General features: G+C 38.8%; 2 pseudogenes; both read right to left on the minus strand.

Moving 5' to 3' along the window:
• Positions 1 to 24,500: 24,500 nt before the first annotated feature.
• On the minus strand, positions 24,501 to 28,524 carry LOC126690140 (cysteine-rich receptor-like protein kinase 26; annotated as a pseudogene).
• A 38,836-nt stretch (positions 28,525 to 67,360) lies between these two features.
• LOC126690141 (cysteine-rich receptor-like protein kinase 44) lies at positions 67,361 to 71,453 on the minus strand (annotated as a pseudogene).
• Between the last annotated feature and the right edge of the window lie 636 nt (positions 71,454 to 72,089).

The following is a 72,089-nucleotide window of genomic DNA, read 5'->3' on the forward strand; positions in this document are numbered from 1 at the left end:
CCAAGGCATTGCATGGACCTCGGACTCAAGCCTATGGGTAAACGAAATACAAAAAAAAAAATTTTGGACAGAACCAAGGCATTGCATGGTCCTCGGACTCAAGCCTATGGGGAAACCAAATACAAAAAAAAGTTTTGGACAGAACCAAGGCTTTGCATGGTCCTCGGACTCAAGCCTATGGGGAAACCAAATACAAAAAAAAAATTTTGGACAGAACCAAGGCATTGTATGGTCCTCGGACTCAAGCCTATGGGGAAACCAAATACAGAAAAACGTTTTGGACAGAACCAAGGCATTGCTTGGTCCTCGGACTCAAGCCTATGGGGAAACCAAATACAAAAAAAGTTTTGGACAGAACCAAGGCATTGCATGGTCCTCGGACTCAAGCCTATGGGGAAACCAAATACAAAAAAAAGTTTTCGACAAATCCAAGGCATTGCAAGGACCTCGGACTCAAGCCTATGGATACACCAAATACAAAAAAAAAAAATTTTGGACAGAACCAAGGCATTGCATGGTCCTCAGACTCAAGCCTATGGGGAAACCAAATACAAATAAAAGTTTTGGACAGAACCAAGGCATTGCATGGTCCTCGGACTCAAGCCTATGGGGAAACCAAATACAAAAAAAAAAATTTTGGACAGAACCAAGGCATTGCATGGTCCTCGGACTCAAGCCTATGGGAAAACCAAATACAAAAAATTTTTGGACAGAACCAAGGCATTGCATGGTCCTCTGACTCAAGCCTATGGGGAAACCAAATACAAAAAAAAAGTTTTGGAGAGAACCAAGGCATTGCATGGTCCTCGGACTCAAGCCTATGGGGAAACCAAATACAAAAAAAAGTTTTGGACAGAACCAAGGCATTGCATGGTCCTCGGACTCAAGCCTATGGGGAAACCAAATACAAAAAAAGTTTTGGACAGAACCAAGGCATTGCATGGTGCTCGGACTCAAGCCTATGGGGAAACCAAATACAAAAAAAAGTTTTGGACAGAACCAAGGCATTGCATGGTCCTCGGACTCAAGCCTATCGGGAAACCAAATACAAAAAATTTTTGGACAGAACCAAGGCATTGCATGTTGCTCGGACTCAAGCCTATGGGGAAACCAAATACAAAAAAATTTTTGGACAGAACCAAGGCATTGCATGGTCCTCGGACTCAAGCCAATGGGGAAACCAAATACAGAAAAGTTTTGGACAGAACCAAGGCATTGCATGGTCCTCGGACTCAAGCCTATGGGGAAACCAAATACAAAAAAAAAAAATTTTGGACAGAACCAAGGCATTGTATGGTCCTCGGACTCAAGCCTATGGGGAAACCAAAAACAGAAAAAAGTTTTGGACAGAACCAAGGCATTGCATGGTCCTCGGACTCAAGCCTATGGGGAAACCAAATACGAAAATAGTTTTGGACAGAACCAAGGCATTGCATGGTCCTCGGACTCAAGCCTTTGGGGAAACCAAATAAAAAAAATTTTTGGACAGAACCAAGGCATTGCATGGACCTCGGACTCAAGCCTATGGGTAAACGAAATACAAAAAAAAAAATTTTGGACAGAACCAAGGCATTGCATGGTCCTCGGACTCAAGCCTATGGGGAAACCAAATACAAAAAAAAGTTTTGGACAGAACCAAGGCTTTGCATGGTCCTCGGACTCAAGCCTATGGGGAAACCAAATACAAAAAAAAAATTTTGGACAGAACCAAGGCATTGTATGGTCCTCGGACTCAAGCCTATGGGGAAACCAAATACAGAAAAACGTTTTGGACAGAACCAAGGCATTGCTTGGTCCTCGGACTCAAGCCTATGGGGAAACCAAATAAAAAAAAAGTTTTGGACAGAACCAAGGCATTGCATGGTCCTCGGACTCAAGCCTATGGGGAAACCAAATACAAAAAAAAGTTTTCGACAAATCCAAGGCATTGCAAGGACCTCGGACTCAAGCCTATGGATACACCAAATACAAAAAAAAAAAATTTTGGACAGAACCAAGGCATTGCATGGTCCTCAGACTCAAGCCTATGGGGAAACCAAATACAAATAAAAGTTTTGGACAGAACCAAGGCATTGCATGGTCCTCGGACTCAAGCCTATGGGGAAACCAAATACAAAAAAAAAAATTTTGGACAGAACCAAGGCATTGCATGGTCCTCGGACTCAAGCCTATGGGAAAACCAAATACAAAAAATTTTTGGACAGAACCAAGGCATTGCATGGTCCTCTGACTCAAGCCTATGGGGAAACCAAATACAAAAAAAAAGTTTTGGAGAGAACCAAGGCATTGCATGGTCCTCGGACTCAAGCCTATGGGGAAACCAAATACAAAAAAAAGTTTTGGACAGAACCAAGGCATTGCATGGTCCTCGGACTCAAGCCTATGGGGAAACCAAATACAAAAAAAGTTTTGGACAGAACCAAGGCATTGCATGGTGCTCGGACTCAAGCCTATGGGGAAACCAAATACAAAAAAAAGTTTTGGACAGAACCAAGGCATTGCATGGTCCTCGGACTCAAGCCTATGGGGAAACCAAATACAAAAAAAAAAATTTTGGACAGAACCAAGGCATTGTATGGTCCTCGGACTCAAGCCTATGGGGAAACCAAAAACAGAAAAAAGTTTTGGACAGAACCAAGGCATTGCATGGTCCTCGGACTCAATCCTATGGGGAAACCAAATACGAAAATAGTTTTGGACAGAACCAAGGCATTGCATGGTCCTCGGACTCAAGCCTTTGGGGAAACCAAATAAAAAAAATTTTTGGACAGAACCAAGGCATTGCATGGACCTCGGACTCAAGCCTATGGGTAAACGAAATACAAAAAAAAAAATTTTGGACAGAACCAAGGCATTGCATGGTCCTCGGACTCAAGCCTATGGGGAAACCAAATACAAAAAAAAGTTTTGGACAGAACCAAGGCTTTGCATGGTCCTCGGACTCAAGCCTATGGGGAAACCAAATACAAAAAAAAAATTTTGGACAGAACCAAGGCATTGTATGGTCCTCGGACTCAAGCCTATGGGGAAACCAAATACAGAAAAACGTTTTGGACAGAACCAAGGCATTGCTTGGTCCTCGGACTCAAGCCTATGGGGAAACCAAATACAAAAAAAGTTTTGGACAGAACCAAGGCATTGCATGGTCCTCGGACTCAAGCCTATGGGGAAACCAAATACAAAAAAAAGTTTTCGACAAATCCAAGGCATTGCAAGGACCTCGGACTCAAGCCTATGGATACACCAAATACAAAAAAAAAAAATTTTGGACAGAACCAAGGCATTGCATGGTCCTCAGACTCAAGCCTATGGGGAAACCAAATACAAATAAAAGTTTTGGACAGAACCAAGGCATTGCATGGTCCTCGGACTCAAGCCTATGGGGAAACCAAATACAAAAAAAAAAAATTTGGACAGAACCAAGGCATTGCATGGTCCTCGGACTCAAGCCTATGGGAAAACCAAATACAAAAAATTTTTGGACAGAACCAAGGCATTGCATGGTCCTCTGACTCAAGCCTATGGGGAAACCAAATACAAAAAAAAAGTTTTGGAGAGAACCAAGGCATTGCATGGTCCTCGGACTCAAGCCTATGGGGAAACCAAATACAAAAAAAAGTTTTGGACAGAACCAAGGCATTGCATGGTCCTCGGACTCAAGCCTATGGGGAAACCAAATACAAAAAAAGTTTTGGACAGAACCAAGGCATTGCATGGTGCTCGGACTCAAGCCTATGGGGAAACCAAATACAAAAAAAAGTTTTGGACAGAACCAAGGCATTGCATGGTCCTCGGACTCAAGCCTATCGGGAAACCAAATACAAAAAATTTTTGGACAGAACCAAGGCATTGCATGTTGCTCGGACTCAAGCCTATGGGGAAACCAAATACAAAAAAATTTTTGGACAGAACCAAGGCATTGCATGGTCCTCGGACTCAAGCCAATGGGGAAACCAAATACAGAAAATTTTTGGACAGAAGCAAGGCATTGCATGGTCCTTGGACTCAAGCCTATGGGGAAACCAAATACAAAAAAAAGTTTTGGACAGAACCAAGGCATTGCATGGTCCTCGGACTCAAGCCTATGGGGAAACCAAATACAAAAAAAAAATTTTGGACAGAACCAAGGCATTGTATGGTCCTCGGACTCAAGCCTATGGGGAAACCAAATACAGAAAAAAGTTTTGGACAGAACCAAGGCATTGCATGGTCCTCGGACTCAAGCCTATGGGGAAACCAAATACAAAAAAAGTTTTGGACAGAACCAAGGCATTGCATGGTCCTCGGACTCAAGCCTTTGGGGAAACCAAATAAAAAAATTTTTTGGACAGAACCAAGGCATTGCATGGACCTCGGACTCAAGCCTATGGGTAAACGAAATACAAAAAAAAAAATTTTGGACAGAACCAAGGCATTGGATGGTCCTCGGACTCAAGCCTATGGGGAAACCAAATAGAAATAAAAGTTTTGGACAGAACCAAGGCATTGCATGGTCCTCGGACTCAAGCCTATGGGGAAACCAAATACAAAAAAAGTTTTGGACAGAACCAAGGCATTGCATGGTCCTCGGACTCAAGCCTATGGGGAAACCAAATACAAAAAATTTTTGGACAGAACCAAGGCATTGCATGGTCCTCGGACTCAAGCCTATGGGGAAACCAAATACAAAAAAAAGTTTTGGACAAATCCAAGGCATTGCATGGTCCTCGGACTCAAGCCTATGGGGAAACCAAATACAAAAAAAAGTTTTGGACAGAACCAAGGCATTGCATGGTCCTCGGACTCAAGCCTATGGGGAAACCAAATACAAATAAAAGTTTTGGACAGAACCAAGGCATTGCATGGTCCTCGGACTCAAGCCTATGGGGAAACCAAATACAAAAAAAAAAATTTGGACAGAACCAAGGCATTGCATGGTCCTCGGACTCAAGCCTATGGGAAAACCAAATACAAAAAAATTTTGGACAGAACCAAGGCATTGCATGGTCCTCGGACTCAAGCCTATGGGGAAACCAAATACAAAAAAAAAGTTTTGGATAGAACCAAGGCATTGCATGGTCCTCGGACTCAAGCCTATGGGGAAACCAAATACAAAAAAAAGTTTTAGATAGAACCAAGGCATTGCATGGTCCTCGGACTCAATCCTATGGGGAAACCAAATACAAAAAAAGTTTTGGACAGAACCAAGGCATTGCTTGGTGCTCGGACTCAAGCCTATGGGGAAACCAAATACAAAAAAAAGTTTTGGACAGAACCAAGGCATTGCATGGTCCTCGGACTCAAGCCTATAGGGAAACCAAATACAAAAAATTTTTGGACAGAACCAAGGCATTGCATGGTGCTCGGACTCAAGCCTATGGGGAAACCAAATACAAAAAAAGTTTTGGACAGAACCAAGGCATTGCATGGTCCTCGGACTCAAGCCTATGGGGAAACCAAATACAAAAAAAGTTTTGGATAGAACCAAGGCATTGCATGGTCCTCGGACTCAAGCCTATGGGGAAACCAAATACAAAAAAAAGTTTTGGACAGAACCAAGGCATTGCATGGTCCTCGGACTCAAGCCTATAGGGAAACCAAATACAAAAAATTTTAGGACAGAACCAAGGCATTGCATGGTGCTCGGACTCAAGCCTATGGGGAAACCAAATACAAAAAAAGTTTTGGACAAAACCAAGGCATTGCATGGACCTCGGACTCAAGCCTATGGGGAAACCAAATACAAAAAAAAAAAATTTGGACAGAACCAAGGCATTGCATGGTCCTCGGACTCAAGCCTATGGGGAAACCAAATACAAAAAAACGTTTTGGACAGAACCAAGGCATTGCATGGTCCTCGGACTCAAGCCTATGGGGAAACCAAATACAAAAAAAGTTTTGGACAGAACCAAGGCATTGCATGGTCCTCGGACTCAAGCCTATGGGGAAACCAAATACAAAAAAAAAATTTTGGACAGAACCAAGGCATTGTATGGTCCTCGGACTCAAGCCTTTGGGGAAACCAAATACAGAAAAAAGTTTTGGACAGAACCAAGGCATTGCATGGTCCTCGGACTCCAGCCTATGGGGAAACCAAATACAAAAAAAGTTTTGGACAGAACCAAGGCATTGCATGGTCCTCGGACTCAAGCCTATGGGGAAACCAAATAAAAAAACTTTTTTGGACAGAACCAAGGCATTGCATGGTCCTCGGACTCAAGCCTATGGGGAAACCAAATACAAAAAAAAGTTTTGGACAAAACCAAGGCATTGCATGGACCTCGGACTCAAGACTATGGGTAAACGAAATACAAAAAAAAAAATTTTGGACAGAACCAAGGCATTGCATGGTCCTCGGACTCAAGCCTATGGGGAAACCAAATAGAAATAAAAGTTTTGGACAGAACCAAGGCATTGCATGGTCCTCGGACTCAAGCCTATGGGGAAACCAAATACAAAAAAAAGTTTTGGACAGAACCAAGGCATTGCAAGGACCTCGGACTCAAGCCTATGGATACACCAAATACAAAAAAAAAAAATTTTGGACAGAACCAAGGCATTGCATGGTCCTCAGACTCAAGCCTATGGGGAAACCAAATACAAATAAAAGTTTTGGACAGAACCAAGGCATTGCATGGTCCTCGGACTCAAGCCTATGGGGAAACAAAATACAAAAAAAAAAAATTTGGACAGAACCAAGGCATTGCATGGTCCTCGGACTCAAGCCTATGGGAAAACCAAATACAAAAAATTTTTGGACAGAACCAAGGCATTGCATGGTCCTCTGACTCAAGCCTATGGGGAAACCAAATACAAAAAAAAAGTTTTGGAGAGAACCAAGGCATTGCATGGTCCTCGGACTCAAGCCTATGGGGAAACCAAATACAAAAAAAAAGTTTTGGATAGAACCAAGGCATTGCATGGTCCTCGGACTCAAGCCTATGGGGAAACCAAATACAAAAAAAAGTTTTAGATAGAACCAAGGCATTGCATGGTCCTCGGACTCAATCCTATGGGGAAACCAAATACAAAAAAAGTTTTGGACAGAACCAAGGCATTGCTTGGTGCTCGGACTCAAGCCTATGGGGAAACCAAATACAAAAAAAAGTTTTGGACAGAACCAAGGCATTGCATGGTCCTCGGACTCAAGCCTATAGGGAAACCAAATACAAAAAATTTTTGGACAGAACCAAGGCATTGCATGGTGCTCGGACTCAAGCCTATGGGGAAACCAAATACAAAAAAAGTTTTGGACAGAACCAAGGCATTGCATGGTCCTCGGACTCAAGCCTATGGGGAAACCAAATACAAAAAAAGTTTTGGATAGAACCAAGGCATTGCATGGTCCTCGGACTCAAGCCTATGGGGAAACCAAATACAAAAAAAAGTTTTGGACAGAACCAAGGCATTGCATGGTCCTCGGACTCAAGCCTATAGGGAAACCAAATACAAAAAATTTTTGGACAGAACCAAGGCATTGCATGGTGCTCGGACTCAAGCCTATGGGGAAACCAAATACAAAAAAAGTTTTGGACAAAACCAAGGCATTGCATGGACCTCGGACTCAAGCCTATGGGGAAACCAAATACAAAAAAAAAAAATTTGGACAGAACCAAGGCATTGCATGGTCCTCGGACTCAAGCCTATGGGGAAACCAAATACAAAAAAACGTTTTGGACAGAACCAAGGCATTGCATGGTCCTCGGACTCAAGCCTATGGGGAAACCAAATACAAAAAAAGTTTTGGACAGAACCAAGGCATTGCATGGTCCTCGGACTCAAGCCTATGGGGAAACCAAATACAAAAAAAAAATTTTGGACAGAACCAAGGCATTGTATGGTCCTCGGACTCAAGCCTTTGGGGAAACCAAATACAGAAAAAAGTTTTGGACAGAACCAAGGCATTGCATGGTCCTCGGACTCCAGCCTATGGGGAAACCAAATACAAAAAAAGTTTTGGACAGAACCAAGGCATTGCATGGTCCTCGGACTCAAGCCTATGGGGAAACCAAATAAAAAAACTTTTTTGGACAGAACCAAGGCATTGCATGGTCCTCGGACTCAAGCCTATGGGGAAACCAAATACAAAAAAAAGTTTTGGACAAAACCAAGGCATTGCATGGACCTCGGACTCAAGACTATGGGTAAACGAAATACAAAAAAAAAAATTTTGGACAGAACCAAGGCATTGCATGGTCCTCGGACTCAAGCCTATGGGGAAACCAAATAGAAATAAAAGTTTTGGACAGAACCAAGGCATTGCATGGTCCTCGGACTCAAGCCTATGGGGAAACCAAATACAAAAAAAAGTTTTGGACAGAACCAAGGCATTGCATGGTCCTCGGACTCAAGCCTATGGGGAAACCAAATACAAAAAAAAAAATTTGGACAGAACCAAGGCATTGTATGGTCCTCGGACTCAAGCCAATGGGGAAACCAAATACAGAAAAACGTTTTGGACAGAACCAAGGCATTGCATGGTCCTCGGACTCAAGCCTATGGGGAAACCAAATACAAAAAAAGTTTTGGACAGAACCAAGGCATTGCATGGTCCTCGGACTCAAGCCTATGGGGAAACCAAATACAAAAAAAAAATTTTGGACAGAACCAAGGCATTGTATGGTCCTCGGACTCAAGCCTATGGGGAAACCAAATACAGAAAAACGTTTTGGACAGAACCAAGGCATTGCATGGTCCTCGGACTCAAGCCTATGGGGAAACCAAATACAAAAAAAGTTTTGGACAGAACCAAGGCATTGCATGGTCCTCGGACTCAAGCCTATGGGGAAACCAAATACAAAAAATTTTTGGACAGAACCAAGGCATTGCATGGTCCTCGGACTCAAGCCTATGGGGAAACCAAATACAAAAAAAAGTTTTGGACAAATCCAAGGCATTGCATGGACCTCGGACTCAAGCCTATGGATACACCAAATACAAAAAAAAAAATTTTGGACAGAACCAAGGCATTGCATGGTCCTCAGACTCAAGCCTATGGGGAAACCAAATACAAATAAAAGTTTTGGACAGAACCAAGGCATTGCATGGTCCTCGGACTCAAGCCTATGGGGAAACCAAATACAAAAAAAAAATTTTGGACAGAACCAAGGCATTGCATGGTCCTCGGACTCAAGCCTATGGGAAAACCAAATACAAAAACTTTTTGGACAGAACCAAGGCATTGCATGGTCCTCGGACTCAAGCCTATGGGGAAACCAAATACAAAAAAAAAGTTTTGGATAGAACCAAGGCATTGCATGGTCCTCGGACTCAAGCCTATGGGGAAACCAAATACCAAAAAAAGTTTTGGACAGAACCAAGGCATTGCATGGTCCTCGGACTCAAGCCTATGGGGAAACCAAATACAAAAAAAGTTTTGGACAGAACCAAGGCATTGCATGGTGCTCGGACTCAAGCCTATGGGGAAACCAAATACAAAAAAAAGTTTTGGACAGAACCAAGGCATTGCATGGTCCTCGGACTCAAGCCTATAGGGAAACCAAATACAAAAAATTTTTGGACAGAACCAAGGCATTGCATGGTGCTCGGACTCAAGCCTATGGGGAAACCAAATACAAAAAAAGTTTTGGACAGAACCAAGGCATTGCATGGTCCTCGGACTCAAGCCAATGGGGAAACCAAATACAAAAAATTTTTGGACAGAACCAAGGCATTGCATGGTCCTCGGACTCAAGCCTATGGGGAAACCAAATACAAAAAAAAGTTTTGGACAGAACCAAGGCATTGCATGGTCCTCGGACTCAAGCCTATGGGGAAACCAAATACAAAAAAAAAATTTTGGACAGAACCAAGGCATTGTATGGTCCTCGGACTCAAACCTATGGGGAAACCAAATACAGAAAAAAGTTTTGGACAGAACCAAGGCATTGCATGGTCCTCGGACTCAAGCCTATGGGGAAACCAAATACAAAAAAAGTTTTGGACAGAACCAAGGCATTGCATGGTCCTCGGACTCAAGCCTATGGGGAAACCAAATACAAAAAATTTTTGGACAGTACCAAGGCATTGCATGGTCCTCGGACTCAAGCCTATGGGGAAACCGAATACAAAAAATTTTTGGACAGAACCAAGGCATTGCATGGTCCTCGGACTCAAGCCTATAGGGAAACCAAATACAAAAAAAAGTTTTGGACAAAACCAAGGCATTGCATGGACCTCGGACTCAAGCCTATGGGTAAACGAAATACAAAAAAAAAAATTTTGGACAGAACCAAGGCATTGCATGGTCCTCGGACTCAAGCCTATGGGGAAACCAAATAGAAATAAAAGTTTTGGACAGAACCAAGGCATTGCATGGTCCTCGGACTCAAGCCTATGGGGAAACCAAATACAAAAAAAAGTTTTGGACAAATCCAAGGCATTGCGTGGACCTCGGACTCAAGCCTATGGATACACCAAATACAAAAAAAAAAATTTTGGACAGAACCAAGGCATTGCATGGTCCTCAGACTCAAGCCTATGGGGAAACCAAATACAAATAAAAGTTTTGGACAGAACCAAGGCATTGCATGGTTCTCGGACTCAAGCCTATGGGGAAACCAAATACAAAAAAAAAAATTTCGACAGAACCAAGGCATTGCATGGTCCTCGGACTCATGCCTATGGGAAAACCAAATACAAAAAAATTTTGGACAGAACCAAGGCATTGCATGGTCCTCGGACTCAAGCCTATGGGGAAACCAAATACAAAAAAAAAGTTTTGGATCGAACCAAGGCATTGCATGGTCCTCGGACTCAAGCCTATGGGGAAACCAAATACAAAAAAAAGTTTTGGACAGAACCAAGGCATTGCATGGTCCTCGGACTCAATCCTATGGGGAAACCAAATACAAAAAAAGTTTTGGACAGAACCAAGGCATTGCTTGGTGCTCGGACTCAAGCCTATGGGGAAACCAAATACAAAAAAAAGTTTTGGACAGAACCAAGGCATTGCATGGTCCTCGGACTCAAGCCTATAGGGAAACCAAATACAATAAATTTTTGGACAGAACCAAGGCATTGCATGGTGCTCGGACTCAAGCCTATGGGGAAACCAAATACAAAAAAAGTTTTGGACAGAACCAAGGCATTGCATGGTCCTCGGACTCAAGCCAATGGGGAAACCAAATACAAAAAATTTTTGGACAGAACCAAGGCATTGCATGGTCCTCGGACTCAAGCCTATGGGGAAACCAAATACAAAAAAAAGTTTTGGACAGAACCAAGGCATTGCATGGTCCTCGGACTCAAGCCTATGGGGAAACCAAATACAAAAAAAAAATTTTGGACAGAACCAAGGCATTGTATGGTCCTCGGACTCAAACCTATGGGGAAACCAAATACAGAAAAAAGTTTTGGACAGAACCAAGGCATTGCATGGTCCTCGGACTCAAGCCTATGGGGAAACCAAATACAAAAAAAGTTTTGGACAGAACCAAGGCATTGCATGGTCCTCGGACTCAAGCCTATGGGGAAACCAAATAAAAAAAATTTTTGGACAGAACCAAGGCATTGCATGGTCCTCGGACTCAAGCCTATAGGGAAACCAAATACAAAAAAAAGTTTTGGACAAAACCAAGGCATTGCATGGACCTCGGACTCAAGCCTATGGGTAAACGAAATACAAAAAAAAAAATTTTGGACAGAACCAAGGCATTGCATGGTCCTCGGACTCAAGCCTATGGGGAAACCAAATAGAAATAAAAGTTTTGGACAGAACCAAGGCATTGCATGGTCCTCGGACTCAAGCCTATGGGGAAACCAAATACAAAAAAAAGTTTTGGACAAATCCAAGGCATTGCATGGACCTCGGACTCAAGCCTATGGATACACCAAATACAAAAAAAAAAATTTTGGACAGAACCAAGGCATTGCATGGTCCTCAGACTCAAGCCTATGGGGAAACCAAATACAAATAAAAGTTTTGGACAGAACCAAGGCATTGCATGGTCCTCGGACTCAAGCCTATGGGGAAACCAAATACAAAAAAAAAATTTTCGACAGAACCAAGGCATTGCATGGTCCTCGGACTCATGCCTATGGGAAAACCAAATACAAAAAAATTTTGGACAGAACCAAGGCATTGCATGGTCCTCGGACTCAAGCCTATGGGGAAACCAAATACAAAAAAAAAGTTTTGGATCGAACCAAGGCATTGCATGGTCCTCGGACTCAAGCCTATGGGGAAACCAAATACAAAAAAAAGTTTTGGACAGAACCAAGGCATTGCATGGTCCTCGGACTCAATCCTATGGGGAAACCAAATACAAAAAAAGTTTTGGACAGAACCAAGGCATTGCTTGGTGCTCGGACTCAAGCCTATGGGGAAACCAAATACAAAAAAAAGTTTTGGACAGAACCAAGGCATTGCATGGTCCTCGGACTCAAGCCTATAGGGAAACCAAATACAAAAAATTTTTGGACAGAACCAAGGCATTGCATGGTGCTCGGACTCAAGCCTATGGGGAAACCAAATACAAAAAAAGTTTTGGACAGAACCAAGGCATTGCATGGTCCTCGGACTCAAGCCTATGGGGAAACCAAATACAAAAAAAGTTTTGGACAGAACCAAGGCATTGCATGGTCCTCGGACTCAAGCCTATGGGGAAACCAAATACAAAAAAAAGTTTTGGACAGAACCAAGGCATTGCATGGTCCTCGGACTCAAGCCTATAGGGAAACCAAATACAAAAAATTTTTGGACAGAACCAAGGCATTGCATGGTGCTCGGACTCAAGCCTATGGGGAAACCAAATACAAAAAAAGTTTTGGACAAAACCAAGGCATTGCATGGACCTCGGACTCAAGCCTATGGGGAAACCAAATACAAAAAAAAAAAATTTGGACAGAACCAAGGCATTGCATGGTCCTCGGACTCAAGCCTATGGGGAAACCAAATACAAAAAAACGTTTTGGACAGAACCAAGGCATTGCATGGTCCTCGGACTCAAGCCTATGGGGAAACCAAATACAAAAAAGTTTTGGACAGAACCAAGGCATTGCATGGTCCTCGGACTCAAGCCCATGGGGAAACCAAATACAAAAAAAAAATTTTGGACAGAACCAAGGCATTGTATGGTCCTCGGACTCAAGCCTTTGGGGAAACCAAATACAGAAAAAAGTTTTGGACAGAACCAAGGCATTGCATGGTCCTCGGACTCCAGCCTATGGGGAAACCAAATACAAAAAAAGTTTTGGACAGAACCAAGGCATTGCATGGTCCTCGGACTCAAGCCTATGGGGAAACCAAATAAAAAAAATTTTTGGACAGAACCAAGGCATTGCATGGTCCTCGGACTCAAGCCTATGGGGAAACCAAATACAAAAAAAAGTTTTGGACAAAACCAAGGCATTGCATGGACCTCGGACTCAAGCCTATGGGTAAACGAAATACACAAAAAAAAATTTTGGACAGAACCAAGGCATTGCATGGTCCTCGGACTCAAGCCTATGGGGAAACCAAATAGAAATAAAAGTTTTGGACAGAACCAAGGCATTGCATGGTCCTCGGACTCAAGCCTATGGGGAAACCAAATACAAAAAAAAGTTTTGGACAGAACCAAGGCATTGCATGGTCGTCGGACTCAAGCCTATGGGGAAACCAAATACAAAAAAAAAATTTTGGACAGAACCAAGGCATTGTATGGTCCTCGGACTCAAGCCAATGGGGAAACCAAATACAGAAAAACGTTTTGGACAGAACCAAGGCATTGCATGGTCCTCGGACTCAAGCCTATGGGGAAACCAAATACAAAAAAAGTTTTGGACAGAACCAAGGCATTGCATGGTCCTCGGACTCAAGCCTATGGGGAAACCAAATACAAAAAAAAAATTTTGGACAGAACCAAGGCATTGTATGGTCCTCGGACTCAAGCCTATGGGGAAACCAAATACAGAAAAACGTTTTGGACAGAACCAAGGCATTGCATGGTCCTCGGACTCAAGCCTATGGGGAAACCAAATACAAAAAAAGTTTTGGACAGAACCAAGGCATTGCATGGTCCTCGGACTCAAGCCTATGGGGAAACCAAATACTAAAAATTTTTGGACAGAACCAAGGCATTGCATGGTCCTCGGACTCAAGCCTATGGGGAAACCAAATACAAAAAAAAGTTTTGGACAAATCCAAGGCATTGCATGGACCTCGGACTCAAGCCTATGGATACACCAAATACAAAAAAAAAAATTTTGGACAGAACCAAGGCATTGCATGGTCCTCAGACTCAAGCCTATGGGGAAACCAAATACAAATAAAAGTTTTGGACAGAACCAAGGCATTGCATGGTCCTCGGACTCAAGCCTATGGGGAAACCAAATAGAAATAAAAGTTTTGGACAGAACCAAGGCATTGCATGGTCCTCGGACTCAAGCCTATGGGGAAACCAAATACAAAAAAAAGTTTTGGACAGAACCAAGGCATTGCATGGTCCTCGGACTCAAGCCTATCGGGAAACCAAATACAAAAAATTTTTGGACAGAACCAAGGCATTGCATGTTGCTCGGACTCAAGCCTATGGGGAAACCAAATACAAAAAAATTTTTGGACAGAACCAAGGCATTGCATGGTCCTCGGACTCAAGCCAATGGGGAAACCAAATACAGAAAATTTTTGGACAGAACCAAGGCATTGCATGGTCCTTGGACTCAAGCCTATGGGGAAACCAAATACAAAAAAAAGTTTTGGACAGAACCAAGGCATTGCATGGTCCTCGGACTCAAGCCTATGGGGAAACCAAATACAAAAAAAAAATTTTGGACAGAACCAAGGCATTGTATGGTCCTCGGACTCAAGCCTATGGGGAAACCAAATACAGAAAAAAGTTTTGGACAGAACCAAGGCATTGCATGGTCCTCGGACTCAAGCCTATGGGGAAACCAAATACAAAAAAAGTTTTGGACAGAACCAAGGCATTGCATGGTCCTCGGACTCAAGCCTATGGGGAAACCAAATACAAAAAAAAAATTTTGGACAGAACCAAGGCATTGTATGGTCCTCGGACTCAAGCCTATGGGGAAACCAAATACAGAAAAACGTTTTGGACAGAACCAAGGCATTGCATGGTCCTCGGACTCAAGCCTATGGGGAAACCAAATACAAAAAAAGTTTTGGACAGAACCAAGGCATTGCATGGTCCTCGGACTCAAGCCTATGGGGAAACCAAATACTAAAAATTTTTGGACAGAACCAAGGCATTGCATGGTCCTCGGACTCAAGCCTATGGGGAAACCAAATACAAAAAAAAGTTTTGGACAAATCCAAGGCATTGCATGGACCTCGGACTCAAGCCTATGGATACACCAAATACAAAAAAAAAAATTTGGACAGAACCAAGGCATTGCATGGTCCTCAGACTCAAGCCTATGGGGAAACCAAATACAAATAAAAGTTTTGGACAGAACCAAGGCATTGCATGGTCCTCGGACTCAAGCCTATGGGGAAACCAAATAGAAATAAAAGTTTTGGACAGAACCAAGGCATTGCATGGTCCTCGGACTCAAGCCTATGGGGAAACCAAATACAAAAAAAAGTTTTGGACAGAACCAAGGCATTGCATGGTCCTCGGACTCAAGCCTATCGGGAAACCAAATACAAAAAATTTTTGGACAGATCCAAGGCATTGCATGTTGCTCGGACTCAAGCCTATGGGGAAACCAAATACAAAAAAATTTTTGGACAGAACCAAGGCATTGCATGGTCCTCGGACTCAAGCCAATGGGGAAACCAAATACAGAAAATTTTTGGACAGAACCAAGGCATTGCATGGTCCTTGGACTCAAGCCTATGGGGAAACCAAATACAAAAAAAAGTTTTGGACAGAACCAAGGCATTGCATGGTCCTCGGACTCAAGCCTATGGGGAAACCAAATACAAAAAAAAAAATTTGGACAGAACCAAGGCATTGTATGGTCCTCGGACTCAAGCCTATGGGGAAACCAAATACAGAAAAAAGTTTTGGACAGAACCAAGGCATTGCATGGTTCTCGGACTCAAGCCTATGGGGAAACCAAATACAAAAAAAGTTTTGGACAGAACCAAGGCATTGCATGGTCCTCGGACTCAAGCCTTTGGGGAAACCAAATAAAAAAATTTTTTGGACAGAACCAAGGCATTGCATGGTCCTCGGACTCAAGCCAATGTGGAAACCAAATACAGAAAATTTTTGGACAGAACCAAGGCATTGCATGGTCCTTGGACTCAAGCCTATGGGGAAACCAAATACAAAAAAAAGTTTTGGACAGAACCAAGGCATTGCATGGTCCTCGGACTCAAGCCTATGGGGAAACCAAATACAAAAAAAAAATTTTGGACAGAACCAAGGCATTGTATGGTCCTCGGACTCAAGCCTATGGGGAAACCAAATACAGAAAAAAGTTTTGGACAGAACCAAGGCATTGCATGGTCCTCGGACTCAAGCCTATGGGGAAACCAAATACAAAAAAAGTTTTGGACAGAACCAAGGCATTGCATGGTCCTCAGACTCAAGCCTATGGGGAAACCAAATACAAAAAAAAAATTTTGGACAGAACCAAGGCATTGTATGGTCCTCGGACTCAAGCCTATGGGGAAACCAAATACAGAAAAACGTTTTGGACAGAACCAAGGCATTGCATGGTCCTCGGACTCAAGCCTATGGGGAAACCAAATACAAAAAAAGTTTTGGACAGAACCAAGGCATTGCATGGTCCTCGGACTCAAGCCTATGGGGAAACCAAATACTAAAAATTTTTGGACAGAACCAAGGCATTGCATGGTCCTCGGACTCAAGCCTATGGGGAAACCAAATACAAAAAAAAGTTTTGGACAAATCCAAGGCATTGCATGGACCTCGGACTCAAGCCTATGGATACACCAAATACAAAAAAAAAAAATTTGGACAGAACCAAGGCATTGCATGGTCCTCAGACTCAAGCCTATGGGGAAACCAAATACAAATAAAAGTTTTGGACAGAACCAAGGCATTGCATGGTCCTCGGACTCAAGCCTATGGGGAAACCAAATAGAAATAAAAGTTTTGGACAGAACCAAGGCATTGCATGGTCCTCGGACTCAAGCCTATGGGGAAACCAAATACAAAAAAAAGTTTTGGACAGAACCAAGGCATTGCATGGTCCTCGGACTCAAGCCTATCGGGAAACCAAATACAAAAAATTTTTGGACAGAACCAAGGCATTGCATGTTGCTCGGACTCAAGCCTATGGGGAAACCAAATACAAAAAAATTTTTGGACAGAACCAAGGCATTGCATGGTCCTCGGACTCAAGCCAATGGGGAAACCAAATACAGAAAATTTTTGGACAGAACCAAGGCATTGCATGGTCCTCGGACTCAAGCCTATGGGGAAACCAAATACAAAAAAAAGTTTTGGACAGAACCAAGGCATTGCATGGTCCTCGGACTCAAGCCTATGGGGAAACCAAATACAAAAAAAAAATTTTGGACAGAACCAAGGCATTGTATGGTCCTCGGACTCAAGCCTATGGGGAAACCAAATACAGAAAAAAGTTTTGGACAGAACCAAGGCATTGCATGGTCCTCGGACTCAAGCCTATGGGGAAACCAAATACAAAAAAAGTTTTGGACAGAACCAAGGCATTGCATGGTCCTCGGACTCAAGCCTTTGGGGAAACCAAATAAAAAAATTTTTTGGACAGAACCAAGGCATTGCATGGACCTCGGACTCAAGCCTATGGGTAAACGAAATACAAAAAAAAAAATTTTGGACAGAACCAAGGCATTGGATGGTCCTCGGACTCAAGCCTATGGGGAAACCAAATAGAAATAAAAGTTTTGGACAGAACCAAGGCATTGCATGGTCCTCGGACTCAAGCCTATGGGGAAACCAAATACAAAAAAAGTTTTGGACAGAACCAAGGCATTGCATGGTCCTCGGACTCAAGCCTATGGGGAAACCAAATACAAAAAATTTTTGGACAGAACCAAGGCATTGCATGGTCCTCGGACTCAAGCCTATGGGGAAACCAAATACAAAAAAAAGTTTTGGACAAATCCAAGGCATTGCATGGACCTCGGACTCAAGCCTATGGATACACCAAATACAAAAAAAAAAAATTTTGGACAGAACCAAGGCATTGCATGGTCCTCAGACTCAAGCCTATGGGGAAACCAAATACAAATAAAAGTTTTGGACAGAACCAAGGCATTGCATGGTCCTCGGACTCAAGCCTATGGGGAAACCAAATACAAAAAAAAAATTTTGGACAGAACCAAGGCATTGCATGGTCCTCGGACTCAAGTCTATGGGAAAACCAAATACAAAAAAATTTTGGACAGAACCAAGGCATTGCATGGTCCTCGGACTCAAGCCTATGGGGAAACCAAATACAAAAAAAAAGTTTTGGATAGAACCAAGGCATTGCATGGTCCTCGGACTCAAGCCTATGGGGAAACCAAATACAAAAAAAAGTTTTGGACAGAACCAAGGCATTGCATGGTCCTCGGACTCAAGCCTATGGGAAAACCAAATACAAAAAAATTTTGGACAGAACCAAGGCATTGCATGGTCCTCGGACTCAAGCCTATGGGGAAACCAAATACAAAAAAAAAGTTTTGGATCGAACCAAGGCATTGCATGGTCCTCGGACTCAAGCCTATGGGGAAACCAAATACAAAAAAAAGTTTTGGACAGAACCAAGGCATTGCATGGTCCTCGGACTCAATCCTATGGGGAAACCAAATACAAAAAAGGTTTTGGACAGAACCAAGGCATTGCTTGGTGCTCGGACTCAAGCCTATGGGGAAACCAAATACAAAAAAAAGTTTTGGACAGAACCAAGGCATTGCATGGTCCTCGGACTCAAGCCTATAGGGAAACCAAATACAAAAAATTTTTGGACAGAACCAAGGCATTGCATGGTGCTCGGACTCAAGCCTATGGGGAAACCAAATACAAAAAAAGTTTTGGACAGAACCAAGGCATTGCATGGTCCTCGGACTCAAGCCTATGGGGAAACCAAATACAAAAAAAGTTTTGGACAAAACCAAGGCTTTGCATGGTCCTCGGACTCAAGCCTATGGGGAAACCAAATACAAAAAAAAGTTTTGGACAGAACCAAGGCATTGCATGGTCCTCGGACTCAAGCCTATAGGGAAACCAAATACAAAAAATTTTTGGACAGAACCAAGGCATTGCATGGTGCTCGGACTCAAGCCTATGGGGAAACCAAATACAAAAAAAGTTTTGGACAAAACCAAGGCATTGCATGGACCTCGGACTCAAGCCTATGGGGAAACCAAATACAAAAAAAAAAAATTTGGACAGAACCAAGGCATTGCATGGTCCTCGGACTCAAGCCTATGGGGAAACCAAATACAAAAAAACGTTTTGGACAGAACCAAGGCATTGCATGGTCCTCGGACTCAAGCCTATGGGGAAACCAAATACAAAAAAAGTTTTGGACAGAACCAAGGCATTGCATGGTCCTCGGACTCATCTCTGCGATAATAGGTGGCGGAGCCGTATCTGCAAGGGAAGGGAGGCTCACGTTCTGTCGCTTCAGTTTGCTCGGGGCGTTACTAGCCTGGGGTCCCTCTTGGTTTCTTCTGTCAGCGCTAGTTCCTTCTTGATCAGCTCCTTAGTTGTCCGGTGCTGCATTTTTCTGGAGCAGCTGCTCTTCTAGGTCGCGATTTTGTCTGGTGAGGCGTTCCACGGCCGCAACGAGAGTCTTAACTTGGGCGGTCGTGGGTGGTTCCTCTTCTTGAATGTCGTTAGTGATTGCCATTGAGCGGGTGAGCACCATGCAACTTTTTTCCGAGAAGCGGTAATATGACTTTACACTACACGATTTCCCACAGACGGCACCAACTGATGATGCCGAAAATATCACCAGTAAGCTACACGGTCCTCGTGCGCTCCAAATAGCACCTACACAGCAAAAAGAAAGGACCTAGCAGAGAGCACCGGTGTGGTACCGGCCAAATACCCTCCGAAAGTCAAGTCAAAACTATTTTCACAGCTCTAGAGTGCTAGAAAGGGTAAATTATGCGTCCCTTGGTTCGTGAGGGTGCTTGGGTTTTTATAGTAGTAGGGCTTGACCCCTTTTTCTTGGAGTGGAAGTCTTTTCCTTATAGGAGTCTCCTTGGGCGTATTTTCCGGGATCCTTTTCATATAGGAATCCCTCTTAGGTTTCACAAAACGTGGAGGGCAAGTCATTTACTTATACACGCAAACGTGGTTAGCAAGTATTCTTTGACTAGTGCCGTCAGCTTATATTATGCCTTTGGTCTTCATACCGTCAGCTTCAGGATGACCCTTCAGCTTTATTATCCCGTCGGCCTATGGTGCCTCTCCTTACAACTTTATCCCGCTGTCAGTCATTAAACAGGGGCTGACGGCCCAGTAGATACCGTCACTAATAAACCGTCGGCTTATCTTACTTGACCAATCTCTTTTATCCTTATCAGTATATAACCTAGGTGGTGTGTATTTTCAAGTAAGACCCCTCCCCTTTCTCAATTCCCAATCACTTATTTGAATAAATAGATAGCTCTTTGACCCATCATTGGATTTAGACTACCCAGGCCAAAACCAATTATTGGTGAAGCACATGATGAAAGTAAGAGGTAACAATGTTTGACACCACATAACGTATTACATAATGATAATGGCTATGAAAAAGAAAAACTCTAGACTTTTTTTGTGTTATGGGGTCTCACTCTCACCCTCAACTTCAATAGAATTCACTGATGCATGCCATATGTTTTGTGTAACTAAAACACATTACTCTTATGTGTCACACTAATTGATGAGAACTTTTTTGTTTTGATAATTCAATAGTTACAACATGAATTGAGTTACAAGGCTTTTGGCTAATAGATGAAAACTTTTTGTAACATGGATGTATATGAATAGCTACTATATTCATTATCTTCTAACTTTCTCAATTCCAGCTCAAACCATATGTATAAACATTCGCTCATATGACAACAAACAACAATAAGGTCTCATTTTACTCGTCTCCAACAATAAAATATCCCTTTGTTTTACTAAATCCTTTCCATGTCTGTTATTTAGAACACAACTGACTGATGAATTTTCAATGCATTGAAAATTACATAATCTCATCTCTATCCCTGGATTGTTCTGACTCAGAAGCCCCTGAAGTAGACTAGCAAAGGAAAGTCTCGCTCTATGTCACTATATATAAGAAATACAGGTCGTGCAGGTGTTGGGAGGCTTGAGGAGTCGCTATTGAGCATTTGAACTATTGATGCCATGGTGGGTTGGTATGCTACATTTTCTTGAACACATAGTAACCCAATATGAATGCATCTCATTATTTCATTTCTTAAACCATTCCCTAATGTCTGGTCTATCAGATCTGAAGCTGTACCATGACTCCAATTAGTCCATGCCCGCAAGCGGTACATAAATTCATATATTGAAACTCCCCACCTCATAAAAGAGCACACTCATAAAGAGCCATACTTAGGTAGTTTAATGAAATAAAGCAGGCACACTAACATAGCTTAGAAGGAGTTCTACATCATCTATATTGCAATGCTAACTCTTCTTCTCACCACTCACAATCTTTAGAACTAAGATACTAAAACTAAAGACATCTGACTTAACTATGTAGAGTCCATGTGATATATATTCCAAAGCCATATATCCACTGTTTCAAAATGATAAAACAGAACAATTTCTACGGATTTGCTAATTGATAGTATCTCTATGTAAGTATTCAATGCTCTATGGCTTGAAATTTTATTAGGACTAGGATTGCCAGCCACTTGAAAATTAGTAACAAGTGATAAGCTTTAGGTTGAGCTTGGTACTTACAATGTCCCCACACGTTTATGGGTCTTGTCTTGACTTTGACCCGCATCAAACAGCCTTGCCAGACCCAAATCTAAAATTTTAGGATTCATCTCTTCATCTAACAAGACATTACTTGTTAACACCTTTCCCAATTCAGTTCGCACGCTTGATGGGATATACAAAGGCATATATGATCAATTTTATGTTGTTGTATCACTACGAGTTATTACTGGGGAATATTAATACATTTGCAATAGATTAAAGTTGTACCATATATAAATTAATCCAGGCTTCCATTGCCCACCAACTCATAAATAAGGATTCTTTCCCTTCCTTCTGAGGAAAAACCTTGAAGGCTTACTAGGCGGAAAATTATTAGGTACTCCCAAAGTACCATAAATGTATAGTCCCCCCTCTCACATGAATGGTGGGTCCCACTATAAATTTAATTAGTGGGACCTACCATTCATGTGAGATGAGAGAATACGTATTTAGGGTACTCTGAGAGTACACAATAATTTCCCTTACTAGACACCCATGTTGGAGCTTAGCCACCAACAGGGTCTCATTCTTGAATTGCACTTCAGTTTGCTCAAGCCTGTCAGATAGTCTCTTCACAGCGAATTCTTGTACATTTGGAAGTCTAGCCTGATAATGTATATGAGTAAAAATAATATGTCATTTTGATTTCAATAGAGTTTGGGAGGTTACTCAACATTGGATGTCCATCAGAAATACAATATACTTTTTTTGTGCTATGTAAACATCAAGGAAAAATTTTATTTCATGAGACAATCAAATCATTCATACATGGGTAAATTTACGAAGGCAATGTTTGTACCACCTTGTATACTGAACCAAATCCACCCTCTCCAAGCTTGTTGGCATCAGAAATTATTTGTTGCAGCTCTTATTGTGCTGAAGTTGAATTGCAAGGTTTCCAAGCTTTTGATGGCATCATCATCTTGATAAAAATAACAAGCAAAAATGAGTTAGAGCTTTTTAATTATCCAGGAAGCAACGTTATGACAAATCCTTTGTTATAGTTTTCAAAACATGCATCATTAAATTTTTATCAAAAAACTATATCACAGAGATTTGGGGTCGTCTCTAAAATCCTAAACTTTTATTGTGAAACTGCATTTCTTCTGGGAACAAATTTGTTGTTCAATACAGAAAAACAGAAATGAATAATTTGTTTCAATTACGTGTTTCCCCAACCTATCACACCACATTACTTTGAGATGTATTACTGCTCTTGATCAAAGGAAAAAATTATTTTGTAAACACAATTACTTGCATCTTTTTGCAGAACTAACCATTAGATGAATCCACACTAATAATTTTCTTTTTAATTTCTTTACAAATAGTTACTCTAAAAGCAGTGCTCAATTATGTTGAATTCTTAGGAGTTATTCATTTCGAGAGTCTGTGGTCCTTGATATCCCATAAAGTTGACATTCATTTGTTCTTATGATCTCCAAGCTAACTGCTTAACGACTTCTAGCCTAAAGCCATTCTTTCTTCTATGTTGCACCTTATCAATTCTCTAACTTTTTCAACTTTAACAAGTAAATAGTGGACAATTGGAACGACAATTGCAATAACACGCTATTATGTCCTACTGGTCTCTGCAAGCCATAAGTGGGGTCGAATTAAAAACTGTTTGAACATGCAAATTCTCAATTGGTCTGCAATATAATTAAGTTGAAATACAAAGGTACTGTTCCAATTTTTTATTTCAAGGATACAAATATGTGACCCTTCATGAGTATGGGACCATTAGTCTAATAATTAGAGCCTTCTCTTTTTTCTCAAATTAATAACTATAAATTAGAAGTAAAACTAACATTTTTTTTTATTAAATTGTTTATTTTTATTGGTGTGGGAAGCCACATCAGGTTGATATTATCTTCTTGATTATTAATAACCAAAGAGGGAAAACAAGAGAAATCTTGAGTCAAACCAGTAATTCTCCTTCAATAATATATGTTAGGTTTTTTAGTGTTGGCTAATTTCATTCCATTTGCTTGTAATCAAATTCAATTCTTGATGTATTTTATTTGATGTAAAATGGGTTAAAGTGTATAAAAGAAAGTCTGAATTGTTGCTGAAAGAGTTTCACTTAAGCGGAGGTCAAAGCAGCTCAAACAAAGATAAACACGCTCGCTCAAGTGAAGATCAAGCCCGCTCAAGAGAGACTGCAGGAAACAGTGCGCTTATTTATATTTGAACTCTGTTTTAGTCGGTGTTTAACCGTAATTTAAACATCTATTTAAACACTTCTTAAGCACATTTTTAACAGCAAGAGAGGCCGGCTGTTGTGGTTTAGTGAAGAAAACTCAGAATCCATGCTACTTTCCTTATCATATGCGCAATCAAAGAAATTGATCACAAGTGTGTCATCTGTAGACCATGGAGGCAATACATTTAGTTAAAGAGTCTAGAAATTCTGGTGCAGTGAAAAGTTTTCTCCATAAGTTATTTATGAGTTGCAGAGTCTAGGAAAAAAACATTTCCTGAGATTGTAAAACGTCTCTTACAACGATCTTCTCTTACTATAGTTGAGCCATGGAAGATTAATTTGCTACTACTTTGCAAATTCGCCTATTCAATAATTATTTCATATGGTCCACATGTGAATTCCAATTGAAGTGAAAGTCCCGTGATTTTATGGGTCTAAGTATAAGACTAAGTATATATGATTGAATAATAGCATTCACTGTCTTATGACTTTCTCCATTATAGCTCAAACCATATCTAAACATTCCCCCATATGACAACGAACAACAATAAGGTTTCCACAAAATGTTTTAATCAAATTAATTTTACATGTTGCCAATTTAATTCCTCTTTGCTGTACTAAATCAGTAAATCCTTTCCTTGTCTATTGCTTAGGATACAACTCACATGATGTTTCAGTGAACCAAAAGGTACGTTGTCCCATCTCTATCCTTGGATTGTTCAGACTCAGAAACCCCTGAAGTAGATGCTAGCGAAGTAATGTCTCGCTCTATGTCACTATATATAAGAAATGCAGGTCGGGCAGGTCTTGGGAGGCTTGAGCAGTGGCTACTGAGCATTTGAACTACTGACGCCATGGTGGGTCGGTAGGCTACATTTTCTTGAGCGCATAATAAGCCAATATGAATGCATCTCATTATTTCACTCCTTGAACCATCCCCAAGTGTCTGATCTATCAGATTTGAAGCTGTCCCTTCTCTCCAATTAGTCCATGCCTGCAAGCAGTACATGAATTCATATATTGAAACTCTACACACCTCAGAAAAAGAGCACCCTCATAAAGAGTAATGTAGCTTCATGAAATATGATAGGGACACTTACATAGCTTAGAAGGAGCTCTACATCATCTGTATTGCAAAGCCAACTCTTCTTCTTACCACTCACAATCTCTAGAACTAAGATACCAAAACTAAAGACATCTGACTTCACTGAGTAATGCCCGTGTGATATATATTCTGGAGCCATATATCCACTGTTCCAAAATCATTAATCAGAAAAAGGTTTAACTTGTTGCACACACGTTATTTTATACAATTTTACACGTGCGCAAATAAACAATTGAAATCATGACATGTGTGTTATAAACACTGCTCATCAGAAAAATCTAATTAAGAATTTAATATGTCTATATAAGATATTCAATGCTTAACAGCTTGAACTAAAATTTATATTTCTTTATTATGACTTGGATTACCAGCCACTTGAAAATCAGTAATAAGTTAGAATCATTAAGGTGAGCTTGGTACTTACTATGTCCCCACACGTCTACATGTCCTGTCTTGACTCTAACCCGCATCAAATAGCCTTGCCAAGCCAAAGTCTGAAATTTTAGGATTCATCTCTTCATCTAACAAGACATTACTTGGTTTGAGATCTCGATGTATAATCTTAAGGCGAGAATCTTCATGAAGGTAAAGAATTCCCCGAGCAATGCCACAAATGATATTATAACGCCTTTCCCAATTCATCTGGGCACGCTTGATGGGATCTACATATTCATATGATCAATTCCAAGTTGTGGTATTACTAGGAGTTACTGTAGGGGAATATTAATACTTTTGCAGTATATTAAAGTCATACCATATATAAATTGATCTAGGCTTCCATTGCCAACTAACTCATAAATAAGGATTCTTTCCCTTCCTTCAGAGCAAAAACCTTGAAGGCTAACTAGACACTTATGTTGGAGCTTAGCCACCAACAGGATCTCATTCTCGAATTGCTCTTCAGTATGCTCAGTCTTGTGAAATAGTCTCTTCACAGCGAATTCTTGTCCATTTGGAAGTCTAGCCTGAAAATTTATATGAGCAAATAAAGATAAGCTCTTCATGCTAAATATAAGAACAATTTTGAAAATATATATGGGTGGTAAATGGACATAGGATGTCCATCAGAAACAGTATATACTGTTTTTGTGCTATTTAAATTTTAAACATAAGGGGAAAATTCATTGCATGAGAAATTCAAGTTCCCCATACACATAATTTTTCCAAGGCAATGTTTGTTTCACCTTGTATACTGAACCAAATCCGCCCTCTCCAAGCTTATTGGCATTAGAAAAGTTATTTGTTGCTGCTTTTATTGTGCTGAAGTTGAATTTCAGTGCTTCCAACCTTTTCATAGCATCATCATCTTGATAAAAGTGACAAGTGAAAATGAGTTAGAGCGACATTATGACAGATCCTTTGTTATAGATTTCAAAATTTGCATCACAAAAATTATCTTAGAATCTCTACCTGTATATATTATATAAATTTACAGGTGTGGTTTGCACTTAAACCTATTTTTAACTATACCCATTCTAAATTCCTAAAAGATTATTTTGAAACTGCATTTCATCAGGGAACTAAGTTTTTGTTCCATACCAGAAAATGGAATAAATAATATGTTTCAATCATGTGTTTCCCCACATACCCACACCACATTACTTTAAGATCTATTACTTCTCTTGATCAAAGGTGAAAACTATTTTATAAACACAATTCCTTGAATCATTTTTGCAAACCTAACCATTAGAAGAATTTAACTAAATTTCTATTTTTCTTTTTTCTTTTGCTCCAAAAAAAATAAATAAATAAATAAATAAACTCTTAAAGCAGTGCTCAATTTTGTTGGATTCTAGGAGTTATTCATTTTGGAAATTTATGGTCCATGATTTCTCATAAATTTGACAATCAATTGTTCTTAAGATCTACAAGCAAACAGCATACCGACATACTATCAACATTTATGGTCTAAAGCCATTCTTTCTTCTAAGTTGCACCATGTCAACTCTTAATTTTGTCAACTTTAACTAGTAAATAGTGGAGCATATATAACTTACTATCAACATTTTGCTTTGACTTCTTCTGAAGAATTGCCCAAGCAAGCGTGATTACTGTCATTAAGCCTGCAATTGGAACAACAACGAACAAAACAAGGCGGGCTGTGCTACTGTTCTCTGCAAACCATAAGTGGGTTCAAATTAAAAATTGTTTGAATGTACAAACTCTCAATTGGTCTGCAATATAATTAAGTTCAAACACAAAGGTTTTGTTTCAATTTTTTTAATTTTAAGCATACAAACATGTGACCTTTCGTGAGGATGGAAGTACGGAACCTTTAGACTAATAATAGACCTCTAGTGTTTGCTGTTAATTTGATACTTGGAGGTGAGGGGATTTGAACCCCAGACATCTCCATTAAAAACACCAAAAGGTGACCATCGAACTAAAACAGGAAAGAAAATTAATCCAAATTTTAAATTAAAAACTCAAATGGGAAAGAAAAAAATTTGATATTGGCTTCTTAATTCTAGGCAGTGACTTTTGTCATAAATTGATATTCTCCTTGAATAATATTTTTGTTAGAATGCAGAAAGCGTTCACAAAAATTTTCTATTACAATCTTACATGTCTACTTATGAAAGCCAGATAAATATGGACACACCTCTGCTTGTTTTTGTGGGAGAAGAATTATCCGAGGTTGGAGGGATCACAGGTGTTGTGGGAGAAGAAGGGACAAAAGTTGAATCATAAAACTGAAACACCTCGAACCAAGCATTACAGCTAGGTTTAAGAACTCTTCCCCCTTCCTTCCTACCAGAACAGCTTGAAATATCTGCTACTGCGCCTTCTAAGAAAATTCTGCAATCCATCTGGGATAAATCTGGGGTGCACTGCACAAGTCCATACACGTTTCTTGAGCTACTGAAGCTTTTGTCCCCAACTGCAAAGTACTTTATACTAGAGGAACCCAATGAAGCCTGTGTGACAAGGCTCCCCATCAAATTATTTAGTGTTTGATTGAACTGATCCAAATCCGTTGATGATATATTATTGGGATTAGGCACGCACTTAGAAGGCAAAACCTCCATGGTGCCAAAAATGTTTTTGTTTGAGTACCTTAGAATACATTCAGCCCCCCATATGATTGCTTCTTTTTGGTCAGGACACTGCTTTGTGATATCTAGGCTCGAGGTGTTCGTACAAGTGTAACAATTACCCGTATCAAGGTCTCCTCTACACAGTGCAAGAGCATAAACTTTGTTGGGATCTTGGCCAGCAGAGGTGTTGTAAAAGCCACCATTGGCCGTGACATTAGAAGGGAGAGAAGAGAGTAAAAGATTTAGATTATTGGCATAGGTGCTGTTAGTAGAGAAAGTGCCTGTGTTGGAACATAGTTCTGGTTGTGCAAGGGGAAGACAGAGACTGAGGCTTATGAGAAAAGCAAGAGTAATCGTGATTAAACTTGAATTACACATTGAAAGCTACTAACTACTAATTACCAATTGGTTAATATGCTGGATCTTAAGCTGCATGTTCTATATTACAAAATCTAGACGCATAAAAATGAAGTGGGGAAGGGATGCTTTGATCAGAGAAAAAGTTATTGTAGATTGGAAATTGTTGGAATAAAATTGTTTGGAATGGGTTTGATAATTCGTCATGATAGTTGCCAAGAAAGTCATTGGTCTTACTTTCCTTTTTTTTCTTTTCAGTACTCAAGAGTCAACGGCTAGTAGCCAAGAAAGTAATCGCGTTGGAGCACTAGCAATAGTGGTACTAAGAGCACTAACAATTAGGGGTGTTCACGGGTCGGGCCGGGTCGGGTTTGTGCCCAACCCGGACTCGATCTGACCTTCACGGGTGGGGAAGATTTCAACCCGCAACCGACCCGTCAGTAGTTCCAGATCAATCGGGTCGGGTCATATCGGATATCGGGTGTGAATCGGTCGGTTTCGGGTTTTCCGATTTCGTCGGATTTTGGCCGAAATCTGGCCGGATCTCGTCAGATCTGGCTGGATCTAACAAGATTTGGCCGATGTTCCTTCGTATCTATGGAAATATGGCCGAGATGTGGCCGAGATCTAACTAGATTTGATCGAGTTAGAGTCGAGCTCACCGGAGTTTGGCCGAGTTTAAGTAGATCTGGGCTAGATTCGCCGGATTTAAGCTTATCGGAGTGAGGATTTGAACGAATCTGCGTAAAGGAAGGCCAAATGTGAATGGATCGAAGCTGAGAAGCCCAAATGTCGCCGGATTTCGGCCTTCTTTTTGAGGTTTTGTCGGGCGGGTCGAGTAGATCGGGTTTTTGAGGATGGAAACCGCCACTCGACCCGCCGAGGTCGGGTTCTGAAGATTGGGACCCGTCACCGACCCGTCGGAGGTGTCAGTCCGGCCGTGACAGGTCGGTTCCGATCGAGTTGGTCGGTTCTGGCGAGTCATCGGGTACTCTGGACAGCCCTACTAACAATAGTGGTGCTTATTAGGTATATAGCTATTTTTAGCACCACTAAAACTCAAAATATATCCTACAATAATGGAGCCAAAGCAATATTTTTTGGCTCCACAGCTACAGTTGCACAGCTATTTTTGGCTGTGCACTGTAGCTAAAAGGTTATAAAAAAATAATAAAAATAAAAATTATCTTGCGTTCACACTACTTTTCTTATTTTTTATTCTTTCTTCTACATTTCATTTTGCATTCACACCACTTTTCCTCTCTCCGTGTCTTTGTGCAGTGATTTCTATGGCTTTGATTGTTGTTGTGGTTGTGTTTTAGTGATTGAATGAAATATTATTTTATTGTAGTGTTTATGTTATTTTATTGTGTTAAAAGCTAAAATAAAACCACTACTATTGGATGTAAGAAGGTAAAATAGATAAAGTAACTTCTTGTGGTCCTAAAAATTTGGCTCCACTGCTATGGATGCTCTAAATAGTTATATAACTTTTTTTAGCACCACTAAAACTCAAAATGTACCCTGCAATAGTGAAGCCAAAGCAATATTTTTTGGCTCCACAGCTACAGTGCACAGCTAAAAATAGCTGTGCACTGTAGCTGAAAGGTAAAAAAAAAAAAAAAAAATTGTGTTCACACTACTTTTCTTATTTTTTATATTCTTTCTTCTGCATTTCATTTTGCGTTCACACTACTTTTCCTCTCTCCGTGTCTCTCTGTGCAGTGATTTTTATGGCTTTGATGGTGGTTATGGTTGTGTTTTGGTAGTTGAATGAAATATTATTTTATTGTAGTGTTTATATTATTTTATTGTGTTAAAAGTTAAAATAAAACTACTGTTGTTGGATGTGAGAAGGTAAAATAGATAAAGTGACTTTTTGTGATGCTAAAAATTTGGCTCCACTGCTGTAGATGCTTTTATGATGATTTTTCTAAGAAGTTGCCACGTGTTCAACAAAACACTGAATAAAAGAGTTTTTATTAAAAGAGTTTTGGTAAGAGATTTCTAATAATATTGTTATTATTTTGTGGAAATATGAGTGGGTGAAAAAGTTTGTGAAAATACATGTAATGTTATTTAAACACTGAAAATTGTTATTCAAATAACAATGACAAACACCCCCTAAGAGCAACTGCATCAATGAGTGTAAAATATCTGTCTATTTTGCAAAAAAACACACTTTTTTTTATTTTACACATCCACTTTTACAAAACACCTTCATCAGTCTATCTATTCTAAACATTTATTCAATAAAATATTCATTCTTTTACACTATCATCTCTCTCACAGACCCAACACAACCGACCTAGCCACCATCATCAACCCACCCAGCCACCATTATCAAGTGACCAACCTCCATCATCAAGCCACTCTACCACCATCATCAAGCAACTTGCCTCCATCATTAACCCACCCAAATACCCATTCAACCCAACCACCACCAATGAAATCCAAATACCCATTCAACCTAGCCACCATCAATGAAATCTAAATATCCATTCAACCCAACCACTGTGCAACAAGATCGACGTTTCCCACTGTCCGGCCATGGAAGCTCTGATGTGTCAAAGCCCCCAATGGTGCATCAACATCTCACAAAGCTCTAATCGACGCCTTCAACATCGCACCCCAGGTGCGTCAAAGCCCACGATGCATAAGCCCCGCTAATCTGTGGGTTCGGCCATGGATGATGAAGATTATGAGATAAGAAAGAGATAGTTGAAAGGGTAGATGCAGAGAGAAAAAAAAAATGAGAAAAAGACAGAGTGAGGTGAGAGTCAGAGGGAACAGAGAGAAGGAGAGAGAAAAAAATACTAAAATATTAAATGCAAAACTACAGTAACCATGTATATATGCACAGTTACTGTAGCATTTTTGTATATGCACAATTTTGCAAGCACTTGTGTGGGTATTTTTTTTTTTTTTTTTGTTAAAATGTGTAAAATTAATTACTTTTTATATTTTGCACAATTTTGCAACCTCTGATGCGGTTGCTCTAACTCTTTGAATTACAACACTTTACAAGCATTCACATAAACTGACACTAGAGTATAGCACACACGGCTTTTATTTAAGGAAAATGCTAACAAATGTCCTTAGGGAAATAGTTAATAATCCATTTAAAGAAAGTTTTTATGGGGAAAAAAAATTAATGCTTTGACAACTTTTTCCATTTTCCATAAAAGTTGTATCAAAACTTTCCTAAAATGAATTATTAACCATTGCCCTAAGGACACCCATTAACATAACCCTTTATTTAATGCACTCACTCACCAAATACAATTGCACACACTTCTTAAGACACCTACTGACACTTGCTTCACATTACTTCACGTCACCTCACACTCTACTTCACACCTCACTTGTAGACACCTAGCTACTAACACAATGACACAATTACTTCCTGACTTTCTTTTCTTTACTTCACAGTGCTGACACACTTCACCTCACTTGCTTCACTTCACACCATTCCACAGACCACGGCATGGACAACATCACTCCTATTTATACTAGATTAAGTCAGTTAGAGCATCCACAGCAATGGAGCTATTTTTTTAGCTATTTGGCACCACAAAAAACTACTTTATCTATTTTACCTACTCATTTTTCAAAACACCCAGCAGCAGTGGATCTATTTTAACTTTCAACACAATAAAATAATATAAACATCACAATCAAATAATATAGCTATTACAATAAAATAATACAGCCCACTACTAAAAATAACACCACAAACCGATCAATGGCACAATCCACAACCACCCACAACCACCTAACAACTAGTAGCAAGCCAAGAACAACCACCCACAACCACTGCCAAAAATCCAAATCAATCAAAAACCACCACACAAATCACCACCAACATAGCCACACCACCACTGACCCACGAAATCCAACCAAACCGTCGCCACGAAACCTAGAGAAGGCGCAAAACACTCTACTCCAGAACAAGTCCTACAAACACCAAATCAAAATAAACAGAAAAACCCATCTTAGATTTGTAACCAAAACCCAGAAATCAAACCAGGGTTTAACAAAGATTTAAGCTTTGACAAAAAATAGCTAAAACCCACATACCTTTTTAGCCTCAAACGCCTCGAAATAGACGAGAGCACAAGATTCAACCTCTACCTTAAATAGTAGAGAGTAAAACAACACACAGATTCGAAGGTAGCAATAGTGAAAATCCAGAGCTGCAATAGAGCCCCAATCAAAACCAAATCAAATTCTAATATTTATCAAAAATCATAGAAAGCAACAATAAACAAAAATAAATAAATAATTGATTCATAGTATAGCATGTATGCCTTCTTTGCCGGTCTTGTCTTTCTCTCATTGAATTAGCTTGGATCGGTGATGGAGCTTGGATCAATGATGAAGCTTGGGTCAGCAATGGAGCTTGGATCGGGGGTGAGATGGAGGACTAGGCTTGTCAGCGTTGGGTGAGCAGCGAGATGAAGGACTGGGCGAGATGGGTCGGCGGCATAGGGAGATGGGTCGACGGCATGGAAGACTAGGCGAGATGGAGCATAAACCGGAGACAAACCCAAAACAAGGAAGAGATGGAGGACTAGGTCTCGACGATGAAGGAGAGAGAAAAAAAATGAGAAGGAAAAAGGAAGAAAGAAGAGAAGCCAGAGAGAGAGAAAAATAAAGAAAATAACAATATAAGTCTTAGTGGTGCTAAAAATAGCAATATAACTATTTAGCACCACTATTGCTAATACTCTTAGCAAACTGACTTTGAAATTTCTAGACCATTCTAACAGGAAGTATTTTCCTACAAGCTTCTAGACTATTCTATAAACACGTGGCTGAAATTAAATTACCCAAGTAAACTCTATAGAATTTTGGATGGAGAGATTAAGAGAAAAACATTAGAAATTTCTAGAGAAAGAGAGAGAGGCAGTGCTGGATGTTTAACTCTCCCCCTCAAGACTGACTCTCTCTCAATTTTGCCTTGGCCATCATACTAAGTTGCTTTCTAAATTTTGCAAACTTTGTTGCGTTAAGTCCTTCAGTGAATATGTCTACACATTTCTATCTCTCCTTGTAGTACCTTTTCTCTCACAAAGTGATAATGCACCTCCACATGCTTGGTTCTTGCATGGAACTTTGGATTCTCAGCCAAGCGTATTGCTGATTGATTATCACAGTGTAGTGGCACTACATAATCAATTGTTTGTTGTAAATTTCTCATAAGCTGCATCAACCACGTACTTTCTTGAGCTGCCGTCGTTGCTACTCTATACTCTTCTTCAGTGGTTCATAGGGACACTGTCAGTTGTCTCTTGCTACTCCAAGATACTACAGTTGTGCCCAAGCTAAACATATATCCAGTAGTTGAACGTCGTGTGTCATGATCTCTAGCGTAGTCAACATCACAATACCCAACAAGGTTGCAAGTTTCACCTTTCTTGTATAGGAGACCATAGTCAGTCGTCTTTTTATATACCTTAATATGCGGCAAATTGCTCCCAAGTAAGGCTTCCTTGGATTTTGCATGTATCGACTCGCCACTCCAATTGCATATGAAATATCCGGTTGTGTCAATGTTAGGTAGATTAAACTATCTACTAATTGTCGATACATGGTTGGGTCTTCTAGTTCTTTGCCTTCTTGTGCATAGAGCTTAGTATTGACCTCCATATGCGTAGAGATTGGTTTGCAATTGAGCATCCCAAACTTTTGAAATAAGTCCTTCTCACACTTGTGTTGACCCAAGAATAAGCCATCCTTAACTCGATCAACTTCAAGTCCAAGAAAGTGCTTAAGCTCTCCAAGCTCCTTCATTTGGAAATGGATTGCAAAATTTTCTCTTGTTCGATGAATTTCATCTTCATCATCTCCAATAATGATCAAATCATCAACATATACAAGCACAACGGCTAATTTGCTTCCTTGTAATTTAACAAACAAACTTGAATCTGCTGGAGCTACTGCAATCTTACCGTACCATGCCCTTGGCGCTTGTTTTTACCCGTAAAGTGTTTTTGGTAACTTACAAATATAATCTAGTTGGGCTTTGCTCTCGAATCCCTTTGGCTGCTTCATGTAAATTTCCCGATCCAATTCTCCATGCAAGAAAACATTCTTTACATCCATTTGCCATAGCTTCCAAGATTTACTTGCTGCAAGTGCTATCAGGACATGCACGGTGGTGATCTTTGCCACTTGGCTAAACATTTCATCATAGTCTAGCCCATATTGTTGAGAAAATCCTCGAGCTACCAAGCGAGCCCTGTATCTTTCTATTGATCCATCTGCACAAGTCTTAACTTTATACACCCATTTACAAGAAATGGGTTTCACATCCTTTGGCTTTGGCACAAGGTTCCAAGTTTGATTTTGTTTTAATGCTTGAATTTCTTCTTCCATTGCTTTTCTCCATTACTTTTCTTCAATTTCCTTTGAGACTGGTCGCATTACTTCCTCTTCTTCTGCTTCTTCAACTGGCTCTATAACAACTAGACACGATTCAACAGCACATTCTTCTTCACTATCATCTTCTAGGTTACTAGACGTCATTGTATTTCCTTGAGCTGTTCTCCACTTGAATCAACAGTCTCAAGCAAAGTGGCCCATTTTTCCACACTTGACATTACAATTTTTGTAACCAGTGGATCGTCGATCATTATTGTTGCGACTTCCTTGAGCTCCTCTATCTTAAGAGCTCTCTTCATCTTCTCTATCTTTATCATTTCTATTCTTAGAACCTGCATTAAATCTTCTCTTGGGTCATTCTATATATTGACCGCTAAAGAGTGCCTCCTCTTCACTTTTTAGTAAGACCCCATCCATTTGCTTGGCCAATGCTTCTTGGTAAGCAATCAAAAATTGATCTCTCCATTTTGAACAGAATACAAGTGTGAAAGCTTAATGCAATTGGTGTTACTAAATTACCCCCAATTAATTTCTCTCACCTACCACTCGTTTCTTCTCTCTTTTGCAACTTGCTCACTCTTTTTCTTGTTCGTTCTTTTCATGTCAATGTGATTTTGCTTTTTCTTTTTCTTTTTCTTTTTTTTTTTTCTTTCCTTGCAACATGCTTCTTAAATCAATGGGTTTTGTTTTTTTTTTTTTTTTAAATCAACTACGGCTTTTTTTTTTCTTGATTATAGTGTTTTTTAAAAATTAAATGGTGCGTTTTAATACAAAAAATAATAATAAATATATATATTGTTGGGTTAAGATAGCTTAACCCCGGTTAATTAATTCAATTACTTAAGTTGATTAATTAGGTTCAATTGCATGCAAATTATGAAGGCACCAACAAATCACCAAAAATACTAAATGCAGCAGAAAATAAATTTGACATGATGATTTCTTGACAGATGGGGAAAACCTCGCAAGGCAAAAACCCCACCAAGTGATTTTAAGGGAACCACTCCCAAGAGTCCACTAATCAACAATCAAGCGGTTACCAGTATAAAGAATCTTACCAACTACCTTGGCCTATTCTAAAATACCAACTTATAGTTGAACATTTACTCCAATACCCAATTGGACTTGATCTTGTAGTAGTCTTCTTTCCCTTGATGCACAAACCTCCAATTTGTGACTAACTCCTTTACATGGATCCCAGTACGTGACTAACTCCAGCAACTTGAATGGTTGTTGTTGGTTGCAAAACTCTTCACTTCATCAACAATGAAGATCAAGAAGCACTTGGTTACAAAACCCAACAGCATAAAAATGCAGTAGCTTCTTACAGAGAAATTAAGCACTTGGTCACTATATCTGTATATGGCAACTTTTAAAAATAAGTCTTATATATGTCTAGGGTTGTCAGAAAAGAAACCATACACATACACATAAGCTTGGGCCAGATTTCAGATCTAGAAATTTCGAAATTGTAATTCTAAATAGATCGAGCTAGTGTCGAGCTATCTATCGAGTTTCGAATTAAGTCTCGATAGAAGCTATCTGTTGAGAATTAATGAGCATCTTTTCTTCACTTGTTTCTTGGATGAATCTTCATGTATTTAATATTTGACTTGAACAATATGTTTCTTAAAGTACTAAACTCATCTTAGGTCTACCCAATTACAAGTACAGTGCATTTTGTCAATGGATTAGCCAATTACAAAAAAAAAAAAAAAAAAACTAATAATCTCCCCCTTTGGCAATCCGTGATAAAACCACCAACAACAATTATGAGAGAAGTCTAACGCAACTATCCCATAACTTACAAAAGTACATAAGTCTAACCTTACTACGAACTCTTGAAAAACATTGCAAGAAGAGAGATCATGGCATGGTAGACTTGCAACCTTCTTAATTGAAACACTTAAACAAGATTCATCAAGGCATCAAATGTGAAACATAGACAAGTTAAATAAAAAAAGAAACATGTGTATAAAGAAAGGAAAGAAACAAAACGTGTGAGATAAGCTGAAAAACATACATCATCATATATATAGAAAGAAGAATACAATGTATGTAAAATGGTCACAAGACTGCGGTACATAAAGTGAGAAAAGATACATCAAAACCTCACTACATCCCTTAAAGCACTCTCCCCCTATCTAGCATATCCTATGTTAGCTTTCCCCCTAACATAATGACTACTCTCATATACAAAACTACTTCCCCTTTTTGTCACAATTGACAAAGGATGCATCACTGAGAGGTCATAATCTCATCATCACTAGAAAAGCTAGAACCATTAGCATCATCATCATCATCTCCACTAGAAGAGGACTCCTCAGCAGGCTCAGGTGAAGGTGAAGGCACGAAACCACCTAGGCGAGACTGGCAGCGAGTGATGCAACCGATTCTAGTGTTCATCTGACACATCTCATCAGACAAATGGTCAAGACGATTACCAAAATCAACACACATGTGCTGAAGCTAATCCATGATGTCAGCAAGAGAGACATCTGCCCTAGAGGAGGAAGAAGGGGCAAATAAAGAAGAGGGTCGAGGGGTAGGGGCTACATCCGTCGTCTCCACACGAGGCCGCTTCACAACCAACTACACTACACTCCTCCAGATAGACTCCTTGCTAATGGCACCCATGACATAGAAGAGAGGAGAGGGAGGAATGGTGACATGCATGTGTGCAAGGATGCATGTGATAGTTGAAGGAAAGATGAGCTTATCACATGTAGCTGTGTCTCGATAGACCTCTATAATAAACTCTATCATGTGTGATGGAAAATCTATAGAGAGATCCTTTATGAAAGAAAGAAGAAAATGAGCACGAGGCTCAATGATAGTGTTATAATGTGACCGTGGAGTGAGAACAAAGGTCATCACCATATTAAGGATCCTTGGATCTTTAGCAAACTCGGTTATGGAGAAATTTAGGAACCTCCCCACATCATGGCCTTCTCACAAAATAGTGAGGCCAACTCGTCTCTAAAGATAGAAGAGAGACGCTCATGACTAGGGTAATATGGATGATCCACCCTAAGGATGCGTAGTACCTCGAAAATGAGCTCCGGGGTAACTACGATATGTGTACCACAAAATACCATTGTAAACTGAGGTACAAAAATATTGATGACGTGCATATTTGAGTAAAACTCTTGTATAAACATGTCGAGACTCTTTGAGGGTTTCTCACATAGAGAAGCCCATCCCCAAGAGTGAAATGCACCAGTTAGAGGAGTGTCTGGAAAGTCAGACAAAATGACTTGGCATTCCAAATGAATCACCCGATCAGATAAGTTCTCGTCGAAATCCTTTTAGGCATCTTCGTTATGAAAATGAATAGAGGGAAGAATAGAAGAAGACAATGAAGTGGAACAATGATGTGAGATCAGGTTCCAAGAGGGGACAGACTTTTTAAGTGCCATAGACAAGAAACTAAATGAGAAGATGGAAGAGAAAGAAAACATGAACACAAAAGAAGGTTCAGGAAAGAAGGAAAGAAAGAACTGTGCATGGTAATCCATGAGCATATGACGTGCAAAAGTAAATTGCATCATAAGTAAAAACCCAATCCATTCTAATAGCACTCACAAGATATAATCAGTTAGACAAACCTAGAATGCATGAAACAATGTTGTAATGCACATAGAATGCAATGCATGAACATGTGATAACAATTAAACAAGTCCCATCCCAAAAATTTTAGCAAAAACACAAAAACCCCAAATTTCTCCCAAAACTAGAAAACCTAGGTCTAAAAGCATGAAATGCATGAAGAAGTGAAAAAGAGAGGATTAAGAACACTTACAAAGAAATTGAAGCTTGGGTAAGGTCAAAATCTTGAAGGGAAGAGAGATATTTGTGAAAAATGAGTGTTTGGGTCAAGAGAGAAGAGAGAGGTATCGAGATGTTTGAGAGTGAGCAAAACCAGGTCAAATCTAACCATATATAGAAAAATGCAACTCGATAGATCGAAGAGGTATCGAGCAGGTATCGAAAATTAATTCTCGATAGATTGAGAGGTATCGAGAAGGTGTCGACAGCAAAAAGATCTCGATAGATCAAAGAGGTGTTGAGAAGCTATCGAGCTAATAGAAACTCTAGGAAATTAGTTCGATAAATCGAGCTATCTGTCGAAAGGTGTCGAGAACAAACCTAGAAATCTCGATAGAAGAGGCATGTGTCGAGCTACTGTCAAGATGCTGTCAATGAGGTATTGAGCAGCTATCGAGAGGCCAGAACCAAGGTTTTTCAAGGAGGAAAAACAACACAAGATGTATACAACAAGATAGACACTATAACAAACATCCAAGTAGCATGCTAAGCACTTAAATGGACCATCAACTCTAGATGCATAGCATTCCTAGATCAAAACACTCTAAACAAATCTAACCAATTTATTTTCAAAAACAAGTTTAGACAGTTTAGTAAGCATATTTTATCATAATTATTCCTTGTAATGGCCAAAACACATTGTACATGCACATGTATCAAGAATAGCAAAGAGTATGCGTGTTGTGTGTGAAAACTTTGCAAGAAAGTATAAGTGATTCATATTATGAAGAGTAATGATATGAGAAGGTCAATTACACCCATACATAATCATAACTGTTTGATGGGGATTATCACCTTCGAGTTACATCATATAACTCTCACATCTCCTAGAAACATGCTTGCAACCATATTAAAAGCACCTTGATTCTTTTTGCTTTTCATGTTCTTTGCATATTTTCCTTTAAGCATATCATGCATGGGCATATAGGAGAGAGAAAAGAAAATACCTAATTATGTAAGCTGAACATCTTAATTTTGCTTTGCAAGTGTTACACCTTACCGAACATGGCTTTTATGAATTGCACACAAATGTTTTATGATTGATGAGTTTTAGTGGTGAGATGGTCATTTATGCCTTTCTCTTAGGAATTTTTTAGTCCTTCCCGTAAAAAAGAGTGATATGAATATGAATGATAAAAGATCAACCAACCATACCCATCACAAAAATGAGCCACAAAGCTCACATTACTTAGTTGTACATTGAGATGCTCATCTAAACTACAAGTGATACAAAGTTGAGAAACTTTGTTTTAAAGGCCATCTCTAAGGTACACAAGTACCAATATACACAAACATACACTGTTTTTGTATTTTTCTGATTTTTCCCTTTTTTATTCAAAACAAGCATATAAAAAGAAAGCATAAAAACTAGATGCATATGCATGATGAAGGGGAGAGAGAGATCAATCCATGGATATAACACCAATGTTTTGGTGCAAGAATTCAAAGCGTCTACCATCTAAAGGCTTTGGAACAAATATGTCTTTTGATCATCAGTATGAATGAATTCAAGAGTGAGAGTACCATCTTCAACCAACTCACAAATGAAGTAATGTCGATTCTTAATGTGTTTAGTTCGAGAATGTTGAACAGGATTTTTAGAGATGTTGATAGCACTGGTATTGTCACAATATATAGTGAGATGCTTTTGACAAATTCCATAATCAAGGAGTTTTTGCATCCAAAGAAGTTGGGTACAACAGCTACCAGCAGCAATATATTCAGCCACCAGCAGCAATATATTCAGCCTCAGTAGTGGAGAGAGAAATGGAGTTCTATTTGAGTTGTGAACCCTAGTAAGGTTTTAAGCTCCATAAGCATTTAAAAAAAATGCATGTAAATCAATTTTTTTATGAATATATTAGTTTTGATGAATAGTCTTCATACTATTCATATTATTCTTAAAATAACTTATGAACTTTTAAATGAAAATACATCGTTTTCCTTTCATATAATAGTAAAAAGGACATAATAAGGAACTTAAACATAATTCAATAACCTTATCTTTAAATAGACTATAAAATACTTTATCATAAACTTTCCATCAAACTTATGACACATTCAACATACCTTTCTTATCATCATAATTTTTTTATAAATTCCAAATAACTTAATAGCTCATTTATGATACATATTAGTCAACCCAATTGTAAGTTTGTCACAACTTTGGGAGGCTTCCAGCACATTGTGCTAAGCATCCAGCATTCCTCACAATACTAGGAAATCCTAGGATCATATCAGAAAGTATCACACCCCTTTCGATGTGTTCATATCATCAACTATGGGGGTCGGTTAGCATCCTCCACAAGTTAGCCGTTCCCAACAAGGGTGGGTATAGTAGATTGCTCACCACTTATAATGGCCGATCAAAATTTCTATAGAAATGCTAGTACTATAAGCCCAACTGGCTGAGTTCAGATCATAACAATGGAATAACCCGAAAACTATTTTTTTTTTTTTATATAATTATGCTTTTACATAAATACTTCATAATAGTAGCATATCCACTTCATTCTTAAATATTATATTTGTGGTATAAGTAATAGCATCAATATGCTAAAATTATCATATATATAAGATTCAACAACTCACAAACATATATCTTTACTTAAATCATGCTTATATGTGATATCTCTAATTAAAAGATTTTAATGCATAATAAATTTTCTAAACAATCTTTATACTTATCAAACGCACATGTCACATATCCTTTACTTGAAAATAAAACTCGCAAGAGATTTATATAAGAAGAGCTCAAATGTCCACATTCTCTTTCTTGTCACCTAAATGAAAGACCAAAACTTATTACTGAAAAATTCTTCCTAAGTATTTAAACTTATACATGGATCACAACCTAACTCTCAAACTTAAGAAAATCTTAATTCCTATCACACAAAGATTCCCATAGCACAAGATACATTCATCCAACACATTATGTACCGAACCATAGAGAAACCAAGGCATAAAAATTTATCTATGATCCAAAAGATGAGCATACCAATTTATAGCTCAAAACATTCACTCTAACTTTATAATTAAATCCTGAAAGTCAGGTATATCATATACTGTTCATTGCTTATTTTAACAGCATATACCTCATTTATAAAATACAAATGGGCTATCTATTCGCATCCAAACTTCATGAAATTTTACAAAGCCACTCCTTTGGATGTCTAGTAGATATCATATCAATTTCAGAGTCAAAGCATAAAACCATGATTTATTAAAAATCATACAAGACAACATGCTTAAATCTGTCCTGACAAAATTTCATGCAACTTAGAAATTAAACCATCATTTTTATATTGATCCAATTGCTATGAGGCCACTTCCATTACAACCATGTGTGTCTTAGAATTCATAAGAACTACCCCTAGTATCCTAATTCACAGAATATGATTTATTACAACTTTTTCATGTTGCAAACACTAAATCTGTCACAATGACAGCTTTAACATATTTTCTCACAAAATCATCAAATAATTGCTATTGGCCTTCATTTCGTGTTGGTATTTTTATACCTATACTATACATGTTAGAATACATTAATAGGCATCCAATTGACCATAATATTTTCAATCTTTCAAATTGCTAACACAAAACCACAATTTCAACTTCTACAATCAAATTAGAGAATAAAGAAGGGAAACTAAAGAAAACAATTACACCATCAAGATACCCAAAACAATATACAGTTTTATTTACTAACCCACAAACTTTGAAGCTGAAACTTTAGTGTTAAGCTCTTAATTTCTTCTTAGAGAGATATATATATGGTTTCGTTAAGAGAAAAGGCACACGAAAGAAGGGGCTGTTGATGTGTGAGAGAGAGATATGTATATAAAATCTTGATGAGAGAAAGGAAGTTGTTGGCGTGTGAGATGGTGCTGTCGTGTAAGAACAAAGGAAGATGAACAGAGAAACCAAAAGAATGAATTTAGTGCAGCAACAAAGAAATAAGGAGGAGAATTTGGGTGGGACACATGTATTGCTAAGGGGAAAAAGGGTTGATAACTCATCCTTTTTAACTTTTCAAAATTTACTTACCACCGCCCCTTATAAGCTTATATTCTAGAAAGGTCCAATCAATAAAATAACTATGCACATATATCCTTACCTTTATAAAACTTCTTTCTACATCATTAAAAACATATTTTAATCTTTTATAATATCAAAATATCAAAGTTTTATGCACTTAAAGTAATTAAGATAATAACAAGCATATAAACCCATAAAATTAATCATGCAATTAGGCTGGGATGTTACACTTTTCCGGTCATCAGCATTCCCAACCCAGTCTGCATCAGAATATCCAGCTAAGACATCATTAGTATCTTTATCATATTATACTCCAAAGTTACTGGTGGTCTTAACATATTTGATAATATGTTTTACTGCAGTAATATGAGATTCTTTGGGATTAGCTTGATATCTAGCACACACTCCAACATTGTAGCTAATGTTAAGCCTACTAGCAGTAAGGTAAAGAAGACTACCTATCATGCTTCTATACAACAAGGGATCAACACTCTTTCTTAGCAAGTCAACAGTGAGTTTAAAATTTGGACTCATAGGTGTTCTGACAAAGCTAGCAAACTTTAAACCAAATTTCTTCACAAGACTTTTAGCATATTTAGATTGAGAGATGAAAATACCTAAGTCACTTTGACGAATCTGCAATCTAAGGAAGTAGTTTAATTCTCCAATCATGCTCATCTCGAATTCAGTTTGCATTATGCTTGAGAAGGAGTGAGCCAAGTCATCTTTTGTAGATCCAAAGATGATATCATCTACATAAACTTGAGCTATGACCAGTTATCCATCAACTTTCTTGATGAACAAGGTTCGATCAGCTTATCCTCGTATAAAGCCATTTGGCACCAAATATTTAGTGAGGCAATCATACCATGCTCTCGATGCTTGTTTTAATCCATAAAATGTCTTCTTAAGGTAAAGCACATGATCTGGAAAGTGCGGGTCAATGAACCCTTTGGGTTGAGCTACAGAGACTTCCTCTTCGAGAAAACCATTCAGAAAAGCACTCTTCATATCCATTTCATATAACTTGAACTTCAAGTGATAGGCAAATGCAAGTAAGACTCTTATGGATTCAATGCGAGCAACAGGAACCAAAATTTCATCAAAGTCCACTTCTTCTACTTGAGTGTATCCTTGGGCCAGAAGTCTAGCTTTGTTGCGAATGACATTTCCTTCCTCATCAGTCTTGTTGTGAAATATCCATTTTATGCCAATGATGTTCACTCCCTTCGGCCTAGGTACTAGTGTCCAGACATCATTCCCTTGAAATTGATGAAATTCATCATGCATGGCTTTAACCTTGGTAGGTTTAATCCAGCTTTCATCTTGAAAAGCATCTTCAACCTTGGTAGGTTCTACTTCGTGCTTATTTATTAAGTCATCAGGTAAGGTCTTTTCTTTGATTTGATAGCCACGTGATTTTACCCTTGCCTTTATCTTTCTGAGGTGTATGCCCTTGTAAAGGAACAACTTGAGACAATCTAGTCTTCTTCTACTCACAAATAGAACTTTTTCAATAATCATCAAGAAAGCTTTCAAATAACTTTTAGACTTGCATGTTCTGAAAAACTTAAGCATATAACAGGGGTTAATAGATCACGCATCAAAGATTAAAATCTAATTAGACTGTGTGTGTTCTGATACCACTTGTTGGGTTAAGATAGCTTAACCCCAGTTAATTAATTCAATTACCCAAGTTAATTAATTAGGTTCAATTGCATGTAAACCGTGGAGGCACCAACTAATCACCAAAAATACTAAATGCAGTAGAAAATAAATTTGACACAGTAATTTGTTGACAAATGGGGAAAACCTTGCAAGGCAAAAACCCCACCAAGTGATTTTAATGCCACTACTCCCAAGAATCCACTAATTAACAATCAAACGGTTACAAGTATAAGGAATTTTACCAACTACCTTGACCTATCCCAAAATACCAACCTACAGTTGAACCTTCACTCCAATACCCAATTAGACTTGATCTTGTAGTAGCCTTCTTTCCCTTCATGCACAAACCTCCAATTTGTGACTAACTCATTTGCACAAATCCAAGTACGTGACTAACTTCAGCAACTTGAATAACTGTTGTTGGCTGCAAAGTTCTTTACTTCATTAACAATGAAGATCAAAAAGACTTGGTTACAAAACCCAATGGCATACAAATGCAGTATCTTTTTACAGAAAAATTAAACACTTGGTCACTGTATTCGTATATGAAGGCTTTTAAAAATAAGCCTTATATATGTCTAGGGTTGTGAGAAAAAAAACCTTACATATACACATAAGCTTGGGTCGGATTTCAAATCTGAAAATTCTGAAATCGTAATCTCAATAGATTGAGCTGGTGTCGAGCTATCTATCAAGCTTCGAATTAAGTCTCGATAGCAGCTATCTGTTGAGAATTAGTGAGCAGTTTTTCTTCATTTGTTTATTGGATCAATCTTCATGTCTTTAATACTTGACTTGAACAACATATCTCTTGAAGTACTAAACTCATCTTAGATCTACCCAATTACAAGTAAAGTGTATTTTGTCAAATGATTAGCCAATTACAAAAAAATATGACCCTAACATATATATATATATATATATATATATATATGTGTGTGTGTGTGTGTGTGTGTGTGTGTGTGTGTGCGTGTGTGTGTATAATATAATGGAAATGTAAATAATATTATTTCTTATATCATATAATACTGACATAAGAATAAATTTATAAAACTATATAATCTATCCCTTAACGTTCCATCCTCACAACCAAACAACATGAGAGAACTAAAATATCTTCTATTCTCCCACTTTTCTATCCTTCCACTTTTCTATCTATCTAACCAAATGGACCTAAGTTACCATGAATTTTCAGTAAAGTTTGTAGTGAGTCTTTATATTAAAACCCCATTCCCCCTCTCTTGTGTGTGTGTTTTCTTAAAAAAAGAAAGAGAAAAAGATATCAATAAAAGAAAACACAAAATAATATTGATTCCTTATACATTTAAATCAATCATTTACTAAAATGGTATTCAACATTCTTTTAAATCCCAAAAATTATTTATGATTGATTTTGTTGTATATTTTCCTTTCCCTATACAAAAATATTTTCAAGAATACATATGTAAGTGAAATCCCACATTGAATAATAATGAGAATAATGAAGGATTAATATAACATAGTTAGGTCCAAATGCATTAGGTTAAGTTTTTAGGTTAACTGGTGTCCGTATATGTTGTATTAGACTTTCAGGCAAAAAAAAAAAAAAAAAACCTTCAATCTCTCATTATTCACAACCAGCAGCAGATTCCAACAATTATGAGCATAGTCTTGAATAAATTCACATCTTTTTACAAGGAAGCCTCAACCCCACATTAGAAGAACCGAAAGAGTTTTTCAACAAAGACCACTTGGCTAAGACATGAGCCGCAACATTTGTTTCTCTGGCCACCCATCGGAAACAGCAATTGGAAAAAATTCACATCTTTTTTACTTTATGTTCTCTGGGTATTCTAGTGTCACACATTTTGCTTGATAAATAAAAATGAACAACATGTACGTTTTGCACTTTATATGGAAAATTGCCTTACTTAATTGCTATGAAAAAAAGAAATGTTTCGAGTAATTCTTGAATAACATTCCCTCCTCTCACATCCATTGGAGTACTTAAGAATTTCCATCCCTCAGTACACACTTACTGAAAATAAATTCATGATTGAAGCCATGATTTCCAACTTGAAAAATGGTGTGCATGTGTGTGTAAGGTGTGTCTAATAGACAATGTCTAAAGAAAAAGGGAAATGTCTCTTGCCCAAAGAAAAACTATAGACATTTTGCTCCAAAAAAAAAAAACTATAGACATTGTTCTGCGTCACTCATGTCTTTGCTTTAATCTCTCATTTGATAATACCGGTCATTCACTTGGTTTTTTTTGTCCTAAAAACCAAAGCCCCTCGAAGTTTATATATGTGTGTGTGATACTACAATCTTTTCAAGTTATTTACTTATTTATCAACTTTGATAGGATTTACTGATGCATGCCATGCGTTTGTTACAAATCCCTTGAATGAATTCAGTTTCCAAAATTTGTTTTTGAATAACTTTTACCAATTTCAGAGAAATCAAATCACCATTGAAAGTTCAAAAACGTGTACAAAAACACTTTTGAACGTTTAGACCCCCAAAAACCAACTTAACCAACACAAGCAATATGTCAAACAACAAGTGTGCGGAAACTTAACATATGCTATAATATGAAATTGGTTAAACAACTATCTAAGCCATAACAAAATAAACCACAGCAGATAATGTAAAGGCAGAGATAGAGAGGAAGGAAGATGCAAACACAAAGATAACACCCGATGTGTTATCGAAGAGGAAACCGAAGACCTCGGCGAAAAACCTCTACGCCGCCCTCCAAGCGGTAATCAATCCACTAGAAAATACAGTTGGGATACAAGGACAGCAATAGACCCTCCAAGCCTAATCTACCCAGTGCACCTAAGCCCTCCAAGCTTCTTGCTCCAACGAGGTTGCGCCGAACCTTTTTCTTTTCTAGCTTTCCGAATTCCGCTACTAGACCGTAGCATCAACCAATGTAGATTGGCTCCTTCCTAACTGCTTCCCAGAACTCCAAACGACTGTCTCACAGAGATGATAATGGTGAGAACCAGGTTTGGTATAATGCCTCTCAAGGATTTAACAATGGAGAGGAAGAGAGTGAGGGAATTTGATGAGACTCTAAGGTAGGGATTGTGTGTGAAACAATCTTGTTTTTCTTTAGGGTTTCTCTCTCAAAATTCTCTCTGGAAGCTCTCTTTCAATCGTGGGTTAAAAGGGTATTTATACTGGAGTGAAGAGGAATGTGAAACGTCAGGTTTTTCCAAAACAGGGGTGGCTCGCGGCTTGACCTCGCGGCTTGACCAAGTCGCGAGTTCCAGTCGCGAGTTAACCGTATGGCCAGTTGTCCTGTTTTGTCCTGTAGTGCTCCAGCTAGCATGACTGTTCATCTTCCAGCATGCTTGGCACGTGTGCAGCTTCTGGCGACTTGCAGCCACGAGTCCACCCGCGAGTCCCAACCGCGACACTCTGTTTTCTTGCACACTCTTGAGCAATCTTCACTCTATCTCACTCACTACCCTTACAACAATCCCACCTAAATACAGGGTTACTAAATGCTGAATTACAAGCAAATTTAGCACGGAATAAAGCCAATTAGATGGTTGAATAAATTCAACCTTACAATCTCCCCCTTTGCCTATTCCGTGACAAAACCCTAAAACAGACTCTAGACTTAACATGTGAGTTGGGAACAGTTGAACAAAACTCACTCACACCTAACTCTAGAAGCTGTGAAGCACTTGAATCATATGAACATAAACTCCTGAAACACAACAATACACCATGATCATTGTAAGCAGAAAATTATAAATGCATATGAAACAGGCAATATGAGATCAAGCAAAGATGGAGTTAATAAACAAATCATGGCTTGATCAACCAAGTGAACACCACAAGGTAGTGATCACAGTGCTCATTCACACTTGGAATGAACACAAGGACATACAATTTAACAAGCACAAGGCAAGACACTTGTATGCTCAACACTCAACCAATGCATAGCACACATGGCATATGCATCTAGGAACAATCCTACAAGGGCACAAGAGTGACAGTACATAAACCAAAATGCAGAACATTTAGATTAAAGTACTGATTTCAACATAGCATAAAGGCTGCACTTAAGCAAGGTACATACCATAAAGCCTACAAACTATGCATAAAACAATAACCCTAAAAGCTTACATAAGCATATGGGTACAAACACAGAATATCCTGAATAACATCAACAACATATATTAAAGTTTAAACCAAGAGTCTATGAAATGAGTTAGAAACAGCAATACACCAAAACACAGTGTATCAAAACCATAAGAACCATAAGTTTAGAAGATAAGACTAAAAACAAAAGTATGACAAAAGTATGTGTGTACTCCCCCTATCACTATGCACACTTCCCTTTGAACTTTTCTCCCCCTTACTGAATGCTCTCCCCCTTTTTGTCACGAATAGCTAAAGACTCTCGTCCAACTTTCGTTGAATCTCATCTAGCTGATTCTCCATAGTCTCGAGGCGCATTTGGACATGGTTGTTTGTGGAGTAGAGAAGTGCCACAAACTCATCAACGCGTTTCTGAATATGCTCAAGTACACTGTCAACTCTGTCAGTATGAGAAGCAGTTTGTGCTTGCGGAATACCAGCCGGTGAAGCTTCAGGAACAGCACGAGATGCAGATGTGGTATGTGCAGGAGGCTCTGAGTCAGGGGCAAATGAAGTAACCGGAGAGATGTGAGCACTTCTTGGTGATTTGGAGGAGTGACTTCTGCTCGCTTGAAGAGTGAGTAATGAAATGGGACGTTGACGAGTCAACATTTTACCATCTGCAGGAGGAGTAATGCCTGCACTAAGAATGAGTTTCATGACGAGACTGCAAAATGGAATGATTCCTCGAGCTGTAGATCGACACGCGGTCTTCCTCAAGTTGTAGTAGATGTGAGCACATATATCAATGGGGGCTCCGGTAATGAGATCACACAGAAATATAGCTCTCCCAAGATTGATGAATGTAGTGTTGGACAGTGGGTAGAGATTGGTGAACATGATCAACTTCAGTGTGGTCAGCTCAGATGCAAACTTTGCGGTGCTGATGGAAGTTCCTGCATTGGATACCTCATGATCGTGGCCTAGGATTTGTAAAATTTCTCCAACCTCTGGATTTCGTTCATCATAGGGAGTTAAATTTACATTCTGAGGTCTGGTGATGCCGAGAAGATCTGCGATGGAGTATGGGGTAACACAGAACTCTGTTCCTCTGACCCAGAAAATGAGGTTAGGTCCAAGATCAGTTGCATTGGAGAAGCATTCTTTGACCAGCTCATCCATTGGATCATCAAAGTTTTCGAACAAGTTTGCCCAGTCTCGTTTCTCAAAGATTCGAGGGATGAAAGAAGTCCCTAAGGTGTTGAACTCTACTACCCGTTCCACTATAGTGGTTGACTTGTCAAACACATTTGAGTAGGCATGTGAGTTAAGGGGAACTCTGAATCTATCCTTATTGGGATCTTGAGATGCCTGAGATGATAGACGAGTTCTTTTAGCAACTGGTGTTGCTGGTTCGTCAGCAACAATGTCTTTACCCCTGGAAGATCGACGAGACATCTGCAAGAGAACAGGCCAACAGAAAAGAACCAAGCAACAAAACCCCACAAAAAATTGTCAACAAGATTCAGTGCAAACAATATATAAACCCAGACTGAAGATAGTGCAGACCCAACCAAAACTTCCAACAATACACAAAAGCACAAACTAATACGTGCATCAAACTTGGTGAAAAAGCACCAAGACAAAGAGAGACGGCTCAACAGACAAAACTGTCACTGAGACAGGTTAACATGACCATGATATGCAATAAGATACAGCATTTGAATATTTAGAGCAGATAACATAAATCACTTCAACAGAGGCATGAACATGGGGAAAATATTTCAATCATGAAGAAAACAAACATCCACACCGGAGCACGTGGATGAGTGACATACATTATGTTATCATAACCACTCAGTGACCAAAACCAAACACCAACATCAATATTCAGGCAAGTGTAATGAGTAAGTCAAATAAACACCAAACCCATTTCAGAAAAGATTCTCAGATTCAATAATAGGCAAAAATCAGAACAATGAAATATACATTGTGACTGCTCAGCATGAAGACAGGTGAGAACAATATCAAACAAGACACTCCATACCCATTACACATAGAGAAAAGTATAACGAACACAATACCAGTCCAAACAGTAACAGAAATATGCAGGACAAAGAAAACTGAGATTGAGAAAGCAAAAACCATACCTTTTCTTGATGATTTGGATAAGAAACGAAGCACCAAAGGGGTTTGAAAGAAGGATTCACGAAGTGTTTGGAAGGAAACAACAGTTTTAAGAGAAGATGAACAGTTACAAAAGTTCGAGGGAAAACTGAAAGAGGTTTAAAAACTGCTCCTGTTTCTGCAAAACACGAGATTTTCGCGACTGGATTAAGTCGCCACACAGTCGCCAGCTCAAGCCGCCAAAGCACTCAAGAACAAAATTTTGAAAAATTTTTCTAAGTGTTTTTCGCGACTGGAAGGTCTACCCGCGAGTGAGTCGCGAGCTGAGCCGCGAAAATCTCTGAGTGAATCTCGCGACTGGACCTTCCACTCGCGAAAAAGTCGCCAAAACTGACCAGCGAAGATGCGACTGAGGCTCGCGACTTGACATACCCGCGACTAAGCCGCCAAAACAGGGCAAAACTGTATTTTTGAAATTTTCAGATTTTTCCAACAAAACACTTTCCAAAAACACCTAAAACACTCAAAAATCTTTTTGTGCTTGAATTAACAAAGATTGAGCGTGTGAAAACACATTTTATCAAGTACAATCACACAAATGAATATGGCATTTATTGAACATAAACTTGTGTGTTGTGTGTGGATATCAACAATGAGATAGTCCTTTGTCTAATGTGAAGCTTCAATGATCAATTCAACCAAGGCATACACAATTAGCACTAGATCATGTGACCCATCTCAATTATAGAAATATGTATATATGACTTCCCACACCACTTGATAACATAACTTGGAGCTTTTCATTTGACTCCACTTTCAATCATAACATTTGATCTTTTTGATCTTTTTGAGGCAATCATCTCTCATTGTGAGAGGGATATATATAACATTTCTCTTTGAAGAACAGGCCTTTGGCCTTTTTGAATGAAATTTCACTTTTAATATAAGGTCGCTTACCCTTTTTCCTAGTTAAATACTAGAATGTGCGACAGGCTTTTGCAGCTCAATATCTCTTTTCATTTGGAGATTTACATTTGGTGAGCTCTTTTTAGCAAAAACAAAAATAAAAAATGGGAAGATATATAGACACAAGTCTATGCATGTCTCAAGATCAACATAACCATTCACTAATCATTCATGACAAGTTTGAAGATCTATTTACAACAATCACATAGATTTCAAGATTTTTCCCACAGAGATATAGGTGCATGAAGACAAGCAATGATCGGAAATGCACAAAGCCATTAGCACAAAGGTACAAGGCAAAACTAGTTTTGAGACAAAACTCAACAACGTCAATCAAGCTTTTTGATTTTCTAATTTTTTATGTAATTTTTGGATTTTTGACACAAGAACCAAAAAGAATGATAAAACAAAATTAAGAAATATTCACAAGAAGAATAATCAAACAACCAAGAACAAACACAACAAGCATACCAAACAGACATAGTCACAAAGTATAGGAAGTATTAATGCATGGACATGTTGTAATGCTTATGCATGAGTACCCCTTTTCACCCACACGTCACTTGCGTTTGGGGTGATTTCCTTAAAGGATTGGGTACGGGAGTTAGGGCTTTCAAACCTTCGTGAGAAGCTTTCCAAGCAGTTGGTGAATGCACCAATCATCTTCATCACGTTCATCATTCCAGGATCTCCATTTTGCTCTCTAGGTTGATCACCTGCCCAAGTTCTCCTATCAATTCTTGGTCCTCCTGACCTTTGAGGAGTTGCACTGTTCTTTGCTCTCAGCTTTTGGCAATTTGGTCGAGTGTGCCCTTGAAGTCCGCAATAATGGCACACATACATTCCTCTAGGACCTCTTTGTGGTCGTGGACGTGACTTGGCACGAGATTCAGACCTGCCCACCGACTGATTACGATGATTCAGCATCCGTTGGTCCACCACATTCTTCTTCTCCTCCACCTCGAGCTTCACACCAGTAGAGTCAGCTACAACTGGATCTTTGGCCTTTACAAACTTCACTTCTTTAGTGACATTTCCAGTTGAACTACTTCCTCCGGTATATCCCAGTCCGAATTTGTCTGAAAAGCTCTTTTGAGATGATATAACATCATCTAGCTTCTTAGTGGTGACCCTCTCTATTTTTACATTTGCTTGCACAACCTCATTCTTAAGAAATCTCACTTTAGTGTAAGCTTCGGACAGCTCACCATTCAGTGTTTCAATCTCGCATTTGGCCTCCCTATACCGGATTAGGAGACTTTTGTAGTCCTCCTCAGCCTCCTTCATTTTTCTTACAGCAGCCTTGGCTACCCTTGTGTATTCACCCGACTTCTCCAAGAGTGAATTGTAATTTTCTTGAAGAGTTGCTGTGCTTTCTTCTTCTTCAGCTTCTGATTCTTCAACAATTCCTAGTGAGTCATCCTCACTATGTTCTCCAAGGTCTTGAACAAGCAAATTCAACTCATCCGAAGACTCAACATGAGCAATAGTCATGAAAGCTGAATAGTTCCCCTCTCCATCACAGCTCTCTTTAGATTCTGAGTCAGACGAATCTGAGTCACTCAAGGTCGTGGCATACACTTTGCCTTTCGATTTCAAATAATTAGGACATTCCTTCTTAAAGTGTCCATGCCCGTTACATTCAAAACAAGTGACACCTTGTGTGGATTGGGATTCTTTTCCATCTTTCCTTTTGAAATCCCTCTTCTCCCTTCCAGAATTTTGGAATTTTCTCTTATCATCAAATTTTCCATTGTTTTTGAATTTCAAAAACTTTCTGAAATTTTTAACAAGATAGGCTACATCTTTGTCAACCACATCTTCTCCCGATGAGCCTTGATCTTCCACCTTCTCATTAATGGTCTTTAGAGCAAGGGATTTGCTCTTCCGTTGATTTGGCAGCGACATCTCATAAGTCTGCAGAGAACCAACCAGCTCCTGTACTCTGATGTCGTCAAGATCCTTACTCTCTTCAATGGCTGTCACTTTAGCACGAAAACTTTCCGGCAATAATCGAAGGATCTTCCTTACAATCTTTGAGTCCTCCATTTTCTCCCCCAAGTTAAACTTACTGACAACCACCTCATTTAGCTTCCCATAGAAAGAGTCAAAAGACTCATCCTCACTCATTTTAAGCTCCTCAAACCGAGTGGTCAGCATTTGTAACTTGGTGTCTTTCACTTTCTTCGTGCCTTCATAAGTTGTTTCCAGAATCTCCCATGCATCTTTGGCAATGGTAATGTGAGAAATCCTGTGAAATTCATCTGGAGACACACCACAGAAAATAGCATTTAGTGCTTTACTGTTAGCATTAGATGCAGCAAGTGCTGCCTTATCCCATGTGGATTTGGCTGCCTCAGGTTTGGTCCAACCAATCTCAACAGCATCCCACACGGATTCATCAATAGAGCATAGAAAAGCTCTCATACGAACCTTCCAAAACGCATAATTACTTCCATCAAAATATGGAGGTGCATTAAGGGATTGAGACCTATCCATCTCAAATGGGAGTCAAGGATCACACAATGGTAATGAAACCAAACAACAGTGTACCCGCTCTGATACCAATTGAAAGTTCAAAAACGTGTACAAAAACACTTTTGAACGTTTAGACCCCCAAAAACCAACTTAACCAACACAAGCAATATGTCAAACAACAAGTGTGCGGAAACTTAACATATGCTATAATATGAAATTGGTTAAACAACTATCTAAGCCATAACAAAATAAACCACAGCAGATAATGTAAAGGCAGAGATAGAGAGGAAGGAAGATGCAAACACAAAGATAACACCCGATGTGTTATCGAAGAGGAAACCGAAGACCTCGGCGAAAAACCTCTACGCCGCCCTCCAAGCGGTAATCAATCCACTAGAAAATACAGTTGGGATACAAGGACAGCAATAGACCCTCCAAGCCTAATCTACCCAGTGCACCTAAGCCCTCCAAGCTTCTTGCTCCAACGAGGTTGCGCCGAACCTTTTTCTTTTCTAGCTTTCCGGATTCCGCTACTAGACCGTAGCATCAACCAATGTAGATTGGCTCCTTCCTAACTGCTTCCCAGAACTCCAAACGACTGTCTCACAGAGATGATAATGGTGAGAACCAGGTTTGGTATAATGCCTCTCAAGGATTTAACAATGAAGAGGAAGAGAGTGAGGGAATTTGATGAGACTCTAAGGTAGGGATTGTGTGTGAAACAATCTTGTTTTTCTTTAGGGTTTCTCTCTCAAAATTCTCTCTGGAAGCTCTCTTTCAATCGTGGGTTAAAAGGGTATTTATACTGGAGTGAAGAGGAATGTGAAACGTCAGGTTTTTCCAAAACAGGGGTGGCTCGCGGCTTGACCTCGCGGCTTGACCAAGTCGCGAGTTCCAGTCGCGAGTTAACCGTATGGCCAGTTGTCTTGTTTTGTCCTGTAGTGCTCCAGCTAGCATGACTGTTCATCTTCCAGCATGCTTGGCACGTGTGCAGCTTCTGGCGACTTGCAGCCGCGAGTCCACCTGCGAGTCCCAGCCGCGACACTCTGTTTTCTTGCACACTCTTGAGCAATCTTCACTCTATCTCACTCACTACCCTTACAACAATCCCACCTAAATACAGGGTTACTAAATGCTGAATTACAAGCAAATTTGGTACGGAATAAAGCCAATTAGATGGTTGAATAAATTCAACCTTACAACCATAGAGTTACAGAGAGAGCTTTGAAAGAATTTGAAAAGAAGTGCTGGAATGGAAGCGGGGAAAAAAATTCCAAAGAGTATGCCAGTATAATTTAGATTTTAGATAATTTAAATAAGAGAACAAAAAACAAAAGGGAGTCAAAGAAACACAAAACAAAAGGGACTCAAAGAAACACAAAAATTAAGGAGAAGTCTTTGAAACACACCCACACACCATCTCATGCTTAAATTTAATTTTGTAACTAAAAAACATTACTCTTGTGTACGAGAATAAATCTTTTATCTAAATGTTGTCACACTAATTGATGAAAACTTTACTGTCACAACAATAGGTGCTACAAAGTTGAGCTACAAGACTCTTAGCAAATTGATAAAAAGTTTTTGTAACATGGATATACATATGAATAACTACATTCATTATCTTCTAACTTTCTCAATTACAGCTCAAACCGTATATATAAACATTCCCTCATATGACAACAAACAACAATGAGGTTTCCACAGAATGTTGTATTCAAATTAATTTCACATGGATGTACATATGAATAACTACATTCATTATCTTCTAACTTTCTCGAACAATATCATATTTTTTTGTTGTACTAAATCTTGTCCTTGAGTGTTATTTAGGATACAATGGATTAATGAAGTTTCTCTGCGCAGAAAAGTAAATAGTCCCATCTCTATCCTTGGATTGTTCTGACTCAGAAGCCCTTGAAGTAGACTCTAGCGAAGGAAGGTCTGGCTCTATGTCACTATATATATGAAATGCAAGACGTGTAGTTGTTGGGAGGCTTGAGGAGTCACTATTTGGCATTTGAACTACTGATGCCATCGTGGGTTGGTATGCTTCATTTTCTTAAATGTGTAATAGCCCAATATGAATGCATCTCATTATTTCACTTCTTGAACCATTCCCAGGTGTCTGGTCTATCATATTTGAAGCTTTCCCTTCTATCCAATTCTTCCATGCCTGCAAGAAGTACATAATTCATAGTATTAAAACTCCACGCACCTCAGAAAAAGAGCACCCTCATAAAGAGTCATAATTATGCAGTTTCACAAAATATAATAGACACACTTACATTGATAGCTTAGAAGGAGCTCTACATCATCTGTATTGCAAAGCCAACTCTTCTTCTTACCACTCACAATCTCTAGAACTAAGATACCAAAACTAAAGACATCTGACTTCATTGAATAATGCCTTAAGTAAATTTTAATAGGCCTAGGAATACCAGCCACTTGAAATTCAATAACAAGTGACAAGCGTTATGTTGAGCTTGGTACTTACTACCTCCCCACACATCTATAGGTCTTCTCTTGACTTTGACCAATATCAATTAGCCTTGCAAGGCCAAAATCTGAAATTTTAGGATTCATCCCCTCATTTAACAAGGCATTACTTGGTTTGAGATCTCAATATACAATCTTAAGGCGAGAATATTCATGAAGATTAAGAATTCCCCTAGCAATTCTACAAATGATATTATAATACCTTTCCCAACTCAGTTGAGCACGTTTGATGGGATCTACATATTCATATGATGAATTCCAAGTTGTGGTATTACACTAGTACTAGGAGTTACTACATTTGATATAAACTAAAATCATACCATATATAAATTGATCCAGGCTTCCATTGCCCGCTAACTCATAAATAAGAATTCTTTCCCTTCCTTCCAAACAAAAACCTTGAAGGCTACCTAGGCACCTATGCTGGAGCCTAGCCACCAATCATTCTTGAATTGCACTTCAGTTTGCTCAGGCAGGTCAAATAGTCTCTTAACAGCAATAGAATATACTGTTTTTGTGCTATGTAAACACCAGGGACAAATCCATTTCATGAGACATTCCCCGTGCATATGTAATTTTACCAAGGCAATGTTTGGACCACCTTGTATGCCAAACCAAATCCACCCTCTCCAAGCTTATTTGCATTAGAAAAGTTATTTGTTGTAGCTGTTATTGTGCTGATTTTGAATTGCAAGGTTTCCAGTCTTTTGATGGCATCATCATCTTGATAAAAGTAACTAGCAAAAATGTGTTGAAAACGTGTTATTAAATATGAAAAATCCTTTGAATATTTTTATGTTGCTTCTAGTTTATCCTATTTTACACCACTGTGATGTTAAAGGTTCCTATCTTTTGTCACTTTTTTCCACCATTCTTGGGAGAAATCTCATTTTATATGGCATATTTTACCTCTAGAGAAAGACTCGAATGAATAGTACTTATTGCCTTTGTCTCAAGCACTTCCAATTTATCATCGGGCATAATGCTCAGTTTCTTTGACTTTGTATTCTATGCCTTTATCGTTCTTGCTCCATTATAGGATGTCTTTGATAGTACTTTACCAAAGACTAAAATTATTCTTCCCATCAAAAGAGCACCTCAAATAATGTGGTCATCATCTTCAAGAACTCGATACCAATTTGTTGTGAAGAACATGCAAAACAATAATGGCAAGCAACAAAACACAATGCCAAACAAAAAATTCACTATCAATTATAAGGATTACTACTACACCTACAAACTCCCACAAATTTCATAAACATAAATGAAAGTTCAAATATGTGTATAAACACCCTTGAACGTTTAGACCCCCAAATTACAACTTAACCAATTCAAGCATTATGTCAAACAACTAGTGTGCGGAAAATGAACATAAGCTACAATATAGAATTGGATAAACTATCTAAGCCAAATTAAAATCATAACTCACAGCAGATAATAAAAGGCAAAGATAAAAAGGAAGGAAGATGCAAACACAAAGACAACACGCGATGTGTTATCGAAGAGGAAACCGAAGCCCTCGGTGTAAAACCTCTCCGCCGCCCTCCAAGCAGTAAACAATCCACTAGAAAATATAGTTGGGATACAAGGACAGCAATAGACTCTCCAAGCCTAATCTACCCAGTGCACCTAAGCCCTTCAAGCTTCTTGCTCCAACGAGGTTGCGCCAAACCTTTTTCTTTTCTAGCTTCCCGGATTCCGCTACTAGACAGTAGCATCAACCAATGAAGATTGGTTCCTTCCTAACTGCTTCCCAGAAATCCAAACAGCCCTCTCACAGTGATGAATATGGTGAGAACAAGGTTTGGTAAAATGCCTCTCAAGGATTTGGCAATGGAAAGGAAGAGAGTTGAGGAATTTGAAGAGACTCTAATGTATAGATTGTTGGTGAATCAATCTTGTTTTTCTTTAAGGTTTCTCTCTCAAAATTCTCTCTGGAAGCTCTCTTACATTTGTGGGTAAAAGGGGTATTTATACTGGAGTGAGAGAGGAATGTGAAACGTCAGGATTTACAAAACAGGGGTGGCTCGCGGCTTGACCTCGCAACTTGACTAAGTCGCGAGATCCAGTCGCGAGATAACCGTATAGCCAGTTGTCTTGTTTTGTCCTGTAGTGCTTCAACTAGCATGACTGTTCACCTTCCGGCATGCTTGGCACATGAGCTGCGTTTAGCGGCTTGCAGCCGCGAGTCACCCACGAGGCCAAGCCACGAGTCTCTGTTTTCTTGCACACTCTTGAGTAAACTTCACTCTATCTCACTCACTACCCTTACAACAAACCCACCTAAATACAAGGTTACTAAATGCTAAAATACAAGCAAATTTAGCACGGAATAAAGCCAATTAGATGGTTGAATAAATTCAACCTTACAATCTCCCCCTTTGGCTATTCCGTGACAAAACCCTAAAACAGACTCTAGACTTAACATGTGAGTTGAGAACAGTTGAACAAAACTCACTCACACCTAACTCTAGAAGCTGTGAAGCACTTGAATCATAAGAACATGAAACTCCTGAAACACAACAATACACCATGATCATTGTATGCAGAAAAACATGAAATGCATATGAAACAAGCTAAAGGTGATCAAGCAAAGATGAAGTGAAGAATCAAATCATGGCTTGATCAACCAAGTGAACACCACAAGGTAGTGATCACAGTACTCATTTACACTTGGAATGAACACAAGGACATACAAGCTAACAAGCACAAGGCAAAATATTTGTATGCTCAACACTCAACCAATGCATAATACACAAAATATATGCATCTAGGAACAATCCTACAAGGGCACAAGAGTGACAGTACATAAATCAAAATGTAAGACATTTAGATAGAAGTACTGATTTCAACATAGCATAAAAGGCTGCATTAAGTAAGGTACAAACCATAAAGCCTACAGAATATGCATAAAACATTAACCCTAAAAGCTTACATAAGCACATGGGTACAAAACACAATATATCCTGAATAACATCAACAAAATATATAAAAGATTAAACCAAGAGTATAAGTTATGAGTTAGAAACAAAAATACACCAAAAACCACAGTGTATCACACCCATATAAACGCTAAAAGTCCAAAAACATAAACCTATAAGTTTAGAGGATAAGACTTAAAACAAAAGTATGACAAAAGTATGTGTGTACTCCCTCTATCACTATGCACACTTCCCTTTGAACTTTCTCCCCCTTACTGAATGCTCTCCCCCTTTTTGGCACGAATAGCTAAAGGCTGTCGTCCAACTTTTGTTGAATAGCGTCTAGCTAATTCTCCATAGTCTCGAGACGCATTTGAACATGGTTGTTTGTGGAGTAGAGAAGTGTCACAATCTCATCAATGCGTTTCTGAATCTGTTCAAGTAAACTGCCCACTCTATCAGTATGAGGATCAGTTTGTGCTTGCGGAATACTAGCTTGTGGGACTTCAGGAACAGCATGCGAAGTAGATGTGGTATGTGCAGGTGTCTCTGACTCAGGGGCAGATGGAGTAACCGGAGAGATGTGTGCACTCTTTGGTGTTTTAGAGGAGTGACTTCTGCTAGCTTGAAGAGTGTACATGGAAATAGGACGTTGACGGATCAACATTTTTCCATCTGTGGGAGGAACAATGCCTTCACGAAGAATGAGCTTCATGATGAGGCTGCAAAACGGAATAATTCCTCGAGCTGCAGTTCGAACCGCAGTCTTCCTCATGGTGTAAAAGATGTGAGCAAATATATCAATGGGGGCTCCTGTAATAAGATCACAAAGGAATAGAGCTCTCCCAAGATTTATGAATGTAGTATTGGACAGTGGGTAGAGATTAGTGAACATGATCAACTTCAGTGTGGTCAGCTCTGGTGCAAACTTTGCGGTGCTGATGGATGTTCCTGAATTGGATACTTCATGATCGAATCCTAGGATTTGTAGAATTTCTTGAATTTCTGGAGTTCGATCATCGTACGGAGTTAGATCCATCTTCTGAGGTCTAGTGATGCCGAGAATAGCTGCTATGGAGTTTGGGGAAATGCCAAACTCTTTTCCTCTGACCCAGAAAATAAGTTCAGCTCCAAGATCAGTTGCATTGGAGAAGCATTCTTTGACCAGTTCATCCATTCGATCGACAAAGTCCCCAAACAAGTTTGCCCAATCTCGTTGCTCAAAGATTCAAGGGATAAAAGTGGTCCCTAAGGTGTTAAACTCCACCACCCGTTCCACTATGAGAGTTGACTTGTCAAAGATGTTTGAGTAGATGTGTAAGGTAAGCGGAGTTCTGAACCTCTCCTCATTGGAGTCTTGAGATGCCTGTGATGATAGTCGAGTCCTTTTAGCAACTGGTGTTGCTGGATCGTCAGCAACAATGTCTTTACCCTTGGAAGATCAACGAGACATTTGCAAGAGAATAGGCCCACAGCAAAGAACCAACAACAGTACCACACAAGATAAATATCAACATGATTCGATGCAAATAGAAGTGAAAAACAGAGATTTCAATACATAAATACAAACTTAAGACAGTACAGACCCAAACAAACTTCCATCAATACTGAGGTGCACAATATGACAGGTGCAGCGAAATGGTGATGTGCAAAAGAGCATAGAGAGACAAATTCAACCAGAACAGTCAGTGAGACAATTTACCATGACCATGATATGCATACAAAGACAGCATTCGAACATTAAGAACGGATATCATAAAACATACCACATAAGATATGAACATGGAAAAATTTTCAAAATGAAGGATCAGAGCACCCAAACTGGAACACATGGCAGTGAGACACAACATTCAAAAAAAATTGTTTTAAAGGAATACTTTTAAGATGCCATCATCCATACGTTATGATAACATAAAAGCACAGTAAACCAATGTCGTAAACCAACATCAACACACAAACAAGTGAATGGAGCAAGTCACATAAAAACCAAACCCATTTAACAAAAGATTTTCAGAATCAACAACAAGCAAATATCAGAACAATGAAAAAGCACATTGTGACCACTCAACATGAAAACGGATGAAATCAACAACAAACATAACAAGCCATACCCATCTCACAAAGAGAGGAATGTTTCGAACACAATATCAATCCAAATGGTAAGAAAAACATCCATGAAATAGGGAAAATGAGATGAGGAAAACAAGACCCATACCTTTTCTTGATGATTTGGATAAGAAATGAGGCACCAATGAGGTTTGAAAATGGGTACACGGATTGTTTGGGAAGGAGATAGTTGAGAAAGAAGATGAACAGTCACAAAAGTTCGAGGGAAAACTGAAAAAGATTTAAAAACTGCCCCTATTTTTGCCAAACACGTGTTTTTCGCGACTGAAGAGAGTCGCCACAAAGTCGCCAGTTCAAGCCGCCAAAACACTCAAAGACAAAAGTTTGGAAAAATTTTCTAAGTGTTTTTCGCGACTAGAAGGTCTACCCGCGAGAGAGTCGCAAACTGAGCCGCGAAAATCTCTGAGTAACCCTCGCGACTGGACTTTCCACTTGCGAACAAGTTGCCAAAAATGACCCGCGAAGACGCGACTGAGGCTCGTGACTTGACTTACCCGCAACTGAGCCGCCAAAACAAGGCAAAACTGGATTTTTGAAATTTTCAGATTTTTTAAACAAAATACTTTCCAAAAACACCTAAAACACTCAAAAATCTTTTTGTGTTTGAATTAACAAAGATTGAGCATGTGAAAACACATTTCATCAAGTATAATCACACAAATGAATATGACATTTATTGAACATAAACTTGTATGTGGTGTGTGGATATCAACAATGAGATAGTCCTTAGTCTAATGTGAAGCTTCAATGATCAATTCAACCAAGGCATACACAATTAACACTAGATCATGTGATCCATCTCAATTATAGAAATATGTATATATGACCTCCCACAAAACTTGATAACATATCTTGGAGTTTTACATTTGACTCCACTTTCAATCATACCATTTGATCTTTTTGATCCTTTGAGACAATTACCTCTCATTGTGAGAGTGATATATGATATTTCACATTAAAGAACTAGCCTTTTGGCTTTTTGAATAAACATTCTCTTTAATATAAGGTCGCTTACCCTTTTCCTAGTCGAATACTAGAATGTGCGACAGGCTTTTGCAGCTCAATATCTCTTTTCATTTAGAGATTTACATTAGGTGAGCTCTTTTTAGCAAAAACAAAAATAAAAAGTGGGAAGATATATAGACACAAGTCTATGCATGTCTCAAGATCAACATAACCATTCACTAATCATTCAAGACAAGTTTGAAGATCTATTTACAACAATCACATAGATTTCAAGATTTTTCCCACAGTGATATGAGTGCAAAGAAACAAGCAATGCTCGATAATGCACAAAGCCATAAGCACAAAGGTACAAGGCAAAACAGGTTTTGAGACAAAAACTCAACAATGTCAATCAAACTTTTTGATTTTCTAATTTTTATGTGATTTTTGGAATTTTGACACTAGAAGAAAAAGATTGATCAAAAACAAAAAAAATTAAAAGTATGCACACGTAGACAAGCAAACAACCAACAGCAAAAACAACAAGCAAACAAACAAACATCATCGCAAAGCGTAGGAAGTATTAATGCATGGACATGTTGTAATGCTTATGCATGAGTACCCTTTTTCACCCACACGTCACTTGCGTTTGGGGTAATTTCCTTATAGGATTGGGTATGGGAGTTAGGGCTTTCAAACCTTCGTGAGAAGCTTTCCAAGCAGTTGATGAATACACCAATCATCTTCATCACGTTCATCATTTCGGGATCACCATTTTGATCTCTAGATTGTTCACCTGCCCAATTTCTTCTATCATTTCTAGGTCCTCGTGACCTTTGAGGAGTTGCACTATTCTTTGCTCTCAACTTTTGGTAATTTGGTCGAGTATGCCCTTGAAGTCCGCAATGATGACACACATAAGTTGCTCTAGGTCCTCTTTGCGGTCGTGGGCGTGACTTGGCACAAGATTCAGACCTGCCCACAGATTGATTACAGGAATTCAACAACCGTTCGTTCCCCACATTTCTCTTCTCCTCAATCTTGGGCTTCTCAGCAGTATGACCAACATCGGCTGATTCTTTGGCCTTTATAAACTTCACTTCTTTAGTGACATTTCCAGATGAGCTACTTCCTCCGGTATATCCCAACCCGGATTTGTCTGAAAAGCTCTTTTGAGATGAAATAACATCATCTAGCTTCTTGGTGGTGACCCTCTCAATTTTAGCATTTGCTTGCACAACCTCTTGCTCAAGAAATCTCACTTTTGTGTAAGCTTCGGACAGCTCACCATTCAGTGTTTCTATCTCACATTTGGCCTCCCTATATCGAATTAGGAGACTTTTGTAATCCTCCTCTGCCTTCTTCATTTTTCTCACAGCAGCCTTGGCCACCCTTGTGTATTCACCCGACTTCTCCAGGAGTGAGTTATAATTCTCTTGAAGATTGGCTGTGCTTTCATCTTCTTCAGCATCTGATTCTTCAACAATTCCCAGTAATTCTTCATCACTATGTTCTCCAAGGTCTCGTACAAGCAGATTCAACTCGTCTAAAGACTCAACATGAGCAATAGTCATAAACGCTGAGTAGTTCCCCTCTCCATCACAGCTTTCTTCAAATTCTGAGTCGGATGAATCTGAGTCACTCAATGTTGTGGCATACACTTTGCCTTTCGATTTCAAGTAATTCGGACATTCTTTCTTAAAGTGTCCATGCCCGTTACATTCGAAACAAGTGACACCTTGTGTAGGTTGGGATTCTTTTCCATCTTTCTTTTTGAATTCCCTTTTTTCCCTTCCTGAACTTTGGAATTTTCCTTTATCACCAAATTTGCCATTATTTTTTAATTTCAAGAATTTTCTGAAATTTTTAACAAGGTATGCAACATCTTTGTCAACCACATCTTCTCCCGATGAGTCATGATCTTCCACCTTCACATTAATGGTCTTAAGAGCAAGAGATTTACTCTTCCGTTGATTGGGCAGCGACATCTCATAAGTCTGAAGAGAACCAACCAACTCCTGAACTTTGATGTCATCAAGGTCCTTGCTCTCTTCAATCGCTGTCACTTTAGCACGAAAACTTTCCGGTAAAGATCGAAGGATCTTCCTTACAATTTTAGAGTCCTCCGTTTTCTCTCCCAAATTGAACTTGCTGACAACCACCTCATTTAGCTTCCCATTGAAAAAGTCAAAGGACTCATCCTCACTCATTTTGAGCTTCTCAAACCGAGTGGTCAGCATTTGCAACTTCGTGTCTTTCACTTTCTTCGTGCCTTTGTAGGTGGTTTCCAATATCTCCCATGCTTCTTTGGCAACGGTAATGTGAGAGATCCTGTGAAATTCATCTGGAGACACACCACAGAAAATAACATTGAGTGCTTTACTATTAGCATTAGATGCAGCGAGTGTTGCCTTATCCCATGTGGATTTGGCTGCCTCAGGTCTGGTCCAACCAATCTCAACAGCATCCCAGACAGATACAGCATCCCAGACAGATTCATCAATAGAACACAGAAAAGCTCTAATGCGAACCTTCCAAAAAGCATAATTACTACCATCAAAATATGGAGGTGCATTTAGGGATTGAGACCGATCCATCTCAATAAGGAGTCAAGGATCACACAATGGTATTGAAACCAATAAAAGTGTACCTGCTCTGATACCAATTGAAAGTTCAAATATGTGTATAAACACTCTTGAACGTTTAGACCCCCAAATTACAACTTAACCAATTCAAACATTATGTCAAACAACTAGTGTGCGGAAAATAAACATAAGCTACAATATAGAATTGGATAAACTATCTAAGCCAAATTAAAATCATAACTCACAGCAGATAATAAAAGGCAAAGATAAAAGGGAAGGAAGATGCAAACACAAAGACAACACGCGATGTGTTATCGAAGAGGAAACCGAAACCCTCGGCGTAAAACCTCTCCGCCGCCCTCCAAGCGGTAAACAATCCACTAGAAAATAAAGTTGGGATACAAGGACAGCAATAGACCCTACAAGCCTAATCTACCCAGTGCACCTAAGCCCTCCAAGCTTCTTGCTCCAACGAGGTTGCGCCGAACCTTTTTCTTTTCTAGCTTCCCGGATTCCGCTACTAGACCGTAGCATCAACCAATGAAGATTGGTTCCTTCCTAACTGCTTCCCAGAAATCCAAACAGCCCTCTCACAGTGATGAATATGGTGAGAACAAGGTTTGGTAAAATGCCTCTCAAGGATTTGGCAATGGAGAGGAAGAGAGTTGAGGAATTTGAAGAGACTCTAATGTATAGATTGTTGGTGAATCAATCTTGTTTTTCTTTAGGGTTTCTCTCTCAAAATTCTCTCTGGAAGCTCTCTTACATTTGTGGGTAAAAGGGGTATTTATACTGGAGTAAGAGAGGAATGTGAAACGTCAGGATTTACAAAACAAGGGTGGCTCGCGGCTTGACCTCGCGACTTGACTAAGTCGCGAGATCCAGTCGCGAGATAACCGTATGGCCAGTTGTCCTATTTTGTCCTATAGTGCTCCAGCTAGCATGACTGTTCACCTTCCGGCATGCTTGGCACGTGAGCTGTATTTGGCGGCTTGCAGCCGCGAGTCACCCGCGAGGCCAAGCCGCGAGTCTCTGTTTTCTTGCACACTCTTGAGCAAACTTCACTCTATCTCAATAAATTAACACAAATCCCCCATACATCAAAATGTGTTCTCACACTAAAATATAGACAAGCTAGACAAAGTTCTATCTTCTTGTTCTCACTCACACAACAAAGGTTACATCATCACTCTATACCTTAAAACATGGAGCTAGCATGTGGTGTATTTTGTGACATTGTCTCCCTTGTGGTTTGTTTTATGGGTATTTTTGTTAATTTTAATGAAATTTAGTGATGTGGCAAGTGCCAACAGCACCTATGTCTTCTATTTGAATGTTGTCACACTAATTTGAGGAAAACTTTTTATAACATGGATGTGTATGTATAACTACATTCACTCTCTTCTAACCTTCTCCATTTTTATTTTATTTTTTCTTATTTTTTGGATGAATGAGAAAATTCATTTCAAAAGAAACATTTACTTTCAACCATTTCCTACAGAAACACTAGCTGGGCCAGCTAGCAGCAGGCTACAGAAACCTAAAACAAAGAAAAAATTGGAAAATCTAAACAGTCAACAAATTACAAGAGGCATTTAAGAGCTGAACTAGAGATGCCCCAAGAGCAACATAGTGCTCTATTTAACAAGGAGTTGCAGAATCCACCTTTACTTTCAACCCTTTTCCTTAACTTCCCATTTGATAGTTCTAATGATAAATTCTTAAGAATTAATCTTGCCCTGATGAAGAACACTGTTTTTAAGTTGCCACAAGTGATAGACAATGGACCATAAGGCAATTTTACAAATGACAGATTTCAAGATAGTTTGCATCAAATGATCTTCACCCCACAACATGATATCTTGCCAATGAAATTTAGGATTTCTGATAAAGCACCAACCCGTAATAGTTTTCCACACCCGTATAGAAAGAGGGCATTCAAAGAAAAGATGATCACTATCCTCAATTCTATTCCTGCAGATTCCACAGCTAGCATCAGCACATATACCCCACTTCAAAAGTCTGACCTTCTCCATTTCAGCTCAAACCATATCTAAAAATTCCCTCATATGAAATCAAACAACAATAAGATTTCCATAGAATTTTGTATTCAAATAAATTTTACTAATTTTCAACAATATACTTCCTTTTTGTAGCACTTAATACTTTTCTTGTCTATTATTTAGGATACAAATAACTTAAGAAGTATCAGTGCACCGAAAAGTTCACTGTCTTATCTCTATCCCTGTATTGCTCAGACTCAGAAGCCCCTGAATCAAACTCCAGCAAAGGCAGGTCTTGCTCTATGTCACTAGACTCACTACAGAAAAGAAATGCAGGCTGTGCAGGTGTTGGGAGGCCTGAGGAGTGGCTATTGAGCATCTGAACTACTGAAGCCATAGTTGGTCTGGCTGCTACATTTTCTTGAACACATAATAGCCCAATATGAATGCATCTCATTATTTCATTTCTTGAACAGTTTCCAAGAATCTGGTCTATCAGATTAGAAGCTGTCCCTTCTATCCAATTCTTCCATGCCTACACGAAGTACATAATTCATGATATTAAAAAACCATACACCTTAGAAAAAGTGGCATCCCTATAAATAAAGTCAAACTTATGCAGCTTGATGAAATATAATAGGCACACTTACAAAGCTTAGAAGGAGCTCCACATCATCTGAATTGCAAAACCAACTCTTCTTTTTACCACTCACAATCTCTAGAACTATGATACCAAAACTAAATACATCTAACTTAACAGAGTAGTGCCCATGTGATATATATTCTGGAGCCATATATCCACTATTTCAAAATCATTAGTTAGAACAATCTCAACTAATTTGCTAGTTATGGAGCATTTAGCATAACTATTTAAGCTCTTCAATGCTCAACTTCCTGAGGTAAAGTCCTTTCTAGGACTAGGAGTACCAGACACTTGAAAATCAGCAACAAAAAATAAGTGTTAGGGTGAGCTTGGTACTTACAAGGTCCCTGCACACGTGTAGGTCTTGTGACTCTGACCTGCAACAACTAACTTTGCCAGGCCAAAATCTGAAATTTTAGGATTCATCTCTTCATCTAACAAGACATTACTTGGTTTGAGATCTCGATGAATAATCTTTAGGAGAGAATCTTCATGAAAATAAAGAATTCCCTGAGCAATGCCACAAATGATATTGTAACACGTTTCCCACTTTAGCTGGGCATGCATGATGGGATCTACATATTCATATGATCAGTTCCAAGTTGTGGTATTACTAGGAGATACTATTGAGCAATATTGATGCATTTTTGCAACAAATGAAAGCCATACTAAATATAACATTTTTTTTTTCGTATCATACCAAATATATATCGATCCAGGCTTCCATTGCCCAGTAGCTCATAAATAAGGATTCTTTCCCTTCCTTCCTAGAGAAAGCCTTTAAGGTTAACTAGACACTTATGTTGGAGCTTAGCCACTAACAGCATCTCATTCTTGAATTCCACTTCAGCTTGCTTAGCATTGCCAGATAATCTCTTCACAACAAATTCTTGTCCAGTGTAGCCTGGTAATGTCCGAGTAAATAAAGATAAGCTCTTCATGCTGAATGTAATAAAATACATTTTTCATCCTTCAAATTTGGGACTTTCGTGATTTTGATCGCTCAGTTTTGAAGTGATATATTTTAATCATTTATACTTTTGAAATTTAGTCCTGCTGTGAACTTATTATCCAATTTTGTTGATTTGGCTAACAGTTAGTTGACTGGATGCCCAAAATTTGGTTGAAAAGTTGAAGAACTAAATAGAGCACTTGAAAATTAAGGAATCAAAATCATGCATGCCCCAAATTTTAGGGATAAAAATTGAAATTGACCTATTATAATTATTATTTTGAAAAAAAAAATAGTAACTCATTTCGAATTTAATAGAGTTTAATGGGAATTGGACATCAGGGGCAAACTCATTTCCCTTGACATTCAAATTCCACATACATTTGTAATGTTACCAAGGGAATGTTTGTACCACCTTGTATACTGAACCAAATCCGCCCTCTCCAAGCTTGTTGGCCTTAGAAAAGTTGTTTGTTGCTGATCTTATTGTGCTGAAGTTGAATTGCAAGGTTTCTAGTGTTTTGATAGCATCAGCATCTTGATAAAAGTAACTAGTTAATTGAATCAGAGCTTTTCAATTATCTAGGCAGCAATTTCATGACAGATCATTTGTTATAATTTTTCAAATTGTGCAGCATAAATATTCATAAAAAATTATCCTAGAATCTCTACCTGTTTATATTATTGAGATTTAGGGTCATCCAGAATATTTCAAACCATACACGTTTCATCAAGGAACCAAGTTTTTTTGTTCAATACAAAAAAATGGGATAAATAATTTGTTTCATTACGCATGCTTCTCCACTACATTACCTAATAAAAAGGAAAAATTAGGTTATAAACAAAATTCCCTGAATCCTTTTTTGCAAAATTAACCATTAAAAGATTTCACATGGGGTGATACATTAATTTTCTTTTCCCTTTTTTATTTATTCTATTTTTACTCTTAAAGCAGTTCTCAATTTTTTGGATTCTTAGGAATTATTCGTTTTGCAAATATATGGTCCATGTACTCCATGATATCCATAAAGTTGCCATTCAATTGCTCTTAAGATCTCCAAGCAAACTGCATACTGACTTCTAGATAAAAGCTATTCTTTCTTCTAAGTTGCACCTTGTCAACTTTTAACTTGTTCAACTCTAACGAGTAAATGGTGGAACATGTATAACTTACTATCAACATTTTGCTTTGACTTCCTCCTCTGCAGGATGGCCCAAGTGAGTGCGACTACTGTCATTAAGCTGACAGTACTTGGAACAGCAATAAAAATAATAAGCCGGGATGTCCTACTCTTCTCTGCAAGCCAAAAGTGGGGTGAAATTAAAATCTATTTGAATGTGCAAATTCTCAATTGATCTGCAATATAATTAATTTCAAATACAAAGGTATTGTCCCAGTCTTTTTCTATTTTATTGTTAGATTGATAGTAACTTTAGCATTTTCACTTCATTATAATAATCAAAGAAACAAAACCAATTCTTCCTCACTTCCTCTGTTTACATCATTGTCTATAATAATCAGAAAAGATGCATACCCCACAGAATATTAATTACCTTTATATATAGTAAACAGATATTTACTTGTAATATCTTACTATTTTTTCTTATAAATATAAAGGGCTTTGTATGATACGTTTTTGAGACACAGCTAAATCTAAAGATGTTCATCAAACTTTTAATAATACATGTCCCACTTATACATTAAACATATCTGGTCAAAACATCAAACTCCTTGTTTTATAGCTCAATCATGAGTGGCTTTTGATTGAGTGGTCCAAATTTTCCAATTATCTGATGCACTATATGTAGAAATAGTTATTTTTCTAATTACAATAATGAGAGGCCTTTTTATCTCTATGCTTTTTTCCGTTTTTTTGACAACAGATGTCAAGAAACTAATATTATTGCCTAAAGATTACCAATTAGGGTACACTACTATCTTGATATTATCTAGTAAAATCTTACACGACTACTTACGAGCTTGATAAATATAGACACACCTTTGCTTGTTTTTGTGGAAGAAGAATTATCCAAGGTTGGACTTGGAGCTGGAGTTGGAGTTGGAGCTGGAGCTGGAGGGATGGTTTGTATTGATTCTATTGGAGGCAGTGAAGGAGAATTGGCCAAAGTTGTATTATAAAACTAATACAACTCAAACCAAACAATACAGCTGAGTCTAAGAACTTTGCCCCCTTCCTTCCCACCACAACATCTTGAAATGTCTCCTACTGCGTAATGTAAGCAACTTCTGCAATCCTTTTGGGATATATCTGGGGTGCACTGCACAAGTCCATACACGTTTGTTGAGCTATTGAAGTTTGTGTTTCCAACTGCAAACTTTAAAATAGAGGAACCCAAAGAAGCCTTTGTGACAAGGCTCTCCATCAAATTATTTAGTGTTTGAATCAGTTTGATTAAATTGTTCCGAGTCTGTTGATGATATGTTTTTGAGACTAGGCTCCCACTGAGAAGGTGCAACCTCCATGATGCCAAAAATGTTTCTGTTTGAGTACCTTAGAATACACGTAGAGTTTGCACCCCATTTGAAACCTTCTTTTGGGTTAGTACACTACTTTGTGATTTCTTGACTTGTGGTGTTTATACAATTGCAACATTTGGCCATATCAAGGTCTCCTCTACAAAGTGCTTGTGCATAAACTTTGTTGAGGTCTTGGCCAATGGTGGCATTGTAAAAGCCGCCATTGTCCGCAACGTGGGAAGGCAGCGAAGAGAGTAAAAGATTGAGATTTTTGCGGTAGGTAATGTTAGCAGAGAAGGTGTCGTCTGTGTTAGAGCACAATTGTGGTTGTGCAAGAGAGAAACTGAGGCATATAAGAAAAGCAAGAGCAATTATTATAAAACTTGAGTTACGCATTGCAGGGTTGCTAACTGCTTAATATGCTGGAAACATAAGCTGTATCCTCTATATTACAAAAACTTGATGGACAAAAATGAAGTGAGGAAGGGATGCTTTGATAAGTAAAAAATTATTGGAAATGGGCAAATGTGGCACATATGGTTGTAGATCCCAGTTATAGTGCTACAATCCCCGCCCCCACCAAGAAGAAGAAGAAAAATCATGTAATCAAACGTATTAGAAACGCTAGCTGCATCTAACCAGAAGGTCACTGCTGGTCCCAGAATTAAATGAGGGTTTTGTCTCACTTTGGGTATTTTTTAGTCACCAATTAGAACCTGTCAAATGTACCTCCCTCGGACAGCCCTAAGTGACAAGGCTTTTAACTCCGCCTTATAATAATTGCTCTCCACCTTATAATAATTGCTCTTTTATTATAAGGTGAAAATACTAATTGATTGATTTTTAATGTAGACAGAGTT

This window comes from Quercus robur, chromosome 6 (genome assembly GCF_932294415.1).
Source record: "Quercus robur chromosome 6, dhQueRobu3.1, whole genome shotgun sequence".
NCBI classification, from domain to species: domain Eukaryota; kingdom Viridiplantae; phylum Streptophyta; class Magnoliopsida; order Fagales; family Fagaceae; genus Quercus; species Quercus robur.